The 72089-nt window shown below is 37.7% G+C and overlaps 2 protein-coding genes across 2 annotated transcripts; one reads left to right on the top strand and one right to left on the bottom strand.

Moving 5' to 3' along the window:
• Positions 1–42011: 42011 nt before the first annotated feature.
• LOC145157733 (uncharacterized) lies at positions 42012–42578 on the top strand. The gene has a single exon (XM_079076731.1). It carries the CDS (start codon positions 42012–42014, stop codon positions 42576–42578), a length of 567 nt encoding a protein of 188 aa, XP_078932857.1.
• A 1400-nt stretch (positions 42579–43978) lies between these two features.
• LOC145159452 (uncharacterized) lies at positions 43979–46276 on the bottom strand. Its single transcript, XM_079078440.1, has 2 exons — positions 46140–46276; positions 43979–45541 (listed from the first exon to the last, which is right to left on the bottom strand). Exon 2 carries the CDS (start codon positions 45480–45482, stop codon positions 44658–44660), a length of 825 nt encoding a protein of 274 aa, XP_078934566.1. The 5' UTR covers positions 45483–45541; positions 46140–46276; the 3' UTR covers positions 43979–44657.
• Between the last annotated feature and the right edge of the window lie 25813 nt (positions 46277–72089).

Genomic DNA, 72089 nt, shown 5'->3' with positions numbered 1-72089 from the left:
ATAGGAGTTCTGAAAGTTCTCAATTGGTTGCATAACAACTTGGAAGCAATGGCAGGCCCTGTACTGCCAGATGGCAAGAAGTTAAGATTGCATAAGTTCAGTCCATATGAGTTTGGATTTGTCATTATCCTTGTCTTGTGACTATGGTTTTGACGATTCACATGGATAAGAACACATACACCATAAAATCTAAGGGTCATAAGGTTTCTCTCCGATTCATGAAAATGATGGTGAGGAAACACTTCCACCAAGTAGATTTGAAGCAGATGACAAAAGGTCTAAACAATTGAGACTATGATTACGGCATCCCTTTTCATAGTTCTGAAATTGTTTAGACACACATGCATGCTATCTAAGGAAAGGTGTATGATTTTGATAAAGTTTTATGAAAGCATCTCGTATCAGAAATATGATCTTTGGTAAGAAAGCCAATAAAGTATTGATTTCTAGAAGTCCAACTGATTTCTGAGTACATGTCAAAGCTAGTGGGAGCATAAGTGTTATGCTAAAAATCATCATGTTTGTGGGAGCATGATAATTATTGTTAGTGTTTCAAGTTAGAAATGTTAATTATAGAAAACAAAAGTTTCAATTCTTGAGGCTGCAGGGATTGAAAAAGTTGTTTTGCTATAATTAAGGGAGAGGATATACTTCATTTCAGTTCTAAAGGCTTAGATTGAGACCTTAATCATCTTTAGTCAAGAATATATATATGAATTTCATGTTGGATTGGTTCAACTTAAGGAAATTCTATATATTGCGTTCTCAAAATTCGATTATGATTACGGCATCCCTCTTCATAGTCAAATTTTGAAAACATGGCAAATAAAAATATTGTAGCAAAAGACTGGTCTAGAATCATGTCTTTATGTGAGACATCATGAATCGTGTACCATTTGCTTTGGGTACAGGATCGATTGCATGTGCTATAATATTTGTCATTTCTAAATTTTTCCAAATGCCCAGAGGCATTAAGAAGGGAAAAGGTCTACAATTGGATATGACTAAAATGATTAAGCAATTGTCGAGGACAATCTGAGGTTTACCAAAGATTGGTTGCTCAGGGACAGTTGGAAGTATAGTGCTAATTTTGGAAGGACCATATTGACATATTCTGAAAAGAGGCATCTCTTATTCAGAAGTGATAGTCAAAATGAGAATATGGAGTTGTCTCCATAGGTGGAAGTTATCTGTGTAAGATTAGAAAACTTAATGCAAGAAGCATGTCCAAAGCAATGTACTTTAAATATGAGACTTAGTTTCCATGGAGTTGATCTCCATTGGAATACCTTATAATGACTGTTGACAAGTCTTTGTGACTTTGTACATATTCATTACAGGAGGGTCAGTGCATATAAGTTTAAAATCTAAACAGATTTCGATAAATGATAGGAATTTGAAATTCTCACATTTTTCGATAAGGATTTGGGAGTGTGAAATTAGAATCATTGAAATTATGTTCAATTGGTTTATTTCACAAAGTAGGGATCATAGACAAACATAGAGTGCATACTTGGTGTATGGCAAAGCTATTGTTTAAGAAAAACATAGTGTACATGCTTGGAGCATGGGACAACTAGTGTTTTTAATTCAAGTATAAAGTTGATAAAACCGAAACAATGAATAATGAGTAATCAGTATGGTGATAAATAAAAGTGTTTATTTATATTCATAGGGTTTGATACCATATTTGATTTATTTATTCTTGTGTTTCATTTTGCATGTTTTGACTTCCAGAATAACTAAGTCGCTCTTCCTGAATGATTAAGTTATTCAAACCATCCACAGTCGGTCATATGTTGGAAGTAGATATGAATCAAGACTGTCATAGGTTGGTTTGTAGAGGTCCAAGTTGGTGGACAAAGTGGTGCTACAACACTCATGAGTGCTCATAAGTTCTGAGTATTGGATTCAACCCGCGCTCATTTGAATCACTTCATGGATTTTATCACGAGTGATCATGAGACGATAATATCTTATATTCTTCAAACCTAGAGATATGAGTTGTTACTATGAGTTGGTTATACATTGATTGCACGAAAACACATTTGGTAACTCGATGTTATAAAACGTGCCTTTGTGTATGATTCAACAAGTAGTAGAACAAGCCATATGAGTCGAAGTTTATCCATTCCTTTTACCTTCGGGATAAAAGCGATATCTGTGGGCCCCTCGATGATTTAGCGATGACACATGTGAGTGCTTGGCCAAGCCAGGACTGATTTGATTTGTTCAATCTGTCAGTCGTCATAAATCGAAAATCGGGAAACAACAAATGGACAAAGTGAATGATTATAATCCATGTCTCAGTCCATATGATATCTAGAATGGAGGAATATATGATCCCTTATCTAATGGACAAGTCATTGACAAGGTCAGAGTTCGACAGCGGTTTTAAGAGCTACGATTGCCAGTTAGGTTTTGAAGTCATACTCAATAATAGTTTTAGACTTATCCAAGTGGGAGACTGTTGGATTAATGTCTAAGTCCATAACTATATTTGGTATGTACTTGACCCGACCCGGCATGGTCCATTTGGGTTGCACTTCACCGGCACAATTTATATGGATAGTCTTTTGAGAATAGTATATTTATGATTTATATTAATATATTATAAGTTCTAATATATTAATATGGAATCATATTATTTAATTAGTATTGATCAAGAATTAATTTATAATTAATTAAGTGATCAAAAAGAACTAATTAAATATGGACTCCTATATATATGGAATGGGCCAAGTTCATTTAGGTTGGGCTAAGCTTTCATGGATGGTCCATGGAGCTTTTAACCCATGGATCCTATGTAAATGAAAGGTCATGGGTATTAGGGTTTACATGGATGTAACCCTAATCCTCCATAATATATAAAGGGGTCCTTGGCTCACAAAATTAAAAAAAAGTGTGTGAAAATAAGAGTGGGCCAATTTTAGTGTGCATACATATTCTCTCAAGTTCTTCCAAGGTGTTTTGGTGATTTGTGATTCCATTTGAGGCTTCCACACTATTGGGGCTAAGCTCTTAAAGCTTGAAGACATCAAGCTACATCAAAAGGTATGTCATCTAACTAGAACTTTGTAGTATAGGTGCTTTATAATATGCTAGTTAGGATGAAACCTTGGAATAGTTAATATTTGCATGTATAATAGAGAAAACATAGATCCAAGGTTTATGGGGTTGCATGTACACCATAGGAGTGTTAGAATGCTCAAAACCCAACAGGAACCCCCAGTTATCCGAAGAAGAAAAGTTAGTTGAGAGATAAGCATAATGGATTCAACAATAATGATTCAGTAGGGACGGTCTGTCAGGGAGTCAGACCATCTCAAGACTACATATTTCAGATTGAGTAATGTGATAATAATGCGGGGAATTTGTCCATATTCGAGTTTTAGAACCATGTGACGGTTGGTTTTAATTTCCTTGGGAAGGCTGGGGTTATGCTCGGGATTGTGGCCATGTCGTTCATGTTGTCTGGCGTGTAAGGAATGGTAAGGAGTGATTTCGAGGACGAAATCCAATTTAAGTGGGGGAGAGTTGTAACATTCCGTTTAAAATAGAATAATTAAATAATAAATTCGGAACCCCGAGATGTAAATTTTAATTATTATTTTATATTATTATAGTCAAAATCAAATAATAATTAACGGGCTGTTGGTTTCGGGGAACCAAATGATAACATTCGAATCTTCAGGGGGGGGTTAAAGTGTAATTTCGAGACTTATTTTGTAAATATTTTCAGAAGCCAGGGAGTATTTGGTATCATTTGGACTTAATGTGAAAGGATTTATGGAAGCAGGGGCAAAAAGTAAAATTTGGACCTAAGTTGAGAAGGTTTTGTAGAGGAGGGGCCATTTGGTAACTTTTGGATTTAATTTGAAAGAAAAGGGAGAAGGAGGGACTAAGAGTGTCAATATGGACCAAAGTTTGAATGGATCAGGTATATAACGTCAACCCTCCATAACCCTAACCCTAGACACTGTTCACCCGCCACCCTCACCTCACCTTCTACCAGCAGCCACCCTGTAAACTCCCAAAAATCATGACCAAAAATTTCATTTTAAATCATCAATTAAAACCATAGTTATCAAATCTTTTCACCAAACATAGTCAATATCTCAAAACATTACAAACAAAGTTTCATGTCAAAATATCAGAGTGAAACATCCCAGGCTAAAAACCAATGGTGTGTGTCATGCGATCATCCCAAGCTCTTCTCTCCGCTACCGGAAGTACCTGAAAGCAAAACTAATAACCGTAAGCACGAAGCTTAGTGAGTTCCCCAACCTACCACATACCATACATATAACCACATACTGGGCCCCCGCCCGCTGCATCGGGACTTGCCCGGCATTGGACTCGCTCCGGCATCGGGCCCGGCTCTGCATTAGGCCCCACCCGGCATCGAGCCACGCTCGGTATAAAGATCTGTCTCTCTTAGGCATCGAGCCACGCTCGGTATACAGATCTGTCTCTCAGCGTACTCCCCCTATTAAGTCACTTTCCCATTAAGTGCTTAATACTCTAATCTAGAAGCTACAATTACAGATCCAGGTCCTATTCAACGTCTTAATCCATAAAGTCTATTACTTGGTGGCTTGCAACCCACCAAATGAACCCAAACTTGGAATATCTCAACAAACTTCCATGAAGTTGGCTAGATCTCATGCATGAACTCATTAGGACATCCAAGATGGCAACTTTCCGCCTTAGGGACTCATTTAGCATTGAGAGTGGCAACTCCAAGCCTAGAAATCGGGTTTGAACCATAAAGATCAATACTTGGGACCAAAATGACTCCAAAACCACACTATACTAGATCTAAGCATACTTGAGGAAAATTCAAGGATTTATACCTCAAAATGATCTGAAATGGAACCACAATCATGGATCTACTGCTTCTCCTTTGATCCACCACCTTGCTATGCTCTTCACTTGCTTGAAAAATGGCTCCACACACCCAAAATGCTCTCCAATGTCTTTCTAAGCTCCAAGAACACTCAAAGAAGGTTTAGGGTTCGTAGTAGCTCTTTAGTGTGGAAATGGAGGCTGGTCCTTGAGGGTATAATGTTCTTTATATAGTAGCTTGCCCTAAATTTAGGGTTTGGGAACTCTGAGCGTACGCTGGGCGTACGTCTCCAACACCCGCGACCACTTATCCCTTCTACCTTGGGCGTACCCCAGCTTACGTTGGGCGTACTCTCGCGCTGGACACCTTGCATGCATGGTCCTTTCTTGTCATCTTTCACCATTAATGACCAATAATGCCAATAAGTTCATAGTGTCATATCTTTCTCATCTGAGGTCCGTTTCCGACGAACTTTATATCCACGAAAAGGTGGCGAGAAGCCCTACACTCCCAGCTACACACCCCAGCCTTAAAACCTTCCGAATAAAGCCCGAGAACCACTAAATACCAAATCGCTTACACTCGTGGCCTCCAAGGCCATAACCGAATACTTTCAAAACTGGGTGTTACAACTCTCCCCCACTTAAACTAGACTTCATCCTCGAAGTCCGCTACGACCAACCACCCTGCAACCTCTCACAACATTTCTATACGACGCATACTATGTCTGCTCGGTCCAATCCTTCCAATACTCCCCGAGTACTTACACTTGACATCCAAGGGGTTTATCCCCTTCTCGGCGCAGGAACTGGCCTTCCCAAGGCAACTTTCCATAAGCAACAACCCTTATTTATCTCTATATAGAACAAACGTTTCGGTACAACTGAGTGCTTCCTCTTATCATATCCTGGTGCTGAACACCCCACCCAACGAATGGATCAGATAATCCTTCGAGTAAAAGACTCGTCCCTGCAACGGTTAGGACTCATACAAGAGTTGCGAAACAGAATCAAATCCTTCCCTCTGAGATTATTTAACCCCGTTGTGAGTGGCGTAGCACCCCTCGGTCAACTGGCTGCTTCGCGCAAGAGTCCTCTCACTATTACACCTGCCCGAAGCTCCTACTGTTTCTTATCCGCTTATCGGATGAACCGAGACCACCCTGGTCCCAAGCGATCTGCCATTAACTGGAATACCGGTCTCCCACCGGTTACTGAATGCAAGAACAATCTCTCAGTCGCTCTCAGCGACTTCCGAAGAAAACTTCGGCTACCTAAAATGCTCTATCTGCCTTGCCACTCTGCCTCTAGAAGTCCTAAGATCCTCGATCCCCTACCTTCACTTAAAGGTCTCTACCAGGTCCCACCTGCATCGCTATAAGCACACGGGCCCCGCGCACGGGTCTCACCCAATTATATCTCAAAGCGGCATTTCTCTTAGGTCTCACCTTTCTAGGACTACACAACTATCCTTTCCTGATTCTTACCATGCTAACTAGGAGATACGGGCCCCCGCCCACACTCTGCTAACTAGTAGATACGAGCCCACGCCCACACTCCTCTAACTAGGAGATACGGGACCACACCCACATTCCCCTAACTAGGCTGCCAAGGATTGCTACGACTTACCCGCAATCTTACAACACATCCCACACTGTCTAACTGCTGGTGAATGCTACGGCTATCCCATAGTGTTACATCCTGACTAAACTCGCGTCCTGCGGGAAAAATCTCCAACTTGGTTTCCCAAACCAGTCATCAGCTACTCATGAATGCACGAACTCAACGTCGGGAAGTTTCCCAAACTCCCCACTCACGTGCTCCTCAATCCAAACAGCCACTTGGGCCGCTTTCCTTCTCAACAATGATGCGAACCCAACCTAGTATCGTACTTACTTCTGCTTCTGACCACTCGGGTTGTTCTCCCCCACTTTGATTCCACTAGCTCCTTACAGCTCACAGCTTGAAAAGGAATCCCAATCCTTCTTACCATCCAATGATCAATCTGCTGGCAATCTGGCGCTCACCATTGATAGGGATCTAACTGACCAATACCAAAACAATACCTCCCCTGAAAACTAGAGAAACACTTCCGAGTCCCAATTATGCATGCTACAGTTACCACATCCTGAGTAACCTGCTCTAAATAGGGAACAACCTCTAACTACCATTCTAAAAATACAGGGTATGCAGATGGCATATAACTCAATCATGAGCATGAAACAGAATTCTAAGGTACAATCACTAATATCGATGCAATACTATAACAAATAAATCATGAATAAAAGCCGATAAGAAAATGAAAGATACGCACCTGCCACATTAGGGGCTGCTCGCGTCTCCTCTGAAACCAACTGCTACGCCCTGCTCCTTGTCGTAGGCGCCTCTGTCCGGCCCTGACGGCCGTCGGTGATCCTCAAAGTCGCAGGGGCAGGTGCTATCACCTGTCCTGCTGAAAGAAACTCGGGCACTTGGCCTTCTCGTGGCCCCGCTGACTGCAATATAAGCATATTAGGTCTGATCCCTGGGTGGTGGTAGCAGTACAATCTCTGCTAAAATGACCGATCCGGCCGCACTTGAAGTAGCCCGAATCACCACCATTGTTGCTCCTACACACACCCTCGTGCGTCCTGCCGCACTTGCCACAGCGGCTACGGTCCTGATGACCTCTCGATCTAGAGTCTGATGTCTTGGGCCTCTTGCCCGATCCCGTAGATACCTGGATCTCATCCGACTTCCTCTTCCTCTTTGACTCCAAGTTAATCTCTCTCTCTCTCTGGCTCAAGCGATCATGTCTTCTAGCTGGACCGGCTCACAAACTGTCTGATATCGCTCCTCAACATCTCGTGGTACCGAGCCTTCTTCATCTCCTCGTCCACCACATATTGCGGCACGAAAAGGGCTCTCTCTCTGAACTTGGCGGTGATCTCCGCCACTGTCTCTGTAGTCTGTCGGAGGTCCTGGAACTCCCGTGCTAACTGTTTCACCTCAATCACTGGTGCAAACTCGACCTTGAACCTGGCCGAGAAATCACTCCATGTCATCGCGTCCAACGCGTCATCATCCCTCATAGCATGTCCAACCTCCTCCCACCAATCACGCGCTCTGTCCTTTAGAAGACAGGAGGCGAGTCGGACCTTGTCCCACTCGGGACACCAACTAGAACGAAAGGCGTTGGCGACATCTGCCAACCACCGACGGCTAGCAATGGGGTCCCTAGCCCCATGGTAATCTGGTGCTCCACAAGCTCTGAACTCTGGGAATGTCAATGTACGCGCTCCCATCATGGCCACCATCTCAGTATGGAAGGCTCCCAGCCTCTCATCCAAACTCTCCAGTATGCCCTCCTTGACCATACCAAAGATCACAGGAGTCTGGTCTAGAATAATGCACGTAATCTGAACTGATACAAACTCTCTCATCCACTCCTCGAGCTGCTCGGCTCCTGAACCCGAGTATGATCCCTCTCCGACGCTTGATCCGCCCACTGGTCTCTCACGCAACGTCACCATGCTGAAAAGATATCATAACAACCATCAGAATACTCATCACTACTGAGGGATCACACATGCACTACAAGTTTCCTGGTTTTATCCCAGCCCTTCTTGAATCGAGTACATATCCTCTATTTTCAGTAGTACGGGCCCATACTACCTTCCACATCTATCCGTACTTTCCTCAAGAACTGCCTCGACTCCACCAAGTCCCTTCACTACTACCCCTGCTCCCAGCACTAAACTCATCCTAGGCTTACCCTAGGGAAATCTCCGACCCAACCCAGTCCTCAGCTGCTGAAAGTCTCCCCGTAATGCCAATTAGCCACTACATGAATACCATCACATGTAACGAGTCTCTGATAATCCTTCGAGTAAGGGACTCATCCCTACAACATTTCAGACTCAGACAAGAGCTGCGCAGTAGGGTCAAATCCATCACTCTAAGATTATTCAACCCTGATTACATGTGACTTAGTGTATTCACCTAATAGCTAACTCCCATCATTTAGAGTCCCACAAAGCACAAAGCAAGCAACATTCAGACAAAGGAAAATCTAACCAGCACATAATCAAGCAATTCTATTCTCATAACATGAAATATGTACTAGCATGCGATTATAAGCTCATACAATCAGGCATAACCTAAACATGCTATCCTACCACTGTCTAATCAATACTAGCATGCAACTCAATAACACATATAACAGGCATACAAGGCATCCTTCCTAGATCCTTAACCCTAAACTAGCATGCTGATCACATAATCATATCATAACAGAAACTTGTATGGGTAAATTGGGATAACTTACTTGAGCTCGGCTGATTGCATGCACCACACCCTTTTCTCTTTTTCAAAACTCGTTTTGCTTTTTCTAAAACTCTTTTCTTCTCTCCAAATTCCTTTTTATAAAAAGAATGATTTTCTTTTTGAAAATTTCATACCAATTCCTTAGTTTGAGTTCAAACACACCCGAGAGTGTGCTCGAATCCCTCAAACCAAGGCTCTGATACCAACTTGTAACATCCCAAAAATCATGACCAAAAATTTCATATTAAATCATCAATTAAAACCATAGTTATCAAATCTTTTCACCAAACATATTCAATATCTCAAAACATTACAAACAGAGTTTCATGTCAAAATATCATAGTGAAACATCCCAGGCTAAAAACCAATGGTGTGTGCCATGCGATCATCCCGAGCTCTTCCCTCAGCTACCGGAAGTACCTGAAACCAAAAATGGAAACCGTAAGCACGAAGCTTAGTGAGTTCCCCAACCTACCACATACCATACACATAACCACATACTGGGCCCCCGCCCGCTGCATCGGGTCTTGCTCGACCTCAGACTCACTCCGGTATCAGGCCCCGCCCGGCATCGAGACCCGCTCGGTATACACATACAATCAATTAACATGCTAGTACATATCTGTACTTGATGTGAATTATAAACATTGGTTTGGCATGCGGAATTAAAGAACACACAATGAACACGGTGATTTCGGTGTTTAAGAGATGCATTCGATTATGAAAGGTGTTTATAAAAAAGGATCTAGATCTAAATCTACATAATTAACACACACTAACACACTCAATGTTACATCTCTCAAGCACACCTCTACATGTGGAATAAACCCACCTTATATAGAGGTGTTTACATGTCTCTCTCTCACTCTCTATCTCATGTCACAAGGCTAATGCACCACATGCAAGTGGGTCTACAAAAGTCAAACCATTTACAAAATCATACATGGATAACTTTGTACCCAACATTCTCCCCCTCAAAGTTAGGAATGGATGACCCGCTTCAAATCTTCCAAAATCAAGCAACTACGCGATCCGAGCCTCAAGCATGACACATGTAGAGATGAACTACAAATCTTCAGTTCTTCCATGATTCTTCAATTTGGGTTCTAGGATGTGAGACCATACGAATCGAGCATCAACGAATGATTGAGAGCATCTCAAACTCCAAATAATCACCCTAAAGTTGAGCATAAAAACACACCCCAAAAATCTTCAATAAGTCCAAACCCATCATGAATTGAAATCACTTCCGAATCTCCAACCGAATCATTTCATAAACTTCAAATACTCGAGGTCACTTTGGTCTTCAAGTTCGCGTAATATGAAAAATTCAACTTTCGAATTTCCATATAAATTTCTCCCCCTTTTTATAATCGAAATTTGATTATAAAACCAACAAGGAAAGAGAACGTGCTCTATACGGAATTTTTCATGCCAAAACTCCCCCTTAACATGTGGCATAAACTTTTTGTTTCAATACGGAAAATCCAAAAAAAATCTTCAATTTTTAGCTTCGTTCACGGACCGCCTTTGACAAAATTTCTCAAAAATGGGTAGAAATTGTCAATTTCAAAATTCTGCAGTGACCCGGTGCGCCCAAAACAGCTAAAAATGCGAAACACTCCCCCTTTTTCGAAACTGGGTAGAAAGCGTCAATTCGCATAAACTGCAGTGGCCTGAAATGCGTATTCTTCAATTTTCTCAGCAAAATCAGTTCATTTTCGAATTTGGGTATAAACAGCCAAACTTTCGAAACTTCAGGGATTGCTTTCGAAATTTCAGCCTTTTGTCCCAAAATGTTGAAAATATGCCCTGATGTCGAATCTGGACTAATGCTGCCAAGCTGTCGAAATTTCAGGGACCAATTTCGAAAATTCTCCATTATTTCTTTCAAATTGTCGAAAATTTCCCTAACTATCGAAAGTGTGTAAAATGTGTCAAACTTTCGAAACTTTAGGGTCCATTTTCGAAACCTTTAAGCTTTCTTCCCCAATTCGTTAATCTGGTAACGAAAAATCTTCCTTCCCTTCGTTAATTACAATCACGAAATCCTCAGCACCATTTTAACGAAATTTTTCAACACCATTTTAACGAAAAATTTTCAACACCATTTTAACGAAACTCTTTCTTCTTCACTTCGTTAATCAGGTAACAAACACCATTTTCACGAAATTTTTATATCTTCGTCAATTCGTCAAAATCAAATACCATTGTCTTCGTTACTTAATCAAACACAACCATTTAACGAAATCACAGCTTTCGTTCTCATCATACCAAATCAGCTTCCCAGTCGACTCCAAGCAATAAACCCACATCGACATCAACAAGTTGATTTCACCACTTTGTTACCATTCATCCAAACACGACTTCGTTTTCCAGGTCATTTTCCAGTTCATCAACCTCAAAATCAAAAATCACAAACTAATTCCAGATCAACATACCAACATCAACTAAAATCGATCTCAACGACTTCAAAGGATTCGACTATCGATCACGAATTCAATAATACCAACATCTACCCTTCGTGATTAGTCTCACAGTGTGTAGCAATCAACATCACATTAGGAGTATAGACATCAAACTTTATCCATTGAATCATTCCTTTTTACAAAACAAATTCAACTTCAAAACATTTGATTTTCAAATTTCGTTCAAGATGAAAACAAGAACAAACTTGCGTTCCTCACAGTGTTCGTCATCAAGAACACACTCCCAATCAATTCCAAAAGTAAACCCAAATTAAACCCGATTTCGACATTCACAGCCTCAAAGCAACTTGTATCTATCGATTTCATCTACCAATTCTTCAATTCATTGCTTAAATCTCGACTCTTGGCTTTTTCACAGTTTGACTTTTCAAAGTCAAAGATCAACAAACAACAAATTGATGATTCAAACAACAAATTTCGAATCAAAACATGATTATCCAACTGTTCTTCATCACATTCATGTATTCTTGATCAAGTTTATCCAAATCAAAAGACCAATTTTTGAATTCTTCACTTTGACTTGATCATAATCAATTTTGTGACTGAACATAACACATAGAATTGATTCACAAGTCCAACTCAACAATCAAAACCAATCGATTTTTAGAGATAAAGAATCGACAACGAAGACATAATCACAAGATGAAGAAATCGTGAGTCAAGAATATTAAAAAAAACGACGCAAGCAGTGAATATGATGAGACAAACTGATTTTAGTGAATGGGGATTTCATCAATTTAATATCTGATTAAAAAGAAGGGATAATGACTTGAAAGGGTAACGAACTTTCGACTTTGTTCACATTTAGTCACTAAACTTTTTTTCGTTATCTATTTGCCATTGAACTATTGAAACTGTTCACATTTTACCCTTATGACCGGCTGTTACCGGTCATAAGGGTAAAATGTGAACAGTTTCAATAGTTTAGTGGCAAATAGATAACGAAAAAAAGTTTAGTGACTAAATGTGAACAAAATCGAAAGTTTGTTTCCCTCTAAAAAGTTCAATGACTAAATGTGAACAAACTTCCTCTTGTATTATGTTTTAGCAAATTATTTATTTTTGTTAAAATGTAGCAACATTTGTTGATGAAGAAATCTATGAAATAAAAAAAACAAAACCCCGAAAAATATATTAAAAAAAACGAAACACCGAAACCGAAATAAAAACCAATGGTTTGGTATTTTCCAAAATAAAAAATCACAATTTTCCAATCTGATTTTGGTTTTATAAAAATTCAACTTTCGGATTTCCATATCTAAATCTCTCCCCTTTTTATAATCGACAAATGATTATAAAACCAAAAAGGGAATGAGAAAGCGCTCAATTCAGAATTTTCTATCCAAAACTCCCCCTTTATGACATGAGAGATAGAGAGAGAGACATGTAAACATGTCTATATAAGGTGGGTTCATACCACATGTAGATGTGTGCTTGAGAGATGTAACATTGAGAGTGTTAGTGTGTGTTAATTATGTAGATTTAGATCTAGATCTTTTTTTGTAAACACCTTTCATAATCGAATGCATGTCTTAAACACCCAAATCACCATGTTCTTTGTGTGTTCTTTAATTCCGCATGCCAAACCAATGGTCATAATTCACATCAGTGAGGATGGTTCATTTTTTTGTAAAACCAAAATCAGATTGGAAATTTTGATTTTTTATTTTGGAAAATGTCAAACCATTGGTTTTTTATTTCAGTTTCGGTTTTTTGTTTTTTTTTTAAATATATTTTCAGGGTTTTGTTTTTTTTATTTCATAGATTTCTTCATCAACAAATGTTGCTACAATTTAACAAAAATAAATAATTTGCTAAAACATAATACAAGAGGAAGTTTGTTCACATTTAGTCATTGAACATTTTAGAGGGAAACAAACTTTCGATTTTGTTCACATTTAGTCACTAAATTTTTTTTCGTTTTCTATTTCCCACTAAACTATTGAAACTGTTCACATTTTACCCTTATGACCGGTAACAGCCGGTCATAAGGGTAAAATGTGAACAGTTTCAATAGTTCAATGGCAAATAGATAACGAAAAAAAGTTTAGTGACTAAATGTGAACAAAGTCGAAAGTTCGTTACCCTTTCAAGTCATTATCCCTAAAAAGAATTGTATGGGCTCAAAATTGTTTGTGAATAATATGGATCCATTCGTTTGTATCACCAACAACGAAAATATTGGGCTCTCATGGACATGAACAGTAACAAACTTGAAGTTTGGAGTAAAAAAAAATTTCTTCGAGAAAAGGCATTTAATCAAGTGATTTTGAATTTGTTTGGGCTTGATCTAAACAAAAATTAATTGGATCAAACAAAGATAATTGAAACGAATTAGATCCAATGAATCAAAACGATCAAAAATTCAAGAACGTAACGCACGAATCAACGAGATTAAGAGAGATCATAGAGAGAGACTCACCATAAATGCTCCAATTGTGACAAATTTTGCCAAATCGAGAATCGTTGTTCAAAAAATCATGTTGATCTTTGAAGACCCGCTCTGATACCAATTGATGTGAATTATGAACATTGGTTTGGCATGCGGAATTAAAGAACACACAATGAACACGGTGATTTCGGTGTTTAAGGGATGCATTCGATTATGAAAGGTGTTTACAAAAAAGGATCTAGATCTAAATCTACATAATTAACACACATTAACACTCTCAATGTTACATCTCTCAAGCACACCTCCACATGTGGAATAAACCCACCTTATATAGAGGTGTTTACATGTCTCTCTCTCACTCTCTATCTCATGTCACAAGGCTAATGTACCACATGCAAGTGGGTCTACAAAAGTCAAACCATTTACAAAGTCATACATGGATAACTTTGTACCCAACAGTACTCCTGTTATAAGGCCTCGCCTATCTTGGGCCCCGCCCTTGGGCTACTACTGATGAGTCGTAGAACCCTGTCTACACTCCTGCTAATAGTAAGATACGTGCCCCCGCCCACACTCACTTATATCCTATCACGAGCCTCACCCCTACTCTGGTAATATTGAGATATGGAACCCCATCCATACTCAGCTAGTGATGAGATACGGTACCTCGCCCACACTCACCTTCCTACCAGGCACATACCACTGTCACAAAGACAACAAGTATAATCTAACATGCAATCTATAAACCTTCCTCGGGCTTGGCCCGACATCGGACCCTAGTCCAGAAACATACTTACCATATAACATACCTCGGGCTTTCCTCGGCATCGTACCCTCGGTCCGGAACCTATCGTACCGAAACATGCAAGAATCACCAAGACCTCTAGCATACTAACATTCCTCGGGCCTCGCCCGTCATCGGGTCGTAACTCGAAACATATATCAATAAATGCCTAGGGATAACCCCCGGGTCTTCCTACTATACACAAACATAATGGGCCGGCATTGTGGCCGTAGACCCATGCACACAGTGAGGAGACTCACCTCGCACTGTTGAAGTCCTGCAAACAATCCTCTGGCTGCTAGCTGGCAGATCCCCGAACTGCTGATCTCCCGACTCTCCGAGCTACCATTACCCAAAATAACAATTAGCCCAAACCAATAATTCTCCTTAGGGTAAAATGACCATTTTACCCCTAGTCCAACTTGGTCCATATCAAAGGCCCATAACATAATATAAAAAGGCCCAACACTAGGTAGGCTTCCCAAGCCCACTAGTGGCCTACTAGGTACTCCTATGTACGCTAAGCGTACAAGCTAAATGGTGCGTACGATGGGCGTACCTGCATGTACGCTCAGCGTACTCCTCCTGTTAAGTCACTTTCCCATTAAGTGCTTAATACTCTAATCCAGAAGCTACAATTACAGATCCAGGTCCTCTTCAACGTCTTAATCCATAAAGTTGATTACTTAGTGGCTTGCAACCCACCAAATGAACCCAAACTTGGAATATCTCAACAAACTTCCATGAAGTTGGCTAGATCTCATGCATGAACTCGTTAGGACATCCAAGATGGCAACTTTCCGCCTTAGGGACTCATTTAGCATTGAGAGTGGCAACTCCAAGCCTAGAAATCGGGTTTGAACCATAAAGATCAATACTTGGGACCAAAATGACTCCAAAACCACACTATACTAGATCTAAGCATACTTGAGGAAAGTTCTAGGATTTATACCTCAAAATGATCTGAAATGGAACCACAATCTCGGATCTACTGTTTCTCCTTTGATCCACCTCCTTGCTATGCTCTTCACTTGCTTGAAAAATGGCTTTACACACCCAAAATGCTTTCCAATGGCTTTATAAACTCCAAGAACACTCAAAGAAGGTTTAGGGTTCGTAGCAGCTCTTTAGGGTGGAAATGGAGGCTGATCCTTGAGGGTATAATGTTCTTTATATAGTGGCTTGCCCTAAATTTAGGGTTTAGGAACTCTGAACGTACGATGGGTGTACGTCTCCAACACCCGCGACCATTTATCCCTTCTACGCTGGGCGTACTCTCGCGCTGCCCACATTGCATGCATGGTCCTTTCTTGCCATCTTTCACCATTAAGGACCAATAATGCCAATAACTTCATAGTGCCATATCTTTCTCATCCGAGGTCCATTTCCGACGAACTTTATATCCACGAAGAGGTGGCGAGAAGCCCTACGCTCCTAGCTACGCACCCAAGCCTTAAAACCTTCCGAATAAAACCCGAGACCCGCAAAAGACCAAATCGCTTACACCCTTGGCCTCCGAGGCCATGACCGAATACTTTCAAAACTGGGTGTTACACTCCCCCCCCCCTTTCACTCCCGTTTTCCGATCAGCAAGGTCACCGACGACGTTTTCTACGACCGGAGACATCAAAGACCGATGGGAACCGGGATTCATGGCTACTATGTTCGTTTTCCGGTGGAGGCGCGGCCACCACTGTTGAAGACATTTCAACCGTTGCCTCCTTGACTGTTGAAGCCGGAGAACCACCGAACAACCGCCGCTGCTGTCGTCGCGGTCAACCTTTCTCCTTCTCATTCTTTCTGTCACCATCCGTAGCCGCCCATGACATCGTCGGTGCTGTTCCAGCTGCCCTCGTCGTCGACTCCATTCCACAGCAGCTAATTGTCGCCGCTGCGCCGAAACCATTGAAAATGTAGCCGTTATCGTTCGCCGCCGGTCATAGCACCGCTGTTACTGCCGTTGTGGGACTATTTCGACAAGATGGTGGCAGCGTTCATGGTTTGTGATGCGTATGCGTGTGTGTGGCTTTCTGTCGAGTAGAAGTCATGAATAACCACCATGGCACTCGACCATGGTGGCTGCCGCCGAAGACGCTGTTGTTACCGCCGTTAGGCGCGGATGTCGCTGTCATTCATGCTGCTGCCTCCGCCGTACGCCACCAGGTGGGTGGCTGGGTTTATTTCGCAAAAAGAAGCATATATGTGTGGTTACTTGGCTGGAAATCACAATAGAGCCACCACTACCACCGTGAGGTGGTGGCTACCACCTCCGACCACCGCCTGCCGCCACAAGGGTGGCTGGGTGTGTATGTATGTGTTATTTGTTTTGTGTGTGTGTGTGCTCATTTGGTTATTGCATTGTAATATTGTATTGTGATCGGAATGATTAAGGGAATCCGTCACCACCACCGTGAGATGGTGGCCGCCACCGTGAGCCGCCATTAACCACCACTACCCGAGTTGGTAGTGGGTGGTGCCCGACTTAATTAACAACTAATTAACTTAAAAAATTAACAAATGGACTAATTGGAATGCGATTGGGTTGGAAACCCCAATTAGGGTTTAGAAAACCCTAATTTTGGATTTGCTGGTTTGGACTTATCGGGACCCACGTTTTGGGCCAATGGAATTGAATTATGGATTACACCCGATCAAACCGTATGATTTATCTAGTAGAGTGATGGACTTAATGGATTAAGTCCTTAATGGGTTAAGTAAGAAACAGTTAACCCTAATCATCATTTTATGTGAAAACCCTAATTTTGCTTGGGCCTTGAGTTGGGCCTTTCTATTGGGATTTGGTGACTGCGCTATTGATGGGCTATCCAAGAACAAGTAAATGGACTAAAATATTTGGATGGGCTTTAGGGTAAGGCCCATGTGAAGGATTGGGCCCAATTTGGAAAATTAGGCTATAGATGGGCCATAATTGGGCCTTTATGATTATGACATATTTGACCATTGGAATGCCAAGTGTTTGGACCAGAATAGATGGTTGGGCCTTAAGGTATGGCCATGTGAAGGGTTGGGCCCAATTTGGAAAATTGGGCCATATGTTGGGCTTTGGTCCATTGGTTGACTATTGGTCCTTTGGGGTGTGAGTTGGATCTTGGGCTTGGAACCCAAATATTAACTGGGTGTTGTTTGATGTTAACAGTTCGGGAACCTGTCATCCAGTAGCTAGGGTTTTGCCTGCGGGACTTCAGCAGTGTGTGGTGAGTTCTCCTCACTATATCGACAGGGTCTAAGGCACCAAGGCCGACCCTTTGGATTGTTATCCTGGTTATAGTATGTTGTTATGTTGTTATGATTTGTATGATTCTTGTTTGTTGATTGATTATGTGTTATGAGTATGTCGGCATATGTTTGTGTATGTTTGGGTTAGGCGGTCCTGCTTTGTGCTGAAGGCCAACAGACCCAGGGCGGCCCAGATAGACCGAAGGCCCTGCGAGGCGGACTAGTCAGGCCGAAGTCCCGACGAGCGGTCCGGATAGGCTGAAGGCCCTGCAAGGCGGTCCAGATATGCCGAAGGCTTGGGAGCGGTTCAGATAGGCTGTAGGCCCTGCGAGGCGGTACAGTCAGGCTGATGGCTCAGTATGCATACTGTTTGATAGGATTAGTGATCTGTTAGTTCTGCATCCTGGTAGATAGGATGGTACTATGCTTATTGATATGTTAGATCTGCATCCTGGTAGTTAGGATGGTGTTATGATTAGCGATATGTTAGATCGGTTTGATTGTTATATACATGCTAGCGTATGATATTTATGTGCACATGATTGTTTGATTGGGGTTGGGTTGATGCAGACCTGCTATGTGCTGAAGGCCAACATACCCTGGGCGGACCGGATAGACTACAGACCCGGGATCGCACATTAGTCAGGCCGAAGGCCCGGCGAGCGGTCCGGATAGGCTGAAGTCCCTGAGAGGCGGTCCAGATGTGCCGAAGGCTCGGAGAACGGTCCAGATAGACTGAAGGCCTACGAGGCGGTCCAGTCATGCTGATGGCTCATTATGCATGTTGTGTGTTTGTTATGATATGGTTATATATGTATGGCGTTGGTATTTTGGGGGTAACTCACTAAGCCTTCGAGATTACATTTATCGATTATTGTTTCAGATACTTTTGATGATCGTAAGAAGGCGAAGGAGTGACCGTACACTTCCTCATGTTTTGTGATTTTGATTTATGGGAAAACTATGATATGGATTTATTTGAAAACATTTTGTAACAGATAATGGTTTTTGATTGTTTGAAAAGTTTTAAATTTTTGTGAATTTTATGGATGTTACATGTATTATATATTTATATGTATTTTTACATATTTATATATTTTTTAAGTTTTTTATATAGATGTTTATGTATTTTTATGTATTTTAAATGTATAAACATATTTTTTTTGCTTATTTATATGTATTTTTAAGTATTTTACATAATTTTTTATTATTTTTATGTGTTTTTTTTATGTATTACGTATTTATATGTATTTTTACGTATTCAAGAATTTTTTTTAAGCTTTATATATAGATGTTTATGTGTTTTTATGTATTTTAAATGTATAACCGTATTATTTTTATGTATTTATGTATTATTTCAAGTCATCTTCACCATTTCATCCAATTCTCACGACCTCTTCAAGTATGTTTAGATGGTTTTCCTACATATCCACATATTTTAAGGTTTTCCCATTTGCTTATCTTAAAATTAAACATCGAATTAAAAAATAAAATAATAAGTTATGCACATACGAAAACTCATCAATCTTATGTGGCCTCAAGGGAACCCCAAGTCTCATGTGGAGAAGATGAAGATGTGTGTGGTGGAATTTTTTTTATTTCTTATGTCATTTGTGACTTTATATATAAAAATTAATGGAACATTGAATATTTAATGATTTCATGTGAACTCATTGTATTATTTGGCCTTATTTTAAAACGATGTTGCATATTTTATATAAAGAAAAACATTATTGTATATTTATATTCTTAGGATTAAACTTATGTTTATTATTTTTTGAATAATTTTCTTAATAATTAATGGTCCTCTATTAATCTCATGATTAATCCCCGCCTAACCGATTAGTACCTTAATCGCAGTTCACCGAGGTTTTTTACAACCTTGATATTAGGTAAAGAATCTTAGAAAAACTATTACATACTTAAATTCCTTTCCATAAAATTGTAATTTGTAAGCGATACATATTTTGTTCGCGGTCGATAAAATTTTCTCTAATTTTAATATCTCTAAGATGGCCGCCTTCAGGCTGAAGGCAGTTTTTGTTTTTTAATTCGATGTTTAATTTCAATATAAGCAAATGAGAAATCTTAAAATATATGGGTATGTACGAAAAACATCTAGACATACTCGAAGAGGCCGTGAGAATTGGATGGAATGGTGAAGACGACTTGAAGTAAAAACATACTTAAATACGTAAAAATAATATGGTTATACATTTAAAATAAATAAACGTCTATATAAAAAACTTAAAAAAACTACATAAATACGTAAAAATACATATAAATACGTAATGCATAAAAAATAACACATAAAAATACATAAAAAATATGTAAAATACATATAAATACGTTTATACATTTAAATTACATAAAAATACGTAAACATATACATATAAAAATTTTAAAAATACATAAATATGTAAAAATAGATATAAATACGTTTATACATTATATACAAATTTTAACGAAATCTGCAAAAAAAAGTCTTATTATTTTGAAAAAATTAACGATTTTGTCTCATGAGGTTAAAAATGGCTAAAGTGAATAAATTAGCCGGTTTCTTGGTTTTTTATTCAAAAAGTTAAACAGTCGAGACTTTTCTCTTCAAAAAAATAAATTTAAGACTTTAATAAAAAATTTCCTAGAACATTGAAACTTTTCTAGAGATTTCCAATATCTTTTTTATATTAACGAAGGAAGTTGATAAATAAAAAAAGAATAAAGCTAATATGACAAATTATAAATGATTTAATTTTAATCATATTAATTTGACGACATCGATTATCACACACACACACACATATATATATATATATATATATATATATATATATATATATATATATATATATATATATATATATATATACTAGTAAAATGTTCGCGCGTTGCAGCGACGACGATTAGTTTCATTTTGACAACATGTGTTCAATTGTGGATTGAGTAATATGTTGTTACGATAGTGAATAAATTAGCCGGTTTCTTGGTTTTTTTATTCAAAAAGTTAAACAGTCGAGACTTTTCTCTTCAAAAAAATAAATTTAAGACTTTAATAAAAAATTTCCTAGAACATTGAAACTTTTCTAGAGATTTCCAATATCTTTTTTATATTAACGAAGGAAGTTGATAAATAAAAAAAGAATAAAGCTAATATGACAAATTATAAATGATTTAATTTTAATCATATTAATTTGACGACATCGATTATCTCACACACACACATATATATATATATATATATATATATATATATATATATATATATATATATATATATATATATATATATGCTAGTAAAATGTTCGCGCGTTGCAGCGACGACGATTAATTTCATTTTGACAACATGTGTTCAATTGTGGATTGAGTAATATGTTGTTACGATAGAAAATATAAGTATATTGTTGTTTTTTTAAAAAACATATTTTTGTTGTTCCTATTTATAATTAAAACATACATATAATATATGTCCTGAAATATAATTTATAACATCATAAACTTCTTATGTTACAAAACAAAATTTATGTAAAAATAACAAAAGAGAAACATCTTCATTCCTTCAAGAGTGTCCTCAGAAACGCTTTTCTTTCTTTATTCATTTCATCAATAAGAATGAAAATATCAAGTAAACAAACAAACACATGTCTGTCTTTTTTCTTACAACTCTGAAGATGTACTTTAGCCATATACCATTTGATCTTCGTGGGAAAGTGCTTAAGTTGTGTGGTTAGGTATAGATTTTCATCGAAACCATTGCTAATTTTATCCCGTATATTTAGCACTTTCTTCCATAGATGAAAATCCATGAACATGTTGTACCTCACTTCTTGAATGATAACATTTATTGATAGGATGACAGTTGCCATACTTGTTTCTAATATATTTTTCTTTTCTTTTCTTTTCTTATTTGCCTATGAAGTGGCAATATATTGCAACATAGTTAACGATAAGAAAGCAAATAACTATAGAAATAATGAAATAAAAATTAAAACAAAATAAAGATTACGGTACCTTGTGAAATCTATCTTCATGATGAGTGGTATTTAAAGGCACATTACACATATATGGTTTTAAATTATTATATTAACAAAACTGCTTATAACTACTCTAATATAGAACATGTGATTATGATTATATTTATAACTATTGCATACTGCTGCGAAAAGTAAACTGTAAGATTCATCAAAATAAAAAACGATCGAAGGCTATCCATCCAAATTAAAAAGCAAATTTATAACATCTTGATGTTGATGTACTTTCATTTTAAACCCTAAGTATGAGAAATTATTTCATTTTAGCCCTTGGATGTAAATTGAATGTAAAATTGAACCATAGTAGCATTTTCGTAATTTATGGGTGCTGAGTAGGAACGTTGGGCCGCCACCGACCCCAAACCCTAATATTCAGGGTTTGGACCCTATTTAAGCATCCTTAAGTCCCCAACTTGCCTTCTTTGACCAGCCTCCAACCCTCATTTCATCCTTTGCAACCCTAATCTCTTATGTGTGTTCCCTTTAGCTTGAAAGTGTGTGTTTTGGTATGTTTGAAGCAAAGAGAAGAGTGAAGAACCAACTTGGAAGATCAAGACCACATAGATCCAGAAACACCTCACCTCCAAGCTTCATTTTGTGGTATAAAGTTCTGAACTTGGTAATCATATCTCTAGATCTTGTTTATGTTAGAAGTTTATGCTTATTAGCCCCATTTTCTTGGTCCTTTTAAGTATGAGCTACCCTAAACCAAATGAGTTGTCCTTTTGGATGTTTTAGGGTAGTTTAAGTGATAAAAATGTGATCTTGGACCTTCCTTTCACTCCATGCAAGTATTAAGGTGTCTTAATAGGTTAAGGAGTTGAAGTTTTAGTTTTTGGGCACTTGCTAGCCATGCAACACCATTAAGTTGGAAACTTTATGGTGAAGGACATTAGTTTAGGGTCAGATCTGAGAATTAGACGAAAGAGATTAAAGGAATAAGCTATTAATAAGAAGGATTGAGACCTGGTTGCGAACGTTGGGCGTTCGTGGTCAAGCCTCACGATCTGGTCAAGGTTCTGGTACGCGTACCAGATGTCAGATGTATACGTTTGATGTTCATAGCCATGTTGATCAAGTTTGACTTTTGACTTGTTGACTTTGACCAGAATTTGACCAAGTTTGACCTAAGGGTATTTTGAATGGTATTTGATCTTGGTCGCTATTTGATGAATAGGTGACGGGTAGAGCTGACATTTGGAGCGGAGACATATTCAACTATTTATTCAGACTGAGAGGTGAGTTTTCCTCACTATACTCGTGGGTCGAAGGCACCAATGTCGGCCCACTAGGTTGTGTTATGTATTCTGGTATAGAGGATGTTGCTATACTGTAGTGATTGGTAGATCTGTATGATTACCTGTACTTGCTGGTTATATGTTTATGTTATTTGTTGCACATGTCGACATGTTATGGTTTGTTGGGTTGAGGCGGTCCTGCTTTATGCTCAAGGCCAAGATACCCGGGGTGGTCCGGATAGGCTGTAGGCCCTGCGAGGATATCCAGTTAAGCCGAAGGCCATGAGAGTAGCGGTCCAGTCATTCTGAAGGCTTGGAGAGAGGTCCAGATAGGCTGTAGGCCCTGCAAGGCGGTCCGGTCAGGCTGAAGACTCATCTATGCATGCTATTGTTTGTTATATGTTTGTGTGGTGGTACTTTGGGAGAACTCACTAAGCCTTGGCTTATAGTTTCAGTTTATTGTTTCAGGTACTTTGGGGGAACTCATTGTTGTTGGAGTGTTTTACATCTTTTTGCGCCAATTTGTACCGTTGTTGAGTTGAAAATTTTTCTCGGCGACTTGGTGTAAAGTCTTGGAAAGCTGTAGAATCTGTGGTTGTTCTTTTGTTGGACGGAATTGCCCTCTACTGTTTGTCTTCAACGACAAGATGGTAGGCGGTTCCGAGGGTAGGAGTGGGCTTCATGGATAGAATTTGGGTTCTAATGGTTCTGAATTCACCATTTAAACCCATCAAAAACTCATACAATCTCTCCTTCTCTTTAGCTTCGTTCAATCTCTTCCCAATATCGCAATTACATTTATTGCAATTGCACCGTGGGGCGGGAGAGACCTACTGAATCTCATCCCAAACACTTCGTAACTTGGTGTAATAAGCAGAAATGGACATACCTTCTTGATGGGTGTTAGTGAGAGACTTCTTCAATTCATAAGCTCTTGGTGTACTCTCTTTTCCAAACCTTTCTTGCAGATCAACTCATATTTCTGATGCAGTGTTTGCATATTTTACGCTGCCCCTAATGTTCTTCTCCATAGCCGTGGTCAACCATCCCTTCACCATGACATCACATCTCATCTATGGCATGTATTTGGATGATTTGTCTTCTAATTTCTGAATCGTCCCATCGATGAAGCCAACTTTATTTTTGGCGAACAGGAAATTTAGCATCTCATGTGACCAATCGATATAGTTGTTGTCTGTGAGGGGATCGTTCACTTGCATTTGTCTTGGATAATAGGAGGTATGAATATATTATGAGGAATTGGCGCCAATAATGTTGTTTTCGTTTGTGTTGGATGAATCTTCTCCTCCGGTCATGATGAAGTCGTCGGAGGCTTCTTAGGAGACAGATCTATAAGACTATCTCTGATACTATAAAGATTTTAATATTGCCAAAAGTTAAATGATTTCATTCATGCCCAAGGTTTAAATACATAATAACAACCGAATAAAAGGAAACGATTGGAAAAGATAAGCTAGAAAAACTAAACAAGATAAACTAGGAAATTCTTGTAGATCAACCCATATTTCTGATGCAGTGTTTGCATATTTTACGCTGCCTATGATGTTCTTCTCCATAACTGTGGTCAACCATCCCTTCACCATCACATCACATCTCATCCATGGTATGTAGTTGGGTGATTTGTCTTCCAATTTCTGAATCGTCCCATCGATGAAGCCGAATTTATTTTTGGCGAACATGAAATTCAACATCTCCTGTGACCAATCGCTATAGTTGTTGTCTGTAAGGGGATCGTTCACTTGCATTTGTCTTGGATAATAGGAGGCATGAATATAGTATGAGGAATTGGCGCCAATAGTGTTTTTTCTTTTTTGTTGGACGAATCTTCTCCTCCGGTCATGATGAAGTCGTCAGAGGCTTCTTAGGAGACGGATCTATAAGACCCGCTCTGATACCATAAAGATTTTAATATTGCCAAAAGTTAAATGATTTCATTCATGCCCAAGGTTTAAATACATAATAGCAACCAAATAAAAGGAAACGATTGGAAAAGCTAAGCTAGAAAAACTAAACAAGATAAACTAGGAAATTCTTGTAGATCAACCCATATTTATGATGCAGTGTTTGCATATTTTACGCTGCCCCTGATGTTCTTCTCCATAGCCGTGGTCAACCATCCCTTCACTATCGCATCACATCTCATCCATGGCATGTAGTTGGATGATTTGTCTTCCGGTTTCTGAATCGTCCCATCGATGAAGCCAACTTTATTTTTGGCGAACAGGAAATTCAGCATCTCCTGTGACCAATTGTTATAGTTGTCTGTGAGGGAATCGTTCACTTGCATTTGTCTTGGATAATTGGAGGCATGAATATAGTATGAGGAATTGGTGCCAATAGTGTTGTTTTCATTGTTTTGGACGAATCTTCTCCTCCGGTCATGATGAAGTCGCCGGAGGCTTCTTAGGAGACGGATCTATAAGACCCGCTCTAATACCATAAAGATTTTATATTGCCAAAAGTTAAATGATTTCATTCATGCCCAAGGTTTAAATACAGAATAACAACCGAATAAAAGGAAACGATTGGAAAAGATAAGCTAGAGAAACTAAAAAAGATAAACTAGGAAACCAGATAATTTGGTGGGCAAGAAGACTTGGCTGGCAGTTGGTTGGCATAATAAGGAGAGCTGATAATAAGGAAAGTCGATTTCTTTATAATCTACTCTTATCATAGTAATCATGTTATTCATGTTATTTTATACTAACTAGATTATGACCCGCGTAAAACGCGGGGGAGCATATCAAAAAATATATATAAAGTTATAAAAAGTCGACACAGTAAAAAAAAGATAACGTAACATAAAGAGACTTCGTGTTATTGATTATATTGAAATGTCTAAAAAATAAAACGGAATGTGTGATTATCTATAATCGTTGAAGGACCTCTTTGTAGACAATATTTTTTGTTTTATTGGTTGGACGATCTTCCTCGTCACATATGAGTACCTTCAAGCCTTTTTTACTTGTCACGCGAGAAACATCTACATATAACTGACCATGAGTGAAGACGAATCTACGCAAATACAATCCAACAGTTGATAATGATTGTCATTGACTCTTGTTAAACACATGTGACTCAACTAAGTAATATGGATGTTTAAAGGGATAAACTAATAGTTTAAAAAAAAATACAATAGTACACAAATTTAAAATTAAAATTATTGCCATCAAATAGTCGGTTTACATAAAATACAAAAAATGAAATCTTACAAATGACCATCTTGCCCCTTTACTTATTGCAATACAAAAAAAATACATGTTTTATATAACGTATTCATCAACTACACTTTTAGATGACAATTCCATTAGCCCCCTATTTTTTTTTCTTTTATTCATCAGTTACTATTAAAATAAAAAAAATAATATTTCATCTTATTATATCATTTTATTCCATGAAATCCAATCAATTATAAAAATATGAGAAAACAATATTACTTGCCACAGTAAATGGTCAGATGTGAGGTGCTCATTAGAAAAAAAAAGCAGTAATCACTAAATGGAAACGAACATATGCACATATTTAACAAAAACAAAAAAAATAAAAAAAAACAGAAAAAAAAAGTTGAAGTAAGTAAATAGCAAATATGTCAAATTGACAACAGTCAATAATTTAAAAAGAGCAATACAAATAAAAAACAGAATAAGATTGTATTTATGATTCAGAAGTATACTACTATTCTTTTGTAGGGACAAAATGGTCAACTGGACAATTTTCTTTTATGAAAATGGTAAACTTTACAGTTGAAAGGGGCAAATATGTCAAACTGATAGCAGTCAATAATTTAGAACAATAATACAAATATAAGAACAGATTATGTTCATTTGTAGAAAATGAAAGTATCCTACTATGAAGGGATAAAAAAATTGTTTTCCAGATTTGCCCGTTGTATGAGTAGTACCGAATGTTGCATTATCGATTTTCCATAAAGACAAAAGTGTGTGAAATTGAAACTCTTTTTAATTCAGAATGTTTAATTTAAATAAAAACAATAACAACATTGACATAGACATTAAATAGTTGGAGGAAAACGAATAAAATCAAAATAAATGGTTTTATTGGAAACACATCTATTGAAATAACAAATTAGATTAATGTAAAGATTGAGGTTTGAGTTCATGAAAGTGTGCGGTGATTTGAGAACAAGAATTGAAAGTGTGAAATAAAAAATGATAAGCCATAGAAGTACACACAGTTGATCGTCGATGACAAGGTTGGAAAAGTTTTTGCTTTATTTTTCTGCAGAGGAAGTATGTCAGCTGTTCCTGCGTAAATTGAAGAATAAAAAGGTTAGAATTATGTATTATGTATAGAAGATATATAACGATAAAAAACAGGAAGTAAATAAACTAAAATGCATTTTAAGTTTAAATTTGAAATAGAAGATAACGTACCTTATAAGTTCCTTTTTGTAGAGATATCATTTGACTTATGAAAAGTCGTTTATTATGTATAATATCAATTAGAATCAATTAGAAGGATTAATATGGTAATCAATTAAATATTCCAAAATGTGAATAAAGATTCTATAATTATATACTATTTGAGTTGTATTTGGGGAATATGATGTCATCAATTTGATCTAAGGGTAGAAAACATTAGATTGAAATACAATCAAGAGCCTTTATTGCTTCATTGGTGAATTAAGGGTTATCTTTTAATAATATTTAGAGATACTTCCTTTGCTTCTGTTTCAAAGTCATCAATCTCTTCAAAGTAAGCTCTTTACTGCACAACAAATTCTTCCGGTAACACATATTCTTCAACACTCTCCTTTGATGAACATCTTTTCTATAAAAAAAATATAAGTTACACTTTCCTGTGATTTCTGATACCGTATGGTTATTAATCTTACCTAATATTCTTCCATCCACAAAGGCTGGTTGGTGTGGGCTCAGCGAGGGGCTCGGCAAGCTCAGCACACACCGGGTCGACCCCTCGGCTTGCCGAGCCCGACTCGGCATTACAGTTCATATATGCGGAATATTGATGACTAATGGGAAGACGGGGGTAGCTGGCAACGACTATTTCCATTAAATTTTTTATACTCCTATAAATACTACAACTTCAACTCATTTTAACTCATAACATCCAATTTACAACTACAATATACTCTCTCAAAATGTCTTCTTCGTCGTCTTCATCAGGCATGTTTGATTCCTTGCTTGAAACGACTATAGAGGTTATTCAGGAGGCGGAGCAGATGATCGAACGACTACAAGAAGAAAATGCTGAGAATGCACGCCGGAGGAAGAGAAGATACATATAAAGATTTCGTGAGGCGGCTAATGATCGACTCATGCAAGATTACTTTGTGGATGACGCCACCTTTATAGGATATTATTTTCGTCATCGGTTCCGTATGCATAAATCTATATTTTTGCGTATAGTCAACGACGTCACGGCAGTGTGTCCATTTTTTCAACAACACCGAGATGCTAGAGGTACAATTGGTTTTCTTCCTATACAAAAATGCACCGCTGCACTTCATTAATTAGTGTATGCCACTTTCCCCGATGCACTAGAGGAGAACCTTAGGATGTCCGGACGTGTTGCACGAACTAGCCTTCACAAATTTTGCAAGTATGTCATGAGATTATATGGTCCACGATATCAGCACAAACCTACTTGTACTGACATCCAACAATTGTATGCTCATCACTTAAACGTGCATGGCTTTCTTGGAATGTTAGGAAGCCTAGATTGCCTCCACTGGGCATCGGGTTGTTATCCAAATGCCCATAAAGGGCAATACACCCGAGGCGATCATGGTTATCCAACCGTTATACTTGAAGTGGTGGCATCACGGGATATGTGGATATTGTTGGGTTTTTATTCAATAATCCGGTTTCACAACCGGTAGAAATGACAACGGAAACTTTAAAAATGTTGAATAAAACTAAAACTATTTTACCCACTAAGGATCATTTTGCAAGAGTTAGAAAGATTAAAACAACCATAGAAGGGAAAGCATAACAACCTTTGATGACTTTGATCCTCATGGGAGGTTGGAAGTTGATGAAGTGTGGCATGAAACTCTAAAGAAAGAGTTATCTACAAGTATCCACCAAGAAAGAGTAGAACCATCAAAACTTGCTAGTATTTACTTGTAATTTGTTATTCGTAAGCCTTTGAAATAGATAACAAATATATGTTCAAAGGTGAAGCAATAAAGGGACTTTTTCTAGCATCAAAATGAAAGAGAATGGAGAAGAAGAAGAGCCTTCAAATTCCAAAATTTGGCAATCCTCTAGAGAGCATGGAGCTCTCGGATTTGGTTTTAAGAAGAGGAAGAAGAAGACTTGCATAAAGTAAAAGGAGAGACAACTTTGTCCCAAGCATAAAGTATCAAAAAACCCTTCCATGCTCTCTCTTATATAATGGCCAAAAAGTGAAAGGATACCATAAAGTAAAAGGAGAGACAACTTTGTCCCAAGCATGGCAAAAGAAGACCATGCTTGGTCTTCTTCATAGTTTTCAAGAAAATCATGCACAAAAGAAGACAAAAGTGGTCTCATGGCTAGTTTGTATACACATACATGTTTTCTTTATAAAAATCAATCATTTTTATAAAGAATTCCCAACACACACACACACACACACATATATATATATATATATATATATATATATATATATATATATAACAAGTCATATATAAATATCTTATTTTATATAAAACTATCTTTTATATAAATTGTAACTAGCTTATTTCATATAAAACTATCTTTTATATAAATTGAACTAATTTATTAAGATATAAATATAACTTATAAATAATCATACTTTATGATATATTTCATAAGTTGTTATTTCTCCAATAAATATTATTTCCATAAATAATAAATTCCCAATTAGTAAAATATTATTTTCATGAAATAATAATTTGCCAATTAAATACAAGTGTTGATATATTTATTAATAATCAAATTATACTAATAAACAATCAATTGACGGTAACTTGTTATATGGTGTGACCCTATAGGATCATATATTATTAGCAATATCAATCTATAATGACTCTTGGGCATACAAGATCTTTCAATCCCCCACTTGCACAAGACTCATCATAGATTGATATAGACAGTGGTGAACGTCTAGCAACATTTCACTGCTCCCAATAACATATGACGAAGAATGCCATTCATCAACATCTAATTCCCAAAATCTCTAAGCTTTAATTGATGTATTAAGGTAAGTTTATCAATTATCCCTTTGTTACATACATCTTGTTGAACATGAGCCTTGGATCGCAATCAGTCTCATTTTGTAATTCAACTTTGGGTAACGTGCGTTAGATGTCTAACTCTGAACACATAAGAGGAACAAATCCCATCTTGACTACATAAGCCTCTTGCATAGTTCACACCATACTCGGATATGACTTTATAACTGCCCGGTCAAGGAACAACATTTGGTCATATCAAAGCACAACACTCCCTACACTTAAGTCCCACTATGTATCTCAGGTGTTAAGGATACAAAGATAGTACCTTTAGTCAAGTATCACTCATAACTGTGATCTATGAGATGATCTTGATGCGGGTCTGTTCAGTACTAGTTCTCTGACAAGTACCTATGAAACTTGGTTGCAACCACTTGCCTACTTTCATCTAGTGAGAGTCAACCAATCCATTTCATATTAGTCTTACTTCATAATTGCTCCCACAATCATGACCGACTATGAACCTTTAGAATAATAAGATTATTCATGGATTAAACATGTTAATATAGAACACAACAAGTATTGATGTAATGATCATATCCTAGTATATCAAAACATTATTTAATAGTTGTTGTTACAATGTTCCAATATCCAAATACTAAATTCAAATCAAAATCCCATTAATAGAATAATAAAAGTCTTATGGCTGAAGTGTGACCACTCATACTTAGCTTAAAAGGAAAGACTTTATTAATGAGTTCGACTAAATTTAATTTGTGTGAATTTTGCGAATACAATTATCTCCATATTTGACATTACTCTGAGTATAGTTAAATATTTTGGAGAATAAAATTGGTGCCCGTATGTGACATAGAGTTTCTTAGCTTGATTAAGTACACTCTATTACTCACAAAATATTTCTAGGTTATCCCTGAATGGAAGGATTCAACCTAGTTTTTCAATGATCTAGTTCATCCAATTATATTTGATTTCAACTTCTGAAAAGTAGTGTATTCTTATTTAATAGATTGTGCTATTTTGTTTTGCTTGGACCTCATTCCAACTAAACTTACTCTTCATTCCATAATAAAGTCATAATCCAATTATAATTCATAATTATCTATATTTATTTAGAAATCAAAATCATATGTAGCTCTTTACATTAAGATTTTATTCTAAACTAATTTTATCATGTACATTCTCTTAGCTCTTCTTAAGTACTCTTAGAATGTTCTCACAGCTATCTAGTGACTTAAGTATGTATTCAGTTTTGTATCTCATGATATGACATAAACGTTGGATTCATTTGCCAAGCAAATAGAATATAAATCATTTTATCTAGCTCAAACCTATGTGCTAGATCCATTTTAGACAAAATCAAAAATGGTGTCATGTGACAATGTCAAGAATCTTCCAAAGGAATCTTGTATCCTGACCTCTTTCAAGATATTGTCATTTCATGCAAAAAGAGTTTTAAAACCTTTAACATTCATCTTTATCTATCTCTTATATATTTTACATTCCAAGAATGTCTCTTGTCATTTTTAAGTCTTTCATTTTAGAAATACTTTCCGGTTCAAGGTGAAAAACACCTTGCATAGTCGGAATATCATTTCAAATGATTAAGAATGTCTCTTTCATACAAGATTAGGAATATCACTATCCTCCCACTAGTTCTTAGTAAACACACACACGTTCTTTTTCATTTTTGATATAAGAGAATACCTTGTATCTTTATATTAAAATGACTATTCCAACCTTGAGATGTTTGCTTTATATCCATAAGTGGATCCTAAGCCTTAGACATTTGGTTAGGATAACATGGATTAAGAAAACCTCCAGGCTAAGCTATATAGATATCTTCTAGTAGATGTCTATTAAGAAAAGCGGTCTTTTTTGAAATCTATTTGCTATATCTCATATTAAGAATATGAAGTTATAGTAAATAATATCCTTGTTGATCTTATCATAGCTACTTGTGAAAAAGTTTGATCATAGTCAATGTCATGAGTATGATAAGGACCATAGTCAATGACATGAGTATGAGAAAATCCTTATATAACAAGTATTACTAAATTTGTATATATATCCATGTATATATTCCTTCTAGAAGAATCTCTTACTCCTTTTAGCCTTGCTATAGAGAGAAAGATTAATCAAGCCCATACTTGATTATTAAACATTGATTAATCTCAATGTTCATGACTCTAAGTCATTTGTCAGATCCAAGATCTTTTTAACTAGAAACCATTAAGAACTCATCAATGAGAGATTCCACATTTCTCAAGACATAGATGATTTCTACCATTCTTGTGAACAATTTGTGTTCATGAATAGCTATTATTCATGTTCAACAATTCCTTGTTGAAACTAGTGCCAACAATTGTTACATCCGGCTATGGTTCTTGAGCTGCTTCAAGTTCCACGTGCCCCCACTTGCTTTGTCATTAGAAGCTTGCTTTCTGCTAACTCAGCTTTTAGATGAATAAATGAATTTATTCTTGGCGGGTTTGTATATAATAATCTAAATGCCCTTTTAGAATATTCTACAATTATGTAATTAGTTGGTGTTTGTATTCTAGATACAATTAATAGTGATTGAAGTATAATCCCACAAAGTTTAAAAGGAGGACATTTATACCGATTAGAAAGTAAACTATATCAAGTAAAGTTTAATTCACCCTTTATCATCACGAAGTCTTTAGATGGTACTATTGGGTTGTATCTTGTGCTCAATCATAGACATTCATTAGAAAGGAAGTCATATACTAGAATGTATAGTTCCTTAATAATTATTTTCTCTACACTTTAGTGAAAATATTATTAGGAATCTTTTATATATAAATAAGATTCACATATGACAAATAAAATACATTATTTGCCTTCAAAGATCCCTTTCTTGAAGTTGGAATATGTGGATTTCATTTTTACAATAAAGATAACAATGTCATGGATAAGCTTGATTTAAAACAAGTTTAATTCAAAAGTGCTTGCATATAGAACTTAATTTTATTTATAGAATGTTGATATTTACTTTATAATTCTATTAAGATATCTAGTCTCAAAAATAGAAGTCAATCATTTTAGCATATGAGTATTATCGTTATGAAAAACGATCTAGTAAATAATCAAACATTTAAATAAATAAGTGAGACATAAATATTTAGACATGCTAAATTTAAAACATACATTGTTCCAAAACAAACATAGTTTTATATTACAAGCAATTTATGTTCTAAGCATAAATAATAAACTAAACTTCGAGAGTGTAGTTCCAACTTGCTTGTGCTCAGCTAGTTACTCTTTTGTAAATATTTGCAATCAAGTTACAAATATTAGATTAACATTTAAGTACCAAGTACTTGAGCATTACACGAAAAGTATGAGCTCTATCCAGTAGATACCTGAAGTACTAGTCTCTTCCAGACTTTCTTTCTAGATAAGAGGAGCAGTTCCTCTACCAGTGTCCAGTTTCTTTACAAAAGAAACAAGATCCATCTATATGGGCCTTATTGGATTTCTTGGGCTTAAAGGTGTTCAGTCCATAAAACATGGGCCTCCTGGATCACACAAGGTGATTCTTTTAGCCTTGCATTATTCAAATGTTTAAACTAGCTTTAAATAAAATATCACTGTATTTATTGGAATATTGTTTGACCTGTTATATCATCAGATATATGTTTAAACTATCCAAAACTTCCAAGAAGTCATGAATATTTGTTCCTAGTATGATGTTAGAAGTATCTTGAGCATCATAGTTATGCCTTTACTAGGTAACATATTTAGGTCTATTACTCAAATTAATTTGTTCAGGATTAGGACCTTTAAGTGTATACAATTTCACATCTCTCATGAGATTGTCTATTAAGACATGAACCCATTCATTGAAGTTGTATCTATTGAATGTTATTGTTGCATTAAGTCATTTAAAGAGAAATGACAATTCATGGTTATGAGAGTGGATTATATATCTACAAATTTTTTAACAAAATTCATTTAGTATTTTCAATATTTAATCTTTAGTAATTAATACCCCTTTTAGTTTCTAAAAAAATTAATTATCTGACGAGACTCTTGTAATTCCACTCGATGAAATCGAGATGAATGAGAGTTTTAACTTCGTGGAAGAACCAGTAGAGATCATGGATAGGGAAGTCAAAAGAACCAAACAAAGTCGCATCCCCATAGTGAAGGTCCGCTGGAACGCCAAGCGGGGACCTGAATTCACTTGGGAGCGAGAAGATCAGATGCAACAAAAGTATCCGCATCTTTTTCCTAGTCCATGATTGTACTCTATAGAAATAATTTCGGGACGAAATTCCCTCTAACGGGGGGATGATGTGACAACCCGTTGTTTCTTTTTAATAAAGCTCTAATCTCTAAGTATGTTTATTCAATATATATGCAAAGTTATGGAATATCATGTTGAAATAGTATGGTATAACCTTCATACTTAACATAAAATCACATATGATTAGGCCTAACACACACTAGTTCAAAGTTAAAGGGGTTAGTTTGGAATTAATGCAAAGTAAAAGACATGAAAACACCCCAAAATAGGGTTTACGGCCAAATATCACTCCTAGATAGGAGTTCACGGTCCAAAAGTGAACCTCCCATGGAGTTCACGGTCCATGCCAAAAAGAGAATTGTTGTTTACGGCCGAGTGGAAAAAGAAACATGTGTTTACGGTTCAATTCATCTGTAAACACCCCTTAATGGGCTAACTTTCAATTCAAGCCCAATAAGCCATCCGTAAACACCTTAGGCCCAATCTCATTTCAACCGTAAACACCTCCTATATATATATATATATATATATATATATATATATATATATATATATATATATATATATATATATATATATATATATGTTTACACTCTGATTTATTCATTTCACACACTTCCAACCGTAAACACCCTCAAAATTCTCTCTGTGAACAGTGTCAAATCCTCTCAATCTTCAAGTGTTTACGCCTTCAAATCTTCATAATTTCCTTCAAGAACACTCATATACGCCTTCAAATCTTCATATGGCATTCATATCTTCATGATCCAACCGTAAACCCATTTTTCAACCGTAAACCCATTTTTCCAACTTTCCAATTTATTTCCTTATATTCCCAATTTAATTGTAAGTCCTCTTTCACTTAATTAAATAATTATCTAGTCCTATATATAAATTAATAATATTATTAATTTAAATGCGACATCAAATATAATTATTTTAGGGCAACGTTTATAGCGTGTACGCATACCCGGGGAATCGTCGCTACAACCCGCTAAATTCCGACTAACACGCATACAAGGTGAGTTCATACTCATACGTTTTTAATTTTTTTTAGGGGGAATACAAGTAAAATACACGGTTTATTGTGTTATACAAATATTTCAAATATTTCAAAAACCTTTGCAATTGTTTCACAACGAGTATTCACTACACTTTTTAAAATATTTTATATATTTTAACCCTTTTGTAATATGTCGAGCATAAGGGTATTCAACTTTTATATATTTAAATTGCAAACGTTTTCAATACTCTACATCACGTTTACATGGCATTACAGAACATTACAATTGAACTACAATTGGCATAGTTTTGAAATTACTACGTACTCTACTATGAACAATACTCAGAAACAAAACATTCATTCAAGGTATAATAGGTATAGTTTGGGACACACTATTCTATTTCACTACTACATGGATACTCTACTAAAATAATTATTAAATATAATTATTTTACGCTACAAGATAATACATACAATTTCCACTACAAGAGAACACTATAACACTATTCGTAAACTAGTTAATACAGGGTTGTGGGGTGTGACATCCCCAAAATCACGGCCAGAAAAGACCGGTTTCATTTATGCTTTTAAATAAAATCAGAGTAATCTTTTAAAGAAAACGGTTGCGGAATTTGTTCCCAAACAAGAGAATGTACTTTTCATTAAATAATAAAATCTCGGGATGTCATGTTCCGATACAGACCAAAAGCATAAACAGATTAAAATGGACCTTACAACAGTTATTTACAACTACTGGTCTATAATCCAGAATCTCTCGTCAAGTCAACCAACTTATGCTCTTGTGCCTTTACCTGTAATGCAAAGAAAACTGAGTGGGTCAGGCTTGGGAGCCTGGTGAGCATATAGGGTTTTCAACTCACAATAATACAATTATTATATTCAATCATCAAACAATCAACCCAATTACCCATCCCCATTATCTTCTTTATTTCTTAAGGTTTTACCCTAAGAATCAACTATCCTTCATTCATTCATTCCTAAGGATTGACCTAAGGAATTGGCACAAAATCCATTGCTACATAAGGCGCATCTGCCAACTTTATCCTTTAAGCCCCTCTGCCAGGATTACGACATTCACTATTAGGCGCATCTGCCAACATTATCCTTTAAGCGCATCTGCCAGGATTATCCTATAAGCGCATCTGCTAGTATTATGACATTCTCTAATTGGTGCGTCTACCAATATTATTCTTAATCATCTTACATACCTCATCATTTACCTCATCATTGATCACATACCAACTATCTCATCTACCCATGTTCTACCCAACATATTAGTAGATATAAAATACATATACAGTTTAACTCATTTAAAAACCTGCACCAAACGTTGCATTCAACACTATCTCAGATAAACAAATAATTTATTAACATATAGTACGTAATTCATAGCAAATACTTCATATTTATGTGTTAGAAGAAAGTAACTACACACTCACACAAAACATATACTTAATACCTCCAAACAATACTTGTATTAAAATCGTATTTTGAAAGGGACTATACACTCACACATATAAACAACAATATATATAAACACATATCACGTATTTCATAGCAAATACTTAATATTTATGTGTTAGAAGAAAGTAACCACACACTCACTTGATAAGACAATGATCGGACAGCACCTCGTCTCTTAAAATAAACTTTTCCGATAAAACCGGGATGTTTTTCTTGAAAACCGGGCTTCTCGCGGGCAGAGTTTCAGCTCGGAAACTTTACTTCTCGGGATCTTCGGGACTTCGGAACTTGCTTCGGGGCTCGGGAATGATACCGGGGCTTCGGGGTAAAAGTTGCACGCAAAACGATGCAAAACGGGAGAGAGAGAAGAGAAAAGGAGCAAAATGGTCGGCTGCCCTCGCATCCTTTATATAGGGGCAGAAGCCTCGCATTACGCTGAGCGTAATGCTCAGCTACGCGGGTCGTAGCGCTTCGGAAACGTCACTGCATGCGTCATCGGAGCACTCGAGTGCGAGGCGGGTCACGCTTCGGTGTACGTTGGGCGTACAGCTCTACGCTGGGCGTAGTTCGGATAGGATCAGCGACTCCTTCGGATAAGCTTTGGTATGCATGCCACGATCTTCAAAAATTCATAACTTTCGCATACGAGCTCCGTTTTCGACGTTCTTTATATCCATGAGTAGGTGAGACTAAGCTCTACAACTTTCGTTTAGACTCCGTTGGCTAATTTTGACTTTATTTTTATTGTAATATTTTTAGTAGGCCGGGACAGGAAAACTCCGTTATAAATTCATAACTTCTTCATCTGACGTCCGTTTTCGTCTGTCTTTTTACCGTTGGACTACTAACGATGAGATCTTCAATTCTCATTTAGAAAGTTTCGGCTAGAAACCACTCGATCTCATATTCGAACTTCGGGTTGCATACTGCTAAGCTGAAACTTCGGAAAATCATAACTTCCTCATACGAAGTCAGATTTGGGCATTCTTTTTATGCACGCTCTCGGTTTAACTAATTCTACAACTTTCGTTTAGATCGCTAAGTCTAAATATCGCTCTATTGTAAATTTACTTTTTACGTCATTCAGCGTCGTGCCGGTTCTGTCGCGAAACTTCGACAGATCATAACTTCTTCGTTATAACTCGGATTTCGGCATTCTTTATATTTTCGGAAATCTTGTGACATATACCTCAACTTGGTTAAGATTATTCATTCGAAACAAACTTCCATCAAAAAGTCATTTTTGATGCTTATCGTCTCTAAATTGACTAGCCCGGATTTACGGGCGTTACATGGGGCACTACTTCGGGTACCTATCACGGTACAGGTTCAAGTCCCTATAAATTATAACCAGAGTCTCCAGGATGGAGAGCGTGAAATTTGTCTATATGTCTATACGAGACTGACAATCACACACTCAAACTGCTAGCTACAGTTAGGCAGGCATGCCTGGGGGTGTGAAAAATGTCATAAATACCGACGCCTGAAGAACGTCGTAGAGGCCACTAGGTCATATTAGTATGGTTATACGAAACTCACAACAGTAGAACTAAAACATTTGTTTACGAGGTTAACACTACTTCATTGGTTTTATTTTCATTAATAAAACTACGGTACACTACTTTTACTACTACTGGTGATATCCAGATATTTATACAAGGGTTTTCATACAAGCACTACTATGGTACACTATATCACTACAACCTACACTACTTTCACTACAACTGACGGTACCGAGTTATACATACAAATGTTTTAGAACAAACACTATTACAGTACACTACATCCACTACGACAGGTGGTAGCCTGGTATACATACAACAAATTTTCATACAAATACAGACACGATACACTATGTTCTAATACAAACACACTAATACGACATACTAATACAAAGAACAAGCTTGACTACATTACATTCACTATAGGAAATATGGGATTTTCTAGAGAACCAACACTATTGTTTTCAAAGTTCAAAGACAAGTTTTCCATCGCTAATGCATACTTATGACTCACCAACTTAAATGTTGATACACTTTCAAAATCACTTGTATTCTCAGGGAACAGATAAGACAGGTACAATCGCTACATTTTGAGAAGACGGAGCTTCTAGAGTCACGTCTTGTATATTTTGTTATACTTTTGATGTCATACATACAATGTGTTGAACAGATGTAAATACTCTACTTTATCAATGTAATGGTTATGTTTGCTTTGATTTCTATTACACAATTGTCGTGATACTGTAAATGACGTCCTCCACCCCCGAACGTTTCCGTCGTTCCGGTTTGGGGGTGTGACACCATGGTATACTTTAAAAACTTATTTCATGTTAAAATCATATTTTTAACAATGTTCTATACATAAAACCCGGTTTTATATAATTGACGCGATCAAAGTTTTAAATTAAAACGAGTATTAAGTTATATCGTTTGAGCGATTTAGAATATTTGGAAACCTTTTAATAAAATTTCCTTTTATAAAATAAGGTTTGGAGTTTGATAAGTTTATAAATATCTATTTTAAACTTATACAATTGTAATCCCGAAATTTTACCGGTTACTAGTTTTAACGATAAACCTTGTTTTATTGTAAAACTATTTTTAGCATCTTATGTTAAAAAGGTAAATTTCATTAAAACCAAGCTCCTTGTGATGTTTATTTATGTTCAAATATTATTTTGCATTTGAAAAACTAATTTATCAACTTTAACATAATAATAATAACATAAACATAAAAACAACACAAGCATGCATAACAATTATAACATATGTGCAAAAACCAAACCATTAACTAGTAATAATTTTGTGAGTCATCACAAAATTATCAAGTCCATTCCTAAAGGGACATAAGGGACCTTTATCTTGTAAAGTCTTCATGTGCTCCCACTTGCTTCAACGCCTTAGAGCAAGTTTATAAAAATAATTTTATAAAGTTTAAGAAACTTTAACAAAATCAAGTTTATAAAATTTTGATCTTCAAAATGGCCACCGTCTTCATTTTTGTTACATTTTTATAAAAATAAACTATTTCTAAAACTAATCTATTACTTACAAAAATTAACAAATGAAAACTATCTATTTAATTATTACATATCATATGAATAAATAAATAGTTACAACCATTTTAAATAAATCAACACATGCAACAACACAAAGGTCCATGGCAAGTTTATGAACATCATATATATATATATATATATATATATATATATATATATATATATACTCAAAAATATATTAAACAACTCTTTGTTTTTCTAAGACAACTTTTATGACCAAAGAGATACATGTAAACTTTTGGTCAAAAAATAACAATAATAAACATTTTAAAGTTGTCATAGAAAATATATATGGAATATTCTTGCAAAGAGAAAACCATCCATGTTTTCCAAAAACAAAGATTTCATCAACTAAAGAAATAATCTAACTAATCTTGAAAAAATGGCTCTGATACCAATTGTTGGGTTTTTATTCAAAAATCTGGTTTCACAACCGGTAGAAATGACAACGGAAGCTTTAAAAATGTTGAATAAAACTAAAACTATTTTACCCATCAATGATCATTTTGCAAGAGTTAGAAAGATTAAAACAACCATAGAAGGGAAAGCATAACAACCTTGGAAGACTTTGATCCTCATGAGAGGTTGGAAGTTGATGAAGTATGGCATGAAACTCTAAAGCAAGAGTTCTCTACAAGTATCCACCAAGCAAGAGTAGAACCATCAAAACATGCTAGTATTCACTTGTAATTTTTTGTTCATAAGCCTTTAAAATATATACCAAATATATGTTCAAAGGTGAAGCAACAAATGCACTTTGTCTAGCATCAAAATGCAAGAGAATGGAGAACAAGAAGATCCTTCAAATTCCAAAATTTGGCAATCCTCTAGAGATCATGGAGCTCTCGGATTTGGTTTTAAGAAGAGGAAAAGAAGACTTGCAAGAAATGTATCAAAAAACCCTTCCATGCTCTCTCTTATATAATGGTCAAAAAGTGAAAGAAGACCATAAAGTAAAAAGAGAGACAACTTTGTCCCAAGCATGGCAAAAGAAGACCATGTTTGGTCTCCTTCATAATTTTCGAGAAAAACATGTATATATATATATATATATATATATATATATAGTCATATATAAATATTTTATTTTATATAAAACTATCTTTTATATGAATTGAATTAGTTTATTAAGATATAAATATAACTTATAAATAATCATACTTTATGATATATTTTATAAGTTGTTATTTCTCCAATAAATATTATTTCCACAAATAATAAATTATTAATAATTAAATTATACTACTCCCTCCGTCCCAAAATTATTGTCCACGTTTGACTTTTGAAGTCTTTCCATGTCAACATTGACCATAAATAACTTTATTTTTGTTATATAATTTTTTATGAAACTTATAACAATGAAAATACATTTAAAAACAATCTATTCATATATCTTCCATAAAAAATTATACAACAAAAAGTAAATTATTTAAGGTCAAAGTTGAACAAAAGAGACTTAAAAAGTCAAACGTGGACAATAATTTTGGGACGGAGGGAGTAATAAATAATCAATTGACGGTAACTTGATATATGGTGTGACCCTATATGATCATATATTATTAGCAATATCATTCTATAATGACTCTTGGGCATACAAGATCTTTCAGATACAACATGCATTCTTTGGCTCAGTCGGCTCCCTTAATGACATCAATGTTCTTAACATGTCTCCGTTACTTGACGACATGTACAACGAGACTGCACCAGACTCCTCTTTTCAACTAGCCGGAACATCGTATAGGAACGAGTATTATTTGGTGGCTGAGATCTATCTGGAGCGTGCTTGTTTTGTGAAGTCATTGTCTTGTCCAAATGATCGGAAAAGGTTGAAGTTTAAGAGAGCTCAAGAGCGGGCGAGAAAGGATGTTGAACGAGCATTTGGAGCTCTGAAAAAACGTTGGCATATTCTTAAATATCTCGCGCCGTATATGGAGGAGAAGAAAATGAGCGAGGTGATGTATATTTGTATCATATTGCATAATATGATTCTGGAAGACGAAGGAAATGCAATATGTGAGTATAACGAAAACGAGATCGTTCCACCGACACAAGCTTTTGAGGTTGGAAGCGTGGAGTACATGTCGAGGAGGGCACTAGTTAATGATGTTGAGACACATCATGTTCTTCGTAGGGACTTAACGGAACATATTTTGAACGTCAACCACATCGATCTTAACACGGAACCGGTCGACGATTTGGAAGGTCAATTTTCCGATGAAGATGTTCTTTAGGTCTATCTAGGTTTGATAATTCTAGTTTGTATGTTTTTTATTTTAAATTCTTTTTTTTTTTGGTGTGTTTGTTGTTATTTTGAATTTCTATGTTTTTATTTTAAGTTTAATGAATTTTTAGTTTTTAAAAATTGTTATGTTTGAAAGATTTATTTTGTATATTTAAAATATATATATATATATATATATATATATATATATATATATATATATATATATAGGTAGCATGACAAGTATGGGAGCCCGCACCTACCAAATGACAACTTTTGGTAAGAATGTGCAAAGTGTGATGTGACGACTACGTAGACTGTGACAAGCGTGGCACCACACCCACCAGCCTAAGGCCCTTCGGCTCCATTAAGAGCACATCCAAAAAGTGTGTCATCAATCAAAAGCTGTTTTACTACACAATCATCCAATAACTGGCCGCCACCGGTATCCTTGAAGAATGTAATAACATTAATAATAATAATAATAATCTAAACTGGTGAATGATGATGTAAAAGTAAGCTTTCACTTTGCATCCTACATATTATTATATGTTGATTAAATTTCAATCCACACCCTTCTCTCTAAGATACGAAAATACCTCTAAATAAATGATAAATCACACGCTTGTAATGCAAAAAGTGAACCATATGACATTGTTCATACATTATTCTTGAACAGTTCAGTGTCAAATTTCCACTAAACCATGTAGGCTAAACAAAAAACATCTTTTTTTATTTCTTTTAAGGTCCAAACCACATCAAATTCACATAGAGTTTATTTTTGCCCAAATCAATTCAATACATAGATAACAAGAACACACCAAAGCATGTTTCCCCGTCAATTTGCCCAAAAACTGAAACAAAGATAATTTGATTTCAGTTTTCAATCACCATGGTGAATAGGCTTAACAGTGGTAGATGGGATGCAATGAGTGTCATGAAACAGGAAAAGCCAGAAAAAATACTTAACTAGCAATTTCTTCATTCTATGGAAATTCCAACAAGGTTCAAGACTATATACAAATTTAACTAAAATATACAAAACTAACAGTGGTATAAACGATTAAGAGAAGGAACAATTAACTAAAAAAAACCCAATTCTCATTTAGTTATGCGATTGTAATTTGACTCAAACAAGCCCTAAGCCAATTTTTTTTTTTTTAAATTAAATAACAAAAAAAAAAAACAATCATACATAGCTGTCCAGATTAATTGCTTAACCCATTAAGCTCATTAAATAAAAAAAGGAACAACTCCTAAGCTAGTGAGGTTAAGGCAAGTAAGTAAAAGTAAGAAATATCTAGTAACATGCATTAAGTATTGAAAAACTACCTTCCTCTCTGCTCATCTAAGCAAACAAGTTAATAATTGTATCATCAAGGACATTTTTAGGTAAAAGTAAAATCACAATCAACCAAAAAATAAATAATCTTAAAGCTGTGAAATCTAAGGTTTTTCGTCTTCTCAAAACTTGATATTATTATCTGATACAAATATATTCCATTTTTTTCATATAAGACAAAATTAGATTTTTAAGAGGCGGGGTCTTAAGTCAGCCATCTGCCACCTGGCGGAGAAGCTTTCGTTTCCCGATATGAGATTAAAGTATTTATGATTATTGTTTTTCTAACTTGTATTGTCTGTCGGGGTCGGCGGAATCCACGTTTGCGACTCGGGACGGATTTGGACTTTCCGATTCCGACACTCACAAAGCAAAAACGATCAACTTCTCAAAGGGTCCGAGAACCATTTTTCCAGTTTTGACGGTCGGATCACGTCTTCATACTTAAGAACCGAGGACTCTTTGGACATTTTCTCATCATCACTATCGCCCGTTGAGTCTTCATCTTCACTGTGGGACCCACTGTCACTATGGCTTGAGTTGTTTAAAGGAGCTGATGTGAAGCACTTTCGTTTGACCACTACGTCTTTATCATTATAATGAGACTCTGGATCTTGCAGGCGGAGTCTTTTCCGGGCAAGGAGTTCGTTCAATGCAACATCTTTTGCATCTGCCCGGTCAGATGACTGTCCTGCCCGGTTGACAGTGTGAGGTGGGGGTCTGGCTTTTCTTTGATTTGACTTTTCTTTATGTTTTTATACAAATTTTAAACTTTTTATACATTTTTCTGTTAGCACGTTCAGCAAGTATCATTGCTCTATCAAGCTCTGACATTTTTGAAACCCTTTGTCTATCTTCTTTCCCTTTGTAAAGATCACTTCCAAAAGAGTCATCATCACTGTCAGCTGACCGAGCAGATGACCGTGCTGCCCGGTTGACCGTGTGAGGTGGGAGTCTGTCTTTTCTCTGATTTGACTTTTCTTTCTGTTTCTTTATACTGTTTTTCAACATTTTATACATTTTTCTGTTAGCACGTTCAGCAAGTATCATTGCTCTATCAAGCTCTGACATTTGTCTGTCTTCTTCAACTTTGTAAAGATCACTTCCAACAGAGTCTGTGTCTTTATGATTATAATGAGAATCTGGATCTTGCAGGCGGAGTCTTTTCCTTTTCTGGGCAAGGAGTTCCTTCAATGCTCCATCTTTTTCATCTGTCCAGTCAGCTGACCCATGATCATCATCTCTAGAATCACTTCCATCATCAGAATACGAACCCTTTCCTTGTCTTCTAGATGCTGGTGTTGAATGCTGGTTTCTTCCTGTTCTTCTTGCTGCTTCAAGAAGCATCTCATCCAAATCCATTCTAGATGGTGGTGTTGAATGCTGGTTTCTTCCTGTTCTTCCTGCTGCTTCAAGAAGAATCCCATCCAAATCCATTCTAGATGGTGGTGTTGAATGCTGGTTTCTTCCTGTTCTTCTTGCTGCTTCAAGAAGCATCTCATCCAAATCCATTCTAGATGGTGGTGTTGAATGCTGGTTTCTTCCTGTTCTTCTTGCTGCTTCAAGAAGCATCTCATCCAAATCCACGATGATTCTTGATCAAATACAAACACCAACGGTTTTCCAATATCCTGCATGGTTTGCAGCAAATTATTTAGCAAGTGTAATAAAAACTCACATTCGTACATAACCCACAACAGTTTCAATCTTGGAGTGTTTCATATTAAGTGCATTTGAAAGACTTTTAGGCTAAAATCATCTACTTCACACTTGTGATCGTTACAAAGCATTTGTTTGTTGTATCTATGGCGGGTTACAATACTTCAACTTCAAAAACATATCATGGATAATTTCTGAAAATTTTAAGTTTACATATGGAATTTGTTGCAATTCTCATCGATGGAAGGAGTGCAGATTTTTACTCATGAACAAAGGGATCAAGAAGAAATAATTAAGTATCAATATCTGAATCACTTACAGGCAACCGCAACAAAAAAACAAAGAAAAAGCTTAATTATATAAAAACAAATCACAAACCCTAAATTAGAACAGATAGAAGATCACTATTCAGGATTCCAGACATTTAGCTTTTCGAATTTCGACTAACATCAACTAAGTCCCAAATAAACGATTCATATGTTAATTCATAGATTTGAAGTTCTAAGCAACAACAACAAACAAAAAAAAAATACAGGTGAAGAAATTGGGGATTTTGAGTTAGAGAGTTACCGCGTTTAAAGAGAACGGCGTCCAGAGAAAGAATAGCGGCAGGAGCGTAGTCTCCGTATGATGAAGATGTCGCCGGAGAATTATAAGCTAATCAATGCCGTCCGCAGGTGCAGAAGTGATCAGTGTTATACGTCGGAGATAGGAGCTGGGTTTTATGGGATGCTGTTAGGGAAAAATGACTTAAAAAGTCAATGAAGTTTAAAAAAATGTACAAAAAAAAAAGACCATTGTTTTTTTTATACACAAAATACCATTAAAGTATATTTTTTATACACAAAATACTAATGAAGTATACATGTGTTCAAATAAAGTCTTGTGGATACCCTGTTATTGCAGGTAACAGAAAAATGTAACAAAGTTTCAAATTTGTTCAAAAAATACCATTATTTTTTTAGTATAAAAAATACCATTGAAATTTCCAAAATGTTCAAAAAAAACCATTGTTGTTTTTTCAGAGCACCTTTTGTTAACTTCGTTGTTTCCGGATTATATAGAACATAGTCATCGGAGATTAGTCACCGTCGTACCGGTTCACACCAGTTGTGTACTATCTTTCATCCTATCACTCAATCAGTTTGTATCTAAATCCATATTTAGGAATTCTCTTGACATAACGTCACACTCGTTTCTCCTTTGTGTCTCTCTTGTGACGCAACACTAATGAACGGCTAACCTTGATGTATAATATGTGCATCTATATAACGTATATATGTTTTAGGTTTGAGTCATATAATGTGATCGGGAAGCAAGAATGTTTAACTAATGTTATTACCCACTTACTTCTCTTGTTACCACAAGAACGATCGAGTGAAGGAATGAAAGAGATTTGCACAATTGTTGTGAACTGATATGACGGTTCATGATCCCCGGTAATTGTGTTCTATATAATCCGACAACAACACAGATAACAAAAAGTGTGATGTTTTTTAAACATTTTGCAACTTCGTTACACTTTTAAGTCATTTTCTCATTTACCTGAAGTACCTGGTTACCACAATGTTTTAGTTGAACATATGTGTACTTCGTTGGTATTCTGTGTACAAATAGTAACATTAATGGTATTTTTTGTACTAAAAAAACAACAATGGTATTTTTTGAACACTTGGAAACCGGGTAACCTACAATAGCCGGTAAAATGGTATTTTGTGTACTAAAAAAAAACAATGGTCTTTTTTGTACATTTTTGAAACTTCGTTACCTTTTTAAGTCATTTTCCCATGCTGTTAAAGTTGTTAATTGTTAAATTCATAAAATGACACACCACTTTTAGAAACCATTCATGTATTCAAGTTTTCATATTTTTCTAATTTCAAAAATTTTCTAAAGACACTCACTCTAATGCCATCCCTCCCACCCTACCCCCACACACCCACCTATGACCTACCCACTCCAAAGCCATAACACCTTGACCTCCTGCGAAACACACAAACTCACCTACCACCACTACGACCGCAATCACTGATCTACCATCACAATCACCACTACCCTATCATGGCCAAATTATATATATATATATATATATATATATATATATATATATATATATATATATATATATATATATATATATATATATATATATATATATGTTAGACTTACGCGACTAGGCTCACTCATTCTAATGCTAACAAAAAAGGTTTAAGGATGTCTCTTTGATTCCAATTGAGGTCGGTTTTTAAAAGCTCAATGATTAAGACCTTCACCGCTTTTTTGCGTTTTGAGTGGAGTTACCAAAAGGATTTGATAGGACAATGTTTCAAGTTAAAAGTGTCAACTTAAAAGTATTAAAACAAAATCTCTTTTTAAAATAGTAAAAACGTGAATCATATGCTACCCATGAAAAACAAACATTTTCTTTATAATATATTGGTCTACTCCAACATTGTCCATAAATGACCGTGATACAAAGTATGTACATGTGTGACATGTTGAGTAGATGAAAACTATGTAGTCGAAGTTTATTTGTTCCTCATGCCCTAACGAGAGAAGATATATCTATGGGTCTTTTGATGATTTGGTGCTGACATCTAAGTGTTTGGTCGAGCCCTAGCTAAAATTGATGTGTTCAGATTGAGTAGTCTGATGTGGTCATCACAAATCTCTATAGGGAAACCTAATCTTGAACATTGAGATTAACAATTTTCCATGTCTTGGGTTCATACGAATATCTTGTTGAACAAAGGGATATTTGATCTCTTATCTAATGGTTGTCTCTTATTTTTAGTCAGAGATGTCTGGGGTTCATACAAATATCTTGTTGAATAAAGGAATATTTGATCTCTTATCTAATGGTTGTCTCTTATTTTTAATCAGAGTTCGGAAGTTGCATTGGATGACACACTCTCTTTGTTCATTATTTGAAAGTATTAGACCTCATATAGTTGATGACTTGTCCAAGTGAGAGATTGTTGGAAATAATGTCCAAAATTATAACTATTAGTAATATTTTTAATAATAGTAGGGTCTTTTTGGATTACCCTTAAGAACCAATTAAGCAATTAAAAAGGAAAATTGGGAGAAATTAGTTTATTTTTCTCAACTTATGACAAATTAATTGGAAGCTAATTTGGAATTAATTAGAAATTAATTCATTGCATGGACTAGATGTTAATTAATTAAAATGTTTAATTAATTGGAATAATTCATGGGCGATTTCAGCAAAAGGGAGTAGCTTTGGTGTCAACTGGAGAACTATAAATAGGGATCTAGGGATCAAACCATAGTTGCTCATTCCTTGCTCCCAAAAATACGATTCCCGCTTCCACTAACCTTCCTCATTGGCGATGAAACACACTCCCATTAGGGTTTGTGTTTGGTGATTTTCTCCCCTCTCCAAGGTGTTGTCACACCCCCCGAACCAGACGGCGGAAACGTCCGGGGGCTCGTGCGTGACTTCATCTTTGTAGTATCATCACAGAGTATATAATTGAAACATAACATCATCATCATCACACATGTAATATAACAACATTCATAGTTTACATTGAGTATTGTAATTGAATATTACATGCCAAAATAGTTAAAGTATGATGACATAAAATATATCAAAAGATCCATTAGTTCGTTCCGCCCAACCTGCTCAACGGTTTCCTGAGAATACAAGTTAATTTAAAAGGTCAACATAAAGATGTTGGTGAATTCATAAGCATGTTTGAGAAAAAGATTTGTAAAATTTTGTAACCACCAGAAAATCCTATATTTTCTGAAAACAGTTTAGTATATTTGTATCCGATCTTGTATTAATTCACGTGTGTTAATGTTTACTAGAATGCAGCAAAGAGAATGAAGAGAATGAAAAGAGAATGCCCCCAAACAACCATATGTTGTCTGTAAAAGAGAATATCGGTATACCAACCCCCAAGGTTGAGTACCGGCGCGAGTATGTTCCCGAGTAATCCAATTAGAAAAGAGAATGGTCTCCCATAAATTTATAATGTTAATTCCTCTAAGTGAGTCGCTATAACCATACTAGATAATGACAATTTCGCATGTCTTGGTGTTTATGGATGCCGACGGAATAGAATAAGGTTTTCGTCACCCTAGACTGGTTTAGTCTAACTGTAGCGAATAGCTCAGGTGTGGGGTGTCATCCCCGTATAGATCTATACACAAATCCCCGCTCTCCCTCCAAGAGACTCTGGTTATAACTACAGACTACAATCATACACTCAATAGGTGTCAACCGACACGTCTCACTAGATCCTTAATCGAAATTTACGCGAAGAGAAACATATAAATCACACTCCAGGCCCAATGAATCATGTAAAAGGACAACTAATGCCCACAAAACATGTAAAATGACACTAAGACCCACTAAACATGTAAAAGGACACTAAGGCCCACTAAACATGCAAAAGGACACTAAGGCCCACTAAGCATGTAAAAGGACACTAAAGCCCACTAAACATGTAAATCATTTTAAGACTCGAAAGGAATGAGATTATATAACATGGGCCCAAAATATATGTAAAAGGACAGCTAAGGCCCATTTCACATGTGTGTTATTTACAGACTCAAATAGCACATAAGGAGTATCCAAGGTCTGTCGAGCATTTTAGTGGGTCAATAAGTCCCAATAAACATATAAAGAGTATTCAGGACCTATCAAGCGTATAAATGGGCCACTAAGGCCCAATAACATGAGACTGGAAAATTTAACCCGTTTGTTAGTTTATTGTTTGTTTTGGTTCAATTATTTACCAAAATGACATATAAGAGCTTTTAGCATGATCAAAATAATTTCCTTGTTTTTAACATTTATGTCCCTGTTTTTAGAAAAATTATAGAAAAATCATTGTAAGTCGAAATTTGGATCCGTAAACTCTGAGAATTTGGAAAATGACTGTACTTTTTCATAATTTTTATTAAGATTTGTAATGGCTTCAAAACTGTGTGAAAATGTTCATCTTCACAGACTGGTCCGGAATCAATCCTGAAATGATAGGCAGGTTTGTAAAAATCGCCAAAAATTGTAAAATAATCGTATGAATGCGTGAGAGTAGTCATTTTAAAGGTATAAACCTGAACTTTTGCATGTAAAACAGTTTCGAAAAATATTATAATAAAGGTGGTCCAAAATAGCCTGTAATTAGTCCAAAACGTTTCTGTTAAAAGCTGATTTTTGAGTTTGGGTTATAGATGTTTGAGCACAACACTTGTTTTTGCTATTCTTGAGTGTAAAATCTCAAATATACAAGTTTACATGTAATATATGAGACAACACACACTTTTCTCATGGTTTTTTATGAAGATCTAAGTGATAAACTTCATGTTCAAGTAAAGATCCAAAAGTTAACCACATAACAAAACATATAACATGAAAAACACACATAATCATGCATATACACATAGATCTACACAAAACAACTTGTATTCTCCCCCAAAACATAGTAAAAAATCGAAAATAGGGTGTATGAACTCACTTTGCTTTGAAGATTTTGGTTTTTGATGAAGATTAGAGGAGTTTTCGGCTTTACAAGCTCCCTTGAAGAGATTTTCGAGATATATGAAGTCTTAAGAGCATGGATCATGAAATGAAGTGTCAAAGAGTGAGGATTATCATAAAATGAAGTTAATCATCAAGCTTAAAGAGTAGCTTACCAAAAATTGACAATCTTTGATGGAATCTTGTTGAAGAGCCACACTACTCCACGGTTTTAAGATGAAGAATGGAGGAAATTCCTTGGAGATTTAGAGAGGAGTTTTTAGAAATGAGAGAATGTGTGTAATGGTGAGTGAGAGGCCGAGAGATAGAGGAATAAGAAAGAAAAGAGTGAGGTGGTCATTGCATGGAGGGTTAAGGACTTAATCCTAGATATATGTGAGGTAATTATCATGGATGTCCATTAAATAATTATGAGGTGTCAAGGTTTGATTAAATTAGGTTTTTATCTCTCTCTCTCTCTATATATATATATATATATATATATATATATATATATATATATATATACATATATATATATATATATAATGGGCCGAGGTTGAGAAAGAAATAAATAAAATAAAATAAGTGTTTGGGCTAGTTTTGATAATGCTCGAAATTATAAGGCCCATTATGAAAGTTTTTGGCCCATTGGGCTCATATGAGAGTTTACGGCCCAAAATGATGTTCAAGAGAATTGTTCATGGCCCATAAAGGCCCATGAGAATGAAGTGGTCATTTGAGGTCCAATAAGGCCCATGATTACAAGATGTGTCATTTTAGGCCCACATGATCCACAATACTTTAGTTTAATGAATGTGGGTCCAATTAAAGCCCAATTAGGGTTCCAAGACCCAAAGTAATCGAATTGAGAGTTTATTGGCCCATTAGGCCCAATAAGAGGATCCTGGTCCATCCTGAGGTGAACCGGTTTATTAGGGTTTCAAACCCACAATTGAGTATTTGAGATGTACTGAGATAGGTTTTGGACTTTACTCAAGATTTTTGATTCAACTGAATGTTTTTGATTGAGCATAGAGTATGATATTTAAATTAGATTACAAGACTTACAAGGGTTGATTTTAACACGAAAGCAGAATTTCCTAGCTAAAAATGCTAGTTGTGACATCATCCCCCCGTTAGAGGGAATTTCGTCCCGAAATTCTTTTGAAAGCTGGAACTATGAACGAGAGAATAAGTGAGGGTACTTCTGTTTTAACTGGTCTTCGCGTTCCCATGTGAATTCCGGTCCACGCTAAGCGTTCCATCGAACCTTCACAATCGGAATGCGACTCTGCTTTGTACGTTCCACTTCTCTGTCCATGATCTCACAAGTTCTTCAATGAATAAAAGATTTTCATTTTCTTCGATCTCGTCCAGGGGAACTACTAGGGTTTCATCAGATAAACACTTTTTCAGATTCGAGATGTGGAACACGGGGTGTACGTTGCTGAGCTCCGCAGGTAGCCGCAGCTTATATGCCACCGGGCCAATTCAGGCAAGAATCTCGAATGGTCCGATGTATCGCGGATTTAGCTTTTCTCGTTTCCCAAAATGGATCATCCCTTTCCAGGAAGAGACCTTTAATAGCACCCAATCTCCGACTTGGAATTCCAGAGGCTTTCGTCGTTTGTCAGCATAGCACTTCTGTCGGTCTCGCGATGCTTGGAGTCGAGCTTTGATTTGGATTATCTTTCCTGTGGTTTCTCGAATGATTTCTGGCCCTGTAAGAGTGCTGCTTGGTGATTTCCCTTTTGCCAGCTGGGTGTCACCCACATCAGCCCAGCAGAGAGGCGATCTGCATTTGCGACCATATAAAGCCTCAAAAGGAGCAACCTTGATGCTCGTTTGATAGCTGTTGTTGTACGAGAATTCAATCAAAGGCAAGTGGGTATCCCATGACTTGCCAAAATCGATCACACAGGCCCTGAGCATGTCTTCGAGTGTTTGGATGGTTCGCTCGCTTTGTCCATCAGTTTGAGGGTGGTAAGCAGTGCTCATGTCTAGTTGTGTTCCCATTGCCTTCTAAAGCGACTGCCAAAATCGTGAAGTAAATCTACTATCTCGATCCGAGATAATAGACACTGGCACCCCATGAAGTCTCACAATCTCTTTTATATAGATCCGAGTTAATCTTTCCATATTATATGTCTCCTTTATTGGCAGGAAATGGGCGGATTTGGTTAGCCTATCGGCAATTACCCAGATAGCATTCAATCCATCTGCTGTCTTAAGAAACTTGATTATGAAGTCCATTGTAATCCTTTCCTAATTCCACTCGGGAATTTCAGGTTGTTGCAGCAATCCCGAGAGCTTCTGGTTTTCCACTTTAATCTTGGCATAAGTGAGGCACTTGTCCACATAAGTGGCAATTTTTGCCTTCATGTTCAGCTCCCAATAATATCGTTTGTTGTCCAGGTATAATTTATCGGAACCTAGATGGACGGGCTATCGCGTTTTATAGGCTTTGTTCATGACTATGTCTCCGAATCCTCCTAATCTTGGGGGTCCAGTTCCATCTTATGTAGTGATAAGCTTCGTCTTTTGGCTTCAAGATTTTTATCCATTCCACGCAGTGTTTCCTTCGCGGTATTCTCCGGCTTCGATGCCTCCAAAGCCGGTTGTAGGTGTTGACTGTGTTTGTTGTTGTTTCGAGAGCAGACGAGTACGTTATCGATGAAAATAATTAAAAAGTTAACTAGGAATGAGTGGAAAAACTCGGTTCGTGGGGTCCATGAATACCGCGGGGGCATTCGTTAGACCGAAGGGGATCACAACGAATTCGAAATGGCCGTATCGAGTTCGGAAAGCAGTTTTTGGAATGTCCTCTTCTCGGACTCGGAACTAATGATAACCGGATCTTAGGTGTATTTTGGAGAAGTAACTAGCTCCTTGAAGCTGGTCAAATAGGTCGTCAACCCGAGGGAGTGGGTATCGATTTTTGATAGTGAGCTTATTCAATTCCCTATAATCGATGCACATTCTGAAGGATCTGTCTTTCTTCTTGACGAACAAGACTGGAGCTCCCCAGGGTGAGAAGCTTGGTCTGATGAATCATTTGCTCAACAATTCGCTTAATTGACTGGATAACTCCTGCATTTCGGCAGGAGCTAACCTGTAGGGTGATTTGGCAGTTGATGTGACTCCCGGTATGAGGTCGATTCAAAATTCAACCTGTCTTTTCTGGTGGTATTCCTGGAAGGTCTTCAGGAAATACATCCGGAAAGTCGCATGCCACTGGGATGTCTTAAATGTTGATTTCTTCTTTCGCTTTGTCTACAACATGAGCAAGGAACGCATAGTTCTTCTTGTGCAGGCACTTCTGTGCCTTGATGCACGAGATGAGACGAAGATTGGCGCCCGACTTATCGTCGTAGAAAATTAGGGTTTCGTGATTGGGGAGGTGAAGGCGAACGGCCTTCTCGTGGCACATAATATCAGCACGGTGGGGGCTTAACCAATCCATGCCGATTATCACATCAAAACTCCTAATATTTACTGGCATCAAATCTATTTGAAATGAATGGTTGTTTAGTGTTAATGTGCACTCTACGTAAACATCTTTGGTTGTTTCGGTTTTCCCATTAGCCATCTCCACCGTGAAGGCTTCGTTTAGCTTCTGGGGTTGTTGTTTTAGTAAGAGTTTGAACTTGTTACTAACGAAGCTTCGCTCAGCTCCACTATCGAATAAGATGCAAGCGAAGGTGTTGTTAAGTGGGAACGTACCAGTAACAATAGTCGGATCTTGAATTGTCTCACCTTGACCCAAAATCAAGATCCTTCCTGATCCTCCTGTCCCATGGTTGTTGGTTTTGGGGTAATTACGTCTGAAGTGACCGGTACCTCTACATCTGTAACAAGTGTGACTAACCCTAGCGTTATTGTCGTTGTTATTGTTGTTGCGGTTGTTGTTGTTGTTATTGTTGTTGTTGTTGTTGTAGTTTGGTTGTTGGTTCTGTCGTGGTTGAGATCTGCAGTATCGGGCGGTGTGTCCTTTCTTGTTGCATCTATTGCAATACGGCTTTCGGCAGGCTCCCTTATGATGGGAATTGCACTTATTGCATTTTGGAAGGCTTCTGTGACATCCCCATTTTCACGGCCAGAAAAGACCGATTTTGTTTATGCTTTATAAAAATTAGAGTACTTCTTTTAATAAAAATCTTGCGGAATTTGTTCCCAGAAAAACATGATAAATACGTTATCAAAGCATTTCCGAAGAAATGTATTTTTATTCATTTTAAAACATTTGGGATGTCATCGTCAATATAGAAACATAAGCATAAACAGAACTTACATTCATTTACACTAGTGATCTACATCTCTTTTAAATCTCTCAGTGTAAAGTAACTTCATATCGACACATGTGATACAAATTAACTGAGTGGGTCAGGTTGGGAAACCTGGTGAGTACATAGGGTTTTCAACCCACAATAATATAATTATTAGGTTTAATCATCAAACAATTAACCCAATTACCCATCCCCATTATCTTATTTACTCTTAAGGATCTACCCTAAGAATCACCTATCTCTTGTTCATTCATTCCTAAGGATCATCCTAAGGAATCGACACGAAGTCTATCATCATCGAGGTTTAGGCACTAAGTCTGCATAGTCACCAGGATTTATACAACAGGCACTAAGTCCGCATAGTCACCAAGGTTTTATACAACAGGCACTAAGTCCGCATAGTCGCCAGGGTTTTGGCACCAAGTCTGCATGATCGCCAAGGTTTAGGCACCAAGTCTGCATGATCGCCAGGGTTTAGAGTACACCGGGTGAACACATCGTTCACAACACCTACAGGTTGCGAGCCTGCTAGTGTTCCACTGGACTCTCTAGAATAGTCCGTGGTTGTCATCCGTACTCTGCTAGATGACGGGGCCAACATTTGGGAACAAGGCTTCTCACATCGTCCACCTCTCAGCCTTACCTCATGGTCTATATCACCTCTCAACTCGTCATCCAACTCATTTCATCTACCCATGTTTTACCCCAACATATTATGTAGATATAAATACATACATGGTCCAGATCTGTAAAATAAAGCTTTACATCTTTTATCCAGCATAACTTTTAAAGCATAAGATACATATATAGTCCAGATCTGAAAAACAATGTTTACATCCTTCATCCAACATAACTTTCAAAGCATAAAATATTTATACAGTCTAGATCTGACAAATAATGTTTACATCTTTCATCCAGCATAACTTTCGAAGCATAAAATATATATACGGTCTAGATCTGAAGAAAAAGTTCAGATCTGAAGGAAAGAAGTTCAGATCTTTCATCCAACATAGATCTCAAAGTATACAGTTTAGATCTGAAGAAAAAGTTTAGATCTAAGATGAGAAAGTGTAGATCTGAAGGAAAAAGTTTCAGATCTGAAAGAAAGAAGTATAGATCTTTCATCCAACAAACATCTCAGGTAAACAGATGACATATATATACACATAGCACATAATTTATATAAAATACTTCATATCTATGTGTAAGATGAAAGGGACTATGCACTCACCTGATACGGAGTGATCCGGACAACACCTCGCTTCTAAAAATAATCTTCTTTGACGAAACCGGGAAGTTTTCTTGAAAATCGGGATCTACACGGGCAGAGTTTCGAACCGAAAAACTCTTTTTCTCGGAGACTCCAGGCTCTCTGAGGCTTCCTTCTAGAGCTAGAAAGGTTGCCTAGGCTTCTTGGGGTGTTTTGGGGAGTTAGAGAGAGAGTTTAGAGAGAGAAAGTGAAGGTTGAATGTGTGAGAGAAGTGTTGAACCCGACACCTCTATTTATAGGCTGTGAAACAGCTCTACTCGACGATTTGGTACTTCTACTCGTCGAGTCCAGGCTAGGTGTCACCATTCTGGTGGCAGAACGTGGGTGGCCTACATTGTGCCACGTCACCCCTTTTGCAGCAGCACCCTGCCGACTTCTAAACCCCGTAACTTTCGCATACGAGCTCCGTTTTCAACGTTCTTTATATCCATGCGTATTTAAAAACAAGATCTACAACTTTCCTTTTGACTCTGTCGGCTAATTCTCGACCGATCTTAAATTTAATTGTAGGAGGAGATTAGACTGTTAAATGACCGCGAAGAATTCGTAACTCCGTCATACGGACTCCGTTTTCGTCTGTCTTTTTACCGTTGAGTTCCTATTAATGAGATCTTCAACTCTCATTTAGGTTGCGTAATCCAAAAACCGCTCGAACTAAAATTCGAGTTTCGGGTCGTGCACTGCTAAGCCGAATCTTAGAAAAATCGTAACTTCCTCATACGAAATCAGATTTGGGTGTTCTTTTTATGGATGTTCTCGGTTTAACATATACTACAACTTTTGTTTAGATCACTAGGGCTAAAAAGTTCTCTATCGTAAATTAACTATTTACGTCTCCCGGTGTCGTGCGGGTTTTGCCGAAAAACTTCGACAGGCCATAACTTTTTCGTTATAACTCGGATTTCGGCGTTCTTTATATGTACGGAACCCTTGAAGCATATTCTACAACTTGGTTAAGATTATTTATTCTAAATAATCTTTTGTCGAAAAGTCGTTTTCGACCCCTATTATCTCTAAATTGACTAGCCCGGATCTACGTGCGTTACAGCTTCCAACATATGGTCTTGCCGGTGTTGATGTAGTAGGTGTCATGGCCGCATGGACAGCAACAGCATGTTGTTTCTTTGAGGACCCTTGATTTGGCTGTCCCTTTCTCTTACTCCCAGACTCTCGCTTCCTGCTCTTAAGTTTGGGGTTTAGAGTGCCTTGATAAGCTGTCACTCGTTGGTTTCTGGGGTTGTTACTTCGGCTAGAGTTGTCGACACTATTTCCACCTCTGTTGGTGTTGTTTGCATTGATTTGTGTCATAGCAGTGGTTACGGCAGCTGTTACAGCAGCTTGGAATGTAGCAGATTCCATCTGCATGATTGGTGTCTCATGGGTGTGCTTGTTATTTATGTGGGATGACATTTTCCGTTGCATGATGATAAGCAAGATCGTAAGTAACGATGGTCATTTCTGGTTGTACTCTATAAATTTCGCGTCTTGTTTGTATGGTTCTAAATGCTTCAACCTACATCCCTATGATGTATTTATGGTGGTATTTAATAGTAGATTTTGCACGAATATTAAGTCCACCCATAGAGTACATGAATTATTTTGGTTCCGAGATCCTTGAGTATCTAGCAGTTTCGGGGGTTCGGTTGTGCATATAAGTGAACTCATGCAATAACACGAAATAAGAAGAACAACTAATTGTTTCATTAGTGAGTACCATCTTAGTACACGAAAGATAGTCATAACGGATAGTAGTGGGGGGAAAAGCTGATCCTAATCATGGCGGAAAGTGTCTGGTGGTGGTGCTGATGAAGTGGATACACCCTGGAGATGAGCTACTTGTCGCTCGGTGTCTCGTAGTCGTGCCTCCCAAACTGACTGTCTCGCTTGGAAGTCCCCGATCACTTCTTGTGTTTGTCTCTCATCTCTCTCAACAGCAGCCCACATTTGGTCCGTTTGATTTGGGGTGTCCTAAGCTTGGTTGCCAATGTCTCGGGTGCGCCGGACCATGACTAAGAGGGCCCGGTCAGCTGGTACTCCATGACTAAGATCGAAAAGACATCGGTTCATATCGTAGGGCGGTCGTATCCCGTGCTGGCGACTCCATCTCCTAATATCGTGTGCCCATGGGGCGTGGGGCCATCGGGGCCCATACGATAAGCCGGTACTCTGGCCATGTATGGAGGATTGATGACCTCGGACTCTGCATCCGAGTCATCATCGTCATTGCCCTCAATCTCTTCCTCTTCGAGGTCCACCACTGGCTCGGCGGGTCCATCTGCAAGTTCTACTTCATGTTCCTCCTTTGGTTCTTCCTCTGAGTCTTCTTCTGGGTCTTCCTCTGGGTCAAGCCACCCTGCTTTCCCCTGACTAGGGAGATAGGGGTCTCCTGGCTAATGATACCCGACCATAGTGTCTGCACGAAAGTGTATAAATACTAGAAACAAATAGCACACCAAATACTCATATAGTATTTTAATTTTGTTTAGGTTTGGTTTTATAAGCTCTTTGGATAATTAGATGGTAAGTTTTTGATTCTTTGTCCATCACGATTACTCCGGAACACATGTTGGTCGTATTTTGAATGAATGTAGTTGATCAGGCTACATTTACCCCCAATACGACTACATAACTGCCCGCGTTTAATCGTGATGTTCAAATCCTCCAAAGACTTTTATTGTTCTTGTTGTGTTATTACTCTAAAATGCACACATAGGTATGAAATTTTAATTATTATGTTCAGAGTAGTTTAGTCCCATTGTATTTATAGTTGCATATCTTGTATGATTAGATATGCTAGTTCACTATAAACAATGCTCTGATACCAATCTGTCACACCCCCGAACCAGACGGCGGAAATGTCCGAGGGCTCGTGCGTGACTTCATCTTTGTAGTATCATCATAGAGTATATAATTGAAACATAACATCATCATCATCACACATGTAATATAACAACATTCATAGTTTACATTGAGTATTGTAATTGAATATTACATGCCAAAATAGTTAAAGTATGATGAAAAAAAATATATCAAAAGATCCATTAGTTCGTTCCGCCCAACCTGCTCAACGGTTTCCTGAGAATACAAGTTAATTTAAAAGGTCAACATAAAGATTTTGGTGAGTTCATAAGCATGTTTGAGAAAAAGATTTGTAAAATTTTGTAACCACCAGAAAATCCTATATTTTCTGAAAACATTTTAGTATGTTTGTGTCCGATCTTGTATTAATGCATGTGTGTTAATGTTTACTAGAATGCAGCAAAGAGAATGAAGAGAATGAAAAGAGAATGTAAAGAGAATGCCCCCAGACAACCCTATGTTGTCTGTAAAAGAGAATGTTGGTATACCAACCCCCGAGGTTGAGTACCGGCGCGAGTATGTTCCCGAGTAATCCAATTAGAAAAGAGAATGGTCTCCCGTAAATTTATAATGTTAATTCCTCTAAGTAAGTTGCTATAACCATACTAGATAATAACAATTTCGCATGTCTTGGCGTTTATGGACGCCGACGGAATAGAATAAGGTTTTCGTCACCCTAGACTGGTTTAGTCTAATTGTAGCGAACAGCTCAGGTGTGGGGTGTCATCCCCGTATAGATCTATACACAAATCCCCGCTCTCCCTCCAAGAGACTCTGGTTATAACTACAGGCTACGATCGTACACTCAATAGGTGTCAACCGACACGTCTCACTAGATCCTTAATCGAAATTTACGCGAAGAGAAACATATAAAGCACACTCCAGGCCCAATGAATCATGTAAAAGGACAACCAAGGCCGACTAAACATGTAAATGGACACTAAGACCCACTAAACATGTAAAAGGACACTAAGGCCCACTAAACATGCAAAAGGACACTAAGGCCCACTAAGCATGTACAAGGACACTAAAGCCCACTAAACACGTAAATCATTTCAAGGCTCGAAAGGAATGAGATTATATAACATGGGCCCAAAATATATGTAAAAGGACAACTAAGGCCCATTTCACATGTGTGTTATTTACAGACTCAAATAGCACGCAAGGAGTATCTAAGGTCCGTCGAGCATGTTAGTGGGTCAATAAGGCCCAATAAACATATAAAGAGTATTCAAGACCTATCAAGCGTATAAATGGGCCACTAAGGCCCAATAATATGAGACTGGCAAAATTAACCTGTTTGTTAGTTTATTGTTTGTTTTGGTTCAATTATTTACCAAAATGACATAAAAGGCCCACCTTTTTGAAAAAATGACATTCTTGGCCCATTAAGCCAAAAATTTACAATTAAGGCCCATTTTTGGTAAAAATAACATTTTAGGCCCATTTTAAGAACAAAACTTGCATTTAACACAAGTATAAGAGCTTTTACCATGATAAAAATAATTTCATTGTTTTTGACATTTATGTCCCTGTTTTTAGAAAAATTATAGAAAAATCATTGTAAGTCGAAATTTGGATCCGTAAACTCTGAGAATTTGGAAAATGAGTCTACGTTTTTCATAATTTTTATTAATATTTGTAATGGCTTCAAAAATGTGTGAAAATATTCATCTTCACAGACTGGTCCGGAATCATTCCTGAAATGATAGGCAGTTTTGTAAAAATCGCCAAAAATTGTAGGAAAATCGTATGAACACAACACTTGTTTTTGCTAAAAGCTGATTTTTGAGTCTAGGTTATAGATGTTTGAACACAACACTTGTTTTTGCTATTCTTGAGTGTAAAATCTCAAATCTACAAGTTTACATGTAATATATGAGACAACACACACTTTTCTCATGGTTTTTATGAAGATCTAAGTGATAAACTTCATGTTCAAGTAAAGATCCAAAAGTTAACCACATAACAAAACATATAACATGAAAAACACACATACTCATGCATATACACATAGATCTACACAAAAAAACTTGTATTCTCCCCCAAAACATTGAAAAAATCGAAAATAGGGGGTATGAACTCACTTTGCTTTGAAGATTTCGGTTTTTGATGAAGATTAGAGGAGTTTTCAGCTTTACAAGCTCCCTTGAAAAGATTTTCGAGATCTATGAAGTTCTAAGCGCATGGATCATGAAATGAAGTGTCAAAGAGTGAGGATTATCATAAAATGAAGTTAATCATCAAGCTTAAAGAGTAGCTTACCAAAAATTGACAATCTTTGATGGAATCTTGTTGAAGAGCCACACTACTCCACGGTTTTGAGATGAAGAATGGAGGAAATTCCTTGGAGATTTAAAGATGAGTTTTTAGAAATGAGAGAATGTGTTTAATGGTGAGTGAGAGGCCGAGAGATAGAGGAATAAGAAAGAAAAGAGTGAGGTGGTCATTGCATGGAGGGTTAAGGACTTAATCCTAGATATATGTGAGGTAATTATCATGGATGTCCATTAAATAATTATGAGGTGTCAAGGTTTGATTAAATTAGGTTTTTATCTTATATATATATATATATATATATATATATATATATATATATATATAATGGGCCGAGGTTGAGAAAGAAATAAATAAAAGAAAAGAAGTGTTTAGGCTAGTTTTGATAATGCTCGAAATTATAAGGCCCATTATGAAAGTTTTCGGCCCATTGGGCCCATATGAGATTTTACGGCCCAAAATGATGTTCAAGAGAATTTTTCACGGCCCATAAAGGCCCATGAGAATGAAGTGGGTCATTTGAGGTCCAATAAGGCCCATGATTACAAGATGAGTCATTTTAGGCCCACATTATCCACAATACTTTAGTTTCATGAATGTGGGTCCAATTAAAGCCCAATCAGGGTTCCAAGACCCAAAGTAATCAAATTGAGAGTTTATTGGCCCATTAGGCCCAATAAGATGATCCTGGTCCATCCTGAGGTGAACCGGTTTATTAGGGTTTCAAACCCACAATTGAGTATTTGAGATGTATTGAGTTAGGTTTTGGACTTTACTCAAGATTTTCGATTCAACTGAATGTTTTTGATTGAGCATAGAGTATGATATTTAAATTAGATTACAAGACTTACAAGGGTTGATGTTAACACGAAAGAAGAATTTCCTAGCTAAAAATGCTAGTTATGACATCATCCCCCCGTTAGAGGGAATTTCGTCCCGAAATTCTTTTGAAAGGTAGAACTATGAACGAGAGAATAAGTGAGGGTACTTCTGTTTAAACTGATCTTCGCGTTCCCATATGAATTTCAGTCCACGCTAAGCGTTCCATCGAACCTTCACAATCGGAATGCGACTCTGCTTTGTACGCTCCACTTCTCTGTCCATGATCTCACAGGTTCTTCAGTGAATAAAAGATTTTCATTTTCTTTGATCTCATCCAGGGGAACTACTAGGGTTTCATCAGATAAACACTTTTTCAGATTCAAGACGTGGAACACGGGGTGTACGTTGCTGAGCTCCGCAGGTAGCTGCAGCTTATATGCCACCGGACCAATTCGGGCAAGAATCTCGAATGGTCCGATGTATCGCAGATTTAGCTTTTCCCGTTTCCCAAAATGGATCATCCATTTCCAGGAAGAGACCTTTAATAGCACCCGATCTCCGACTTGGAATTCCAGAGGGTTTCGTCGTTTGTCAGCATAGTTCTTCTGTCGGTCTCGCGATGCTTGGAGTCGAGCTTTGATTTGGATTATCTTTTCTGTGGTTTCTCGAATGATTTCTGGCCCTATGAGAGTGCTGCTTGGTGATTTCCCTTTTGCCAGCTGGGTGTCACCCACATCAGCCCAGCAGAGAGGCGATCTGCATTTGCGACCATATAAAGCCTCAAAAGGAGCAACCTTGATGCTCGTTTGATAGCTGTTGTTGTACGAGAATTCAATCAAAGGCAAGTGGGTATCCCATGACTTGCCAAAATCGATCACACATGCCCGGAGCATGTCTTCGAGTGTTTGGATGGTTCGCTCGCTTTGTCCATCAGTTTGAGGGTGGTAAGAAGTGCTCATGTCTAGTTGTGTTCCCATTGCCTTCAGAAGCGACTGCCAAAATCGTGAAGTAAATCTACTATCTCGATCCGAGATAATAGACACTAGCACCCCATGAAGTCTCACGATCTCTTTTATATAGATCTGAGTTTATCTTTCCATCTTATATGTCTCCTTTATTGGCAGGAAATGGGCAGATTTGGTTAGCCTATCGGCAATTACCCATATAGCATTTAATCCATCTGTTGTCTTAAGAAACTTGATTATGAAGTCCATTGTAATCCTTTCCTAATTCCACTCGGGAATTTCAGGTTGTTGCAGCAATCCCGAGAGCTTCAGAGTAAACTTCCAGGCTAATACTGTGGTGTGTGCCATGCGATCACCCCGAGCTCTTCCCCTTGCTACCGGAAGTACCTGAAACCAAAACTGAAACTGTAAGCACGAAGCTTAGTGAGCTGTGACAACCGTCAAATTCTGGTCAAGTCAAAGTCAAACTAAGTCAACAAGTCAAACCAGTCAACTCAGTCAACCCTTGTATATTAGGGTTTACGCTATGTAATTACTGAACAGTTCGCTAATTTAAAGAGAAAACATCAATTGGAAAATTCGGGTATTTAATTTTCCTTAGCCTTGATAGTGCTAAACAATGAAACAAAGCGATAAAACACTATTGCACACTCATCGGGAGTGTGTAGAACACTAAATCATGGCTTAACGGGGTTTACGGACCTTGCGTTGCGAAGCCGGATGCTCAAAAAGGTCATAAATGGAACCTCTCTAAATCTCCTTCACTCTATCTCTCTTTATTCGAAATCTCTCCCAAATCTCTCTCAAAAGTTCCCGTAACTTTTTGTAATCATTTGGGCCATCCCGACCCTTAACCAGGTCAAAAACCGCTTAAAACAGGGTAAAAACGAGTAAAATACCCTTAAGGACTCGAAACCTACCTTATAGGGCCGAAGCCTCTTAAGGCCGAAAGTCCCCTTAAGGGACCGAACTGCTGAGAAGGGAACCCCAAGAACCGAACCTGCCTTTCGGACCGAGCCTCGCAAGGACCGAACCCGAAGGTCCTTTCGGACCCGAACCTCGTGCGAACCGAACCCGAACCCTTCGGTCCATTTCGCTTCTTACTCCTTTCGCCTCGTTTCGCCTTCGGGCCCAGCAGCCTTGGGACCGAACCTCGGCCTAGCACCGAGAGGTCTCGCAGGTTGCCATTTTCTTCCCGGTTTTCGACTGGTTTTGCGTTCTAAGCCCGATTTTATTTATTTTAACGCGGGATTTTCACCCAAAACTTTATTTTAACATATAAGGCCCCATATTTATTAATTAATCACGTTTTTTCGGGATAAATCTTATCCAAGATTTAGTGGGTAAAGTACAAGAGGTGGAGTGTTGACTTTTCCTTAGTTTATGACACAAGCAACCACCTACACTCACTCTATGACCAGTCACACCTCCCCACCATCCCTAGTCACTTCCTTGTACTTTTCCATCAATCATCAGCCCCTCCCATTCACGGACTGTTTTGGTCAACTTAAACATTTTTGTTTTCAAAACTGTACAAGGTGCAAGTAGTTCAAGTTCTTAGCTTTAAAATGAATACTTGCACATCTCCATAAGATTTTTCTACAATTTATGGTGATTTTTACAAAACTGCCTATCATTTCAAGAACCAATCCGGACCAGTCTGTGAATATGGACGATTTCACCTAAGTTGGAGGTCACTAAAAATCGTGAGAAAATTTATGAACAAACTAGACTCATTTTCCAAACTCTCAGAATTTACGGATTCGGATTTGGACCTTTGATGATTTTTCTACAAATTTTCTAAGAACAGTAATAGAAATTGTTAACAACAGAAAAATGCTATCGATTTCATTACACCTTGTAACATGTTGAGCAAGGTGTATATCTTTATGTGATTATATGTTATTGCATTATATGACATTTTGTCTTAGTATAAGGACATACAACAGTTAACAAATGGATTTTTGCTAGATAAAGCATAGAAATAATAAATTGTTATAATCAAAGTACATCCATTACATACAAACATTTGGATAAACTATGTTAAGTATAGTTTACATACATTACTACTACTACCCTTGTTTTGATAAACTATAATAGGTATAGTTTATGATACATTACATAATACATACATTTCAAAAGGGTACATTTATACAGAGAGGATTTTCATTACACAACACGTAATTCCGTTAATGACTTTGTGAGACATTCGTTTCACTTTACAAATAAGTCATGTATTGTAACCAGAGTCTCCTGGAGGGAGAGCGTGATAGTTGTATATAGATCTATATTGGGTCTGACAAACCCACACCTTAACTGCATGCAACAGTTAGACCGGCAGGTCTGGGGTGACAAATGTCATAACATTTCCGACGCCTGAAGAACGTCGTTTCAGGCCAACTAGGTCATAGCATGGTTATAATAACTCACAGAAAGTATTAACAAACATAGGAATTTACGGGAATTTCATAGAAATCAAACGCGTTTATATCGATTTAAACTTACATTATTTTCTATAAGTAAGAAAGGTTACTTATACATTTTGGTCTTTGGATATAAGACTACATCACACATTTTAAGGAAAATATCGGATTTTTCTGGAACGAACATTACATTTACAAGAGAGAGGTTTTTATCAATATAAAACAAAAGCTTATGAACTCACCAACCTTTGTGTTGACACTTTTTCAAACAACTTGTATTCTCAGGAAATCACTAAACAGGTAACCAAGTGCATTTTGAGGATGGGACGTTAAGGCGTCAGACATTTCATATTTTTGTCAACATATTGTAATTGATTTGGAAACATGTAATTCATACAATGATGTAACTCTTTCAATTATATATGTTGGTTGTGTTTGCTTGAATTACTATTGCCATTGTGGTTATGATACTATACATGAAGTCCTCCACCCCCGGACGTTTCCGCCATCCTTGGTTTGGGGGTGTGACAGATTGGTATCAGAGCACGGTTTATAGTGAATTAAGTATATCAAACCACATAAGATATACAAACTATAAACACATTTGGGACTAAAAGTCTCTGATTTGAACATTTTCAAATGACTATACTTTTATAAAGTAAACGGTTTCTCGTTAAAAGTATAAGTACATGCATACATGCTCGCATAGAGTCGTAGTTAGGAAAACATAAAGTAAAAGAGGAGGAGTTGTTCGTTACGAGTATGCCTTGGGATATGTGGTCAAGTCTGGGATGGATATAGCCTGATCAACTATATCTGTCCGAGAAGTGACCTGCATATATTGAGGGATAATCGTAGTGGACAACAAACTTGACAACCTAACATCACCCTATAATGAATACGCTAAGAACCAAACATAACATTTAAAATACTATAGGAGTATTTTGAGAATTTATAACTCGACATTTTAGATTCATTTCATACCTCTTACACCCCTATTCTCGAACAGACAACATGGCGGGATTCCATCTACCTGGAGACCCTTACTTCCCTAATGAGGGAAACGCTGGATGGCTCGAGGCAGAACCCGAGGAGATGATCGAGGAAGATCCTGAGGAAGACCCCGAAGATCCTGAGGAAGAAGAGGAACCCGAGGAGGAAGAGGAAATGGAGGACGAAGAAGAAGAAGAAGAACCAGAGGAGGAAGTCATCAACCCTCCTTACATCGCCAGGGTGCCTGCGAACCGCTTTGGCTACAACGGGCCTGAACCCCGTTGGGCAACAGTAATCGAGCGATGGGGCCGTCAGCAACGACAACGATCACCATTTGGTGATCAACGAGGTTACTACGACCTCAGCCACGGGGGACCGGCTGACAGAGCGCTTCCAGTCATGATTCAACAAATAACTAACATCAATGATTGCGGTAGGGCGACGACAGATCGAGTTCGGGAGCTGAGTGTCATCATAGAGTCTACCACTGCTCGTACTAGAGACCTAGAGCGGGACTCCCACTACAAAGATCAACTCATTCAGGACCATCTCGCTGCTCGCGCGGAAGCCAGGGAGTATCGGGAAAGATACTTGGCGCTTGAGGAGAGAATGGTTGCAACCGAACGGAGATTGGCAGAACTGCAAGGCGCATCGACATCATCCCAAGCTCCATCAGGGAAGGATCGTCATGAGTAGTATTCATTACTACCCACACAACTTCGTAGTATAGGTTTATGAGCATGCGTTGGTGCTACTCTTTTGTATGTAGGTTGACCCTGCGATTAAGTGATTATACTATTCAAGGGGCTTTTGTGCTGTCGAAACTATCTTTTACAATGATGTAATGTAGACCTTTATGAGGTCAAATTTTCTCCAAAACAATGTGTACTAAAAGTTATCAATGAATTTGGCATGCATTTTACTTCATTGGATGTTGACATGAGATTTTACTATATGGTATTACAAACAATTTACAACTGATAACTCTAAGATTTTTAAGTGTACCTCGTCGTTATGTGTAATTAAAGAAGTAATCGACCTAGAAATGGTGAGTCCGCCTTAGGACCTGTTCCTTGTTTGGTGGTGGATTTAGGGCAGACTCATTAGTATCAACAGCTTATTAAAATTTTAATTACACATAACTGGGGCACATCGAGCGAATCTTAGGAGTGGGTCAGACACGGAACCGACCACATGACTCCGTTTGAGTCACCACTATTTAATTCATAAGTTTAGTTGCATAAACTCCTTCTATGAATTATTTGCTGATGCAATAAAGTCGAGATATAATACAAATGAGATAAAACAAGTAACACTCGACTCGTTATTACTATTGAAGTCTTACCGACTTGTCATTTTAAAAACTTGTGACAGAACTATGCCGCCAAGGAGAAGACCAAGGCCTTCCAGCAGTGCAGCACCACCTCCTCTGCCGCCGCCTCCGCAATTTGATCCGGCCATGTTCCAGGCTGCAGTAGCAGCAGCTGTGGCCGCAGCTATGTCGCAAATCGGCACAAATGGCAGCGGTGGATCTGGATCTGGTGCTACACCCTCTAACCAGGGCGACAGTTCGGGGCGCACAAAGGAATGCACCTACAAGGATTTCACAAATGGAAAACCCGACCTTTTCAATGGAACCGGGGGAGTCATCACACTAATGCAATGGTTCGAAAGGACCGAAGCGGTCTTCGAAGTGTGTGCTTGCCCTGAGGCAAGCAAAGTCAAATATGCGGCCTTCACTTTCACTGGTAGGGCGCTCACTTGGTGGAACGGTCGAGTTAAGTCACTCACTCTCGCGGTGGCTAACTCCATAAGCTGGGAAGACTTGAAAGCTTTGATGATGAAGGAGTACTGCCCGAGAGGCGAGGTTCAAAAATTGGAACAAGAACTCTGGAACCTCAAGATGTCGGGCTCCGACCTTGAAACTTACACCACCCGATTTAATGACTTGGCTCTCCTCTGCCCAACAATGGTCACTCCAGAGGAGAAGAAGGTGGAGCGATACCTTTGGGGACTGTCTCCTCAAGTTCAAAGTAGTGTTTTGGCTTCAAGGCCAACTACTTTTGACAGTGCCAAGGAACTGGCACAACAACTCATTGACCACCGAGCCATTCATAACACTATAACCACTACCCACGATCAGTCAAGAAGAGGGAACAACAAAAGAAAATTTTGGAACAATAAAAAGAAGCAACCGACACAGGACCCTGCCAAGAAGCAACAGACTGTTGCTGTCCTTACTGCCACTACTGCTACCACTCCAGCACCACCGAAGCAATATGCCGGAAATCTCCCTAAGTGCAACAAGTGCAACTTCCACCACAATGGTGCTTGTCGGGAACTGCACTGCAAAAACTGCGACAGGAAAGGGCATACCGCTCGTCTTTGTAAAGCGCCAGCACGACCGATCAACCAAGTAGCCAATGTTGGGGCAAGCCAAACCTGCTATGGATGTGGTGACGCAAGACACTTCAAGAGAAACTGCCCCAAAGCACAAGCTTCTAATGCTGGTGGTGTAGGGAGAGTCCTGGCCATGGGACATGGAGAAGCAATCAAGGACCCCACGGTGGTTACCGGTACGTTTCTCCTCAATAACTCTTATGCATGCGTACTTTTCGATAGTGGAGCGGAGAGGATTTTTCTGAGCCATCAATTCAAACATTTACTTAAACAAGACCCCCAATTACTAAAAGACACATACGTCGTAGAAATGGCAAACGGAAAGGCAGAGCGCGCTAGCGATATATACTCAGGGTGTACCCTCACTCTAGATAATCATTCATTTAAAATAGACCTAATGCCGGTAATAATAAAAAGTTTCGACATAATCATCGGTATGGATTGGTTAAGTTCTCATCGTGCTGACATTCTATGTTACGAAAGGGTCGTTCGCCTCAATCTGCCAAACGGCGAAACCCTTCTCGTCTACGGTGATAAACCCAGTGCAAACTTACAAATCATCTCTTGCGTCAAGGCTCGAAAGTATCTCCGAAAGGAATACCACGCCTTCTTAGCCCACGTAGTAGATAAGAAACAAGAGATGAAGGATATCAAAGATATTCCAGAAGTGTGCAACTTTCTTGACGTATTCCCCGAAGACCTTCCAGGCGTACCCCTCGCACGGCAAGTCGAATTCCGAATCGACTTGGTCCCCGGAGCTACCCCAGTAGCCAAAGCTCCATACCGCCTAGCGCCGGCAGAAATGCAAGAATTGTCCAGTCAATTGAACGAGCTGTTAAGCAAAGGGTTCATCAGGCCGAGCTTTTCACCCTGGGGAGCACCAGTCCTATTTGTGAAAAAGAAGGACGGATCTTTTCGCATGTGCATTGACTACCGCGAGTTAAATAAGCTTACCATCAAAAACCGATACCCTCTACCCCGAATCGACGACCTCTTCGACCAACTTCAAGGGGCAAGCTACTTTTCAAAAATCGATCTGAGGTCGGGTTACCATCAGCTACGAGTTCAAGAAGAAGATATCCCCAAGACAGCCTTCAGAACTCGCTATGGGCATTACGAGTTTGTAGTGATGCCCTTCGGGTTAACCAACGCACCTGCGGTATTCATGGACCTGATGAACCGAGTGTGTCGACCCTACTTAGACAAGTTCGTGATGGTGTTCATCGATGACATTTTGGTCTACTCACGAAGCAAGGAAGAGCATCGCCAACACCTACGACAAGTGTTAGAAACGCTAAGAGCTGAGAAGCTCTACGCTAAATTCTCTAAGTGCGAATTCTGGATCCGAGAAGTGGATTTCCTTGGCCACGTGGTTAGCGAGAAAGGGATACATGTGGACCCCTCAAAAATCAAAGCGATCGAAAACTGGTCAGCACCTACAACACCAACGGAAGTCCGACAATTCTTGGGACTTGCCGGATACTACCGAAGATTCATCCAAAACTTCTCCAAGATCGCTAAACCACTCACCACTTTGACCCAAAAAGGTGTGATGTTTAAATGGGAAGATAAACAAGAAGCTGCCTTCCAAACTTTAAAACGAGCCCTGTGTAGCGCACCGATCCTATCTCTGCCAGAGGGAACCGAAGACTTTGTAGTCTACTGCGATGCATCAAACCAGGGGCTTGGGTGTGTTTTAATGCAGCGAGGAAAGGTCATTGCCTACGCATCGAGGCAATTGAAAACACACGAGGTCAACTACGCCACGCATAACCTCGAATTGGGAGCAGTAGTGTTCGCCCTAAAGATCTGGAGACACTACCTTTACGGAATGAAGTGTACCGTCTTTACCGATCACAAGAGCCTTCAACACATTCTCAATCAAAAGGAGCTCAACATGAGGCAAAGGCGATGGGTAGAACTACTGAATGATTACGAGTGTGAGATTCGTTCTCACCCAGGTAAGGCAAACGTCGTAGCAGATGCCTTAAGTCGAAAGGAATACTCGGGGCGCCGAGTAAAGTCATTAACGATGACAATCCATTCACACCTGTCCACACAAATCAGAGAGGCTCAGCTGGAGGCCTTGAAACCGGAAAATGTGACGGATGAGGCATTAAGGGGAATGGATAAGAATCTTGAAGTCAAAGACGACGGAGTTCGTTACCTCATGAACCGAATCTGGACACCAAAGTTTGGTGGGTTCCGGGACGTCGTCATGAACGAAGCACACAAGACTCGATACTCCATCCATCCAGGATCGGATAAAATGTATCTAGACCTCAAGAAGTTGTACTAGTGGCCGAACATGAAAGTCGATATTGCTACCTATGTGGGCAAGTGTCTCACTTGCGCCAAAGTCAAGGTGGAATACCAGAAACCATCAGGATTGCTGCAACAACCTGATATACCGGAGTGGAAGTGGGAACGAATAACCATGGACTTCATAACCAAGCTACCTAAGACCACGGGTGGGCTTGATACCATATGGGTAATCGTGGACAGATTGACCAAATCAGCGCACTTCCTGCCGATTAAGGAAACCGACAAGATGGAGAAGTTGACTAGAATATACATCAAAGAGGTGGTACGACTGCATGGCGTGCCGATATCCATTATCTCTGACAGAGATAGTAGATTTACATCGCGATTTTGGCAGTCTCTACAGAAATCCCTGGGGACTAGGCTTGACATGAGTACAGCCTATCACCCACAAACTGACGGGCAA

The sequence above is a fragment of the Lactuca virosa genome, chromosome 2, assembly GCF_052849685.1.
Source record: "Lactuca virosa cultivar CGN04683 chromosome 2, Lactuca_virosa_CGN04683_v6, whole genome shotgun sequence".
NCBI lineage: Eukaryota > Viridiplantae > Streptophyta > Magnoliopsida > Asterales > Asteraceae > Lactuca > Lactuca virosa.
This window is presented reverse-complemented; position numbering and strand designations above follow the sequence as displayed.

Bases quoted from the DNA above. Each gene is read 5' to 3' on its own strand.
- LOC145157733 (XM_079076731.1), top strand. From the start codon at position 42,012: ATGTCTCCGTTACTTGACGACATGTACAACGAGACTGCACCAGACTCC.
- LOC145159452 (XM_079078440.1), bottom strand. From the start codon at position 45,482: ATGCTTCTTGAAGCAGCAAGAAGAACAGGAAGAAACCAGCATTCAACA.